General features: G+C 43.8%; 1 protein-coding gene across 1 annotated transcript; it reads right to left on the reverse strand.

The window, feature by feature from the left end:
• Positions 1 to 3,776: 3,776 nt before the first annotated feature.
• On the reverse strand, positions 3,777 to 36,998 carry CD79A (CD79a molecule). Its single transcript, XM_073601998.1, has 5 exons — positions 36,824 to 36,998; positions 30,538 to 30,861; positions 23,919 to 24,037; positions 10,971 to 11,033; positions 3,777 to 5,987 (listed from the first exon to the last, which is right to left on the reverse strand). Exons 1-5 carry the CDS (start codon positions 36,888 to 36,890, stop codon positions 5,874 to 5,876), a joined length of 687 nt encoding a protein of 228 aa, XP_073458099.1. The 5' UTR covers positions 36,891 to 36,998; the 3' UTR covers positions 3,777 to 5,873.
• Between the last annotated feature and the right edge of the window lie 35,091 nt (positions 36,999 to 72,089).

A 72,089-nucleotide genomic window follows, 5' to 3' on the forward strand; every position in this document is an offset into this window, starting at 1 on the left:
AACTTCTCCACAACTTTATCTCTGACCTGTCTGGTGTGTTTCTTGGCCTTTATTATGCTGTTTGTTCACTAAGGTTCTCTAACAAACCTCTGAGGGCCTCCCAGAACAGCTGTATTTATACAAAGATTAAATTACACACAGGTGGACTCTATTTACTAATTAGGCGACTTCTGAAGGCAATTGGGTCCACTAGATTTTAGTTAGGGGTATCAGAGTAAAGGGGGCTGAATACAAATGCGCACCACACTTTTCAGATATTTATTTGTAAAAAATTTGGAAAACCATTTATCATTTTCCTTCCACTTCACAATTATGTGCCACTTTGTGTTGGTCTATCACATAAAATCCCAATAAAATACATTTACATTTTTGGCTGTAACCTGACATAATGTGGAAAATGTCATAGGGGTATGAATACTTTTTCAAGGCACTGTATACTGTATATATACAGTATATATTTTACAATTGATCAGTCCTGATGTACAGACATCTCTTTTCTTGAGGCTCTAAAATGCCAGGACAGTACAAATATCCCCCAAATGACCCTTTGGAAAATAGCCAGTCCAATGTATTTAGTAAGAGGCATGGCAGTTTTTTTAAGCTGTTTTTTTTTTTTGTCACAATTTTTTGGAAAATTAAGAAATTAAATAAAATGTATTTTTTATTTCACTATTTTTTTTTTTTTTACATACTGTCACCAGTGCAATACAGTGTCATCACATGGCTGGTGTCGTGTGGCAAAGATCAGGGGTACTGACTGGTGACAGTATGTAAAAAAAAAAGGAGAAAAAATTAATAATTTTTGAATCAATTCTTTAAACATTTTTTTCTTATTTAAGTTTCTGTTTACATACTTTCATACTTTTTACATACGATCGGATCAGATAGCAGCGGGTGTCAGCGGACATGTCACCGCTGACATCTGCTGCTCCATAGGGCTGAATGGAGTGTCCGATCAGGTCTGCCTTAAAAACAGACAGGAGGACCTGATCGGAAAGTCCGTGTGAAAGGGGCCTTATGCCGCGTACACACGAGCGGACTTTACGGCAGACTTTTTACGGCAGACTTTTCGACGGACTTTCCAAATTAACGGACTTGTCTACTACACACGATCAACCAAAGTCCGACGGATTCGTACGTGATGACGTACGACCGGACTAAAACAAGGAAGTTCATAGCCAGTAGCCAATAGCTGCCCTAGCATCGTTTTTTTGTCTGTCGGACTAGCATACAGACGAGCGGACTTTTCGAGTCCGTCGGAAAGATTTGAAATATGTTTCATTTCTAGGTCCGTTGAACTTTTGGGAAAAAAAGTCAGCTGGAGCCCACACACGATCGAATTATCCGACGGACTCCGGTCCGCCAGACCAAGTCTGCCGTAAAGTCCAGTCGTGTGTACGCGGCATTACAGTGATGATCAATAGTTTTAACTGTCATGAATGGTTTTCATTCATGACAGCTTGCTTGCTATCACGATATGTAGCTACAACTAGCTACAACTAATCACATGGTAAAGAGTGCTGTGATTGGCCCAAGTACCATGTGGTAGATGTGGACCAATCGCAGCATCACAATAGTAAGCAGCCATGAGAGGAAGCCATTCGTGACAGTTTTGCTTACATGGAATCATGTGATCGCTAGGATTGGTCTTAGTGATCACATGATACCCGGGTAGGGTTGCCACCTCATCCCTTTAAACCAGAACACATCTGAATTACACAGGTTCTGAGGCTAATTTAAAGCAGATAAGGCACTGAGTGAGTTTAATTAGCACCTTAATCAGCCACAGAACCTGTGTAATTAATATGTGTTTGGTTTTAAAGGGATGAGGTGGCAACCCTATACCCGGGCCACATACTGAGCACTGTGATTCTCTGTGTCCACCAGTGTGCATGTGGGGGGCGATGCACCATTGTGTCGCCTAGCCTGTAGCTGTCACCTGGTCGCAGTAAATGTACTGTGGGCGGTTGGTGAGTGGTTGAATGTGTATGTAATTTAAAAAAAAGACATGTATTTAATAAATACAATCTGATTCAACCAAGAGATCAAAATGGATAGGTGAATAGAAAGACAGCTGTCTGCCATCATGAGAGCTACCAAATTTTTACACTTGTCCATACACTTATAGATTTTCTTTATTTAGTCTGCAGGTAGAGGTTATAACCTCTGTAAGGTTTATTTTTTTGCCATCTTTGTCCCATTGGGGAGTTTTACCTTCACTTCCTGTCCCATAGCCAAACAGGAAGGGAGAGGACATCTCTGCAAATCAAGGGAACCCCTTGGGGACCCCCCCCCCCCTCCAGGTCACCAGAACTAGTGTTCCCATTGGAAGATTTCCCCTCTATTACTTTTCTGGGGACAACCCAAAATTTCGAATTTTCTTTTACTTTCAATGATAATGGTAAACAGGACAAACCGAGAGGGTGAATCTGACACAGACAGCAATAAAAACTGACAAGTCTTCTAATCCCTCTCCACTCTATCGGAAACTCAAGCAAATGTTTTGCCTTTAGTTATACTTTAACCTCTGCAGCACCAGGAGATTACTGCTGCAAGCATGTGGAGGAGGAGATGGGAGTTTCAAACTAGGACAGGCCAGCCCCAGCACACTTCTCATTAAATGTAAGTACATCCCTTGTGTTGATTTTTCATCCCATTTTTTAACTAACCGTAAGCTTTATTCGAAAGTTGTAGATAGCTTAGACCAGTGGTCTCTAAACTGTGGCTCAGATGTGGCCCTTGCTTGCCTTTATCTGGCCCTTGGGGCACTAGTCCTCGCACTGGCGCCATTGAAGGGGCACTACTCCTCCCACTGACACCAACGATGGGGCACTATTCCTTCCACGTACACCAAACAACGGGGCACTATTCTTCCCACTGACACTATTGATGGGGCACTATTCTTTCCAATAAAATCAGCAATGTGGCATTGTGTACTCACACTGGCCACAGTGCGGCTCCTAAAGCCTGAAGGACAGCAAACTAGCTCTTTGGAGACCCCTGGTTTAGACTATTCTGTCTTCTGTCATTTTGCACCTAAACATAGTTAATCCACTGAATTCCATCTAAAAGGCCTTAGTTTGCCAAGCTACATACTATCAACACGTCTTGGTGACACTTATGTATGTAATGGGGTAACTATAGCCTCTTACCTTTGCACTTCTTTCCTTTGAGGACAGTCATCACGGGCCCAGGCCATTGTGAACATTGCTTTGTATACATTAAGATTGTCTGCAGTCTGCCCTGTATAGTGTAAAGCAGCCATTCTCAACCAGGATTCCATGGAACCCTGGGGTTCCTCCAGAGGTTGCTAGGGGTTCCTTGAGCTGTGGCTGATGAACCACTATTTGGTGATGCCTACAGAGTTCAAGGTACAGCACCACTTATCAAAGCCAACAGCATGACACCAAATATCTTTTTAACTGTCTTTAAGGGTAGCATTCTGAGCACCACTTTAAGGGGGGCATTCTTCCTATTGACAACCAATATAAGGGGCATTGTTCCTATTGTGTCCTGATGAATTGGTTTTAGTAAGGGTTCCTCAAGACCTGAAAATTATTTAAGGAGTTCCTCTAGGGTTAAAAGGTTGAGAAAGCCTGGTGTAGAGAGCAACGTATCTGCAGACCAGGACAGAGAAGAATGCTAATAAAGCCATACTTTAGTAGAATTGAATTTAAAAAAAATAATTTTGGAACATTTGCTAATTTTTTTTATAATGTTCAGTGGGGACAAATCGATCATCTTCTACCGTATGGTCGAGAAAATTCGAAAGCTCATTTATGTGTTTAGTTGTGTGTTTTTATTTGCGTAATATTGGAACATCAAAAATTGAACATAAAAGTTCTTTACATTGAAATGGCAATCCAAGTAAATTATTGAGGGTCTTTGAATTTGATTATTTGACTCCATAATGGCATCATCAAATTCTCTAATGAATGATTTTTCAGAATTTCGTAAAAACATTCCGACAAAAACCTCAATGTGTACGGCCTGTGTATGGAAGCATCAGGAAGCCCTAGTAGTAGGGTCACACCTTTGTGCTCCTGTTTTCATTATTTTTAACATATTTTTCAATCAATGTTGATGCGTGCTTTGCACATGTGTTGGCACTTTTATTGCATTCTCACGCGTCTTGTGTATTTCATGTTGACAAAAAGGAAACTATTTCCAGGGGCTAAACCACATGAAAATGCATGCAAATTGATTTCTATAGGCCCCAAAATGCATGAAAGTGGAGCAGAGCAGTGCACAGATGTTAATAGGCTCTACCCATAATATTGCTTAACACAGTGCTCTCCAATCTGCGGCCCTTTGCTTGCTTTCATCCAGCCCTTGGGGTATTTTTCCTTCCTCTGATGCAAGACATTATTCCTCCCACTGATACCAACAATAAGACATAATTCCTGCTCCTGACATCAACAACAGGCACTAGTCTCCCACTGACACCAGTAATATGGCATAATTCCTGTTCCTGACATCAACAGGCACTATTCCTCCCACTGACACCAACAATGGGGCACTATTCCTCCCACTGACACCAACGATGGGGCACTATACCTTCCACTGATACCAACAATGGGGCACTATTCCTCCCACTGACATCAACGATGGGGCACTATACCTCCCACCGATACCAACAATGGGGCACTATTCCTCCTACTGACACCAACAATGGAGCACTATTTCTCCTACTGACACCAATGATGGGGCACTATACCTCCTACTGACACCATCTATGGGGCACTATTCCTTCCACTGGCACCAACCATGAAGCACTTTTCCTTCCACTGACACCAATGATGGTGCACTATTCACTCACTGACACCAATGATGGTGCACTATTCCTCAGATGGATAACAAACAATGGGGTTCTTTCCCGCCCCCTAATACTAAAGATGCATTGTTTACTCCCACTGGCACCAAGACAGATTCTACTCCGAATGGCCACAGTCCGGCCTCTGAAGGCCAGTAAACTGGCCCTTTGTTTAGAAAGTCTGGGGCCTGATAAGTATTCTGCTTTCTATAATTGGATGTATGGGTTCACATGGGATGGCAGACGGGTAGGGCTTAGCTAAGCTTGTGCAGGTGTTGGTAAGAGACTGTTACATTGTCTAATGAGTGATCTGCTCCATGTCCAATCCTGCATTTATTGATTACATATTCCCTATAAAAGTCATTAAAAATTACAAATACAAAATACTGAAATACTTGATAATATATTGCTGTACCTAATTTAAGGTTAGTTACTACACACAATGCGTTTTATACACAAAGGAAATTTGGTGGAATTTTTTTGCTGGAAATTTTCAGCTGAGGTGCCTACAACCCTCTGAAAAGTGATCTGCAGTCAGAGAACAATAGCGCAGTGTCTGCAAGGCATTCAGGGGGGAGACCTTGGCTTCTTCCTGAACGTCTGCTTTTTTTAATAAATAAAAAGGAGAATTATGTATTAATATACCCCACTGCAAGCGCAAGCCAATAATTTAGCGTGCGGTTGCTGCGCACTCCTATTGACCTGAATGGGCAGGTGTGACAGGCAGTGCTGTCTGTCAAACCTATATATCATACATATATTATTATTGGAGTCTAAAATTGTTTAACTAATACTACTTTTTATTTTATATGTCATGTATATTATTATTGGAATCTATAATGGTTTGAGTCTTTTTTAACGGGTTAACTTGGGCTAAACCAAATCATGCAAAAAAAGGAAGAATGATATAATTTTAGTACAAAAGATGAATATATAGCAGTTACACACAGTGAGGCAAACAGACTGATATAGAAAGACTACAATATACACAGGACCGCTTCTAATGGACAGTTTTATCCATTCTCCTCTGTGCTTCAGCTTGTCCTGGCAGTGCCACCATTCAAGGCTTCTCCAGCTGGATGTCACCGGCCCGCAGGGCGCCCACATCCTCATAGGTGGCCTGCAGACCACGGGAGATGTCTTCATACATTGAGCAGTCCTCCAAATTTAGCCCCTGACATTCAGGAAGAAAAGGGTTAAAGGGAAACTATAATGGTTTGAGTCTGTTTTATTTTCTATATCATATACAGTATATTATTACTGGACACTATAATTCCTAGAGTCTATTTTATTTTATATATTATATATTTTAATTGGAAATTATAACAGTTTGAGTCTTTTATGTCATGTCATTTTTTATATTATTTATATTATCATTGGAATCTATATTGGTTTGAGTCAATTTTATTTTATATATAATAGTGTATATATTATTATTGGAATCGTTTATTGTTTAAGTTGATTTTATTTATAAGGTATATTATTAATAGAATCTATTATTATTTGAGTCTATTTTATATAGCATGTGTATTTTTAGTGAAAACAGTTTGAGTCTACTGTATGTCATGTTATACATCATTTATATTATCACTGGAATCTATAATTGTTTGAGTCTATTTTATTTTATAAATAATTATATTATTATTGGAATCTATAATTGTTTGAGTCTATTTTATTTTATATATCATATTTCTTTTTATTGGAAAGTATGACAATTTGAGTCTATGACATCCTTTCTAGCAAACTTTGCATAAAAACAGGGATTTTTAGTTCACATACATTGCAATACATGTTCAAGGAGTAACCCCTCTCTTACTTGCCTATATCATACTTTAATGGGTAAAGTGGTACAATATGGGGCAATTAGGCACCGCTGAAAGAGGGCTACAGACTCAGGTCTGGTCACTGACCTGTACTATGCAATTAGTTATTGGATATGTCTGTCATATGTCATATATTTTATTAGAAATTATATTGGTTTGAGTCTGTTTTATGTTATATATCATATATATGTTGTATAATATATTGTATATTATTCTTTTTATTCTTTTTAGTGTATAATTGTGTTAAGAATGATGATTTATATGTGTGTTGCAATTATTTACAAAATATGCTTGTCATATATATTAATTTTGAAAACTATTATCGTTTGTGTCTATTTTATTTTATACATCATATGAATTGTTATTGGAATCTTTAATGTTTTTAGTCTATTTTCTTTTATATATCATATACAGTATATTACTCTTTTTGTTTTGTTTTTTAGTGTATGATTTTTTTAAGATTGATGATTTATATTTGTATTGTATGTATTTACATACCGGTAATATATATGTCATATTTATTATTATAGGAAACTATAATTGTTTGAGTCTATTTTATTTTATATATCCTATATATCATTAATGAAATCTATAATGGTTTGAGTCTACTTTGTTTTCCATGTCATATATATTATTCTTTTTGTTCTTTTTAGTTTATAGTTTCTTTTTAAGATTGATGATTCATATTTGTGTTCATTTACTGTTTATATTCATTTCTTGTTTTATGAATAAAAAAAAAAAAATTATATATATATATATATATATATATATATATATATATATATATATATATATACACACACACACATATACATATTTTCATATACTGTTTTTATATATATATATATATATATATATATATATATATATATATACACACACATATACACAGTATCTGATAAGAGGGAAGGTGGGGAAAAGACTGCGCTACAAATAAAGAAAAGTATAATGAAAAAATAATAAAACTGCTAACACTTAAACAAAGTTCAGCGTGAATGGTAGAACAAAGAAGTGTAGCGCTGATATACATACAAAAACGGTGTGGTTTTTGTGCTATGAATGTGATATATAAAACCAAATGTGGTATTGAAAGACAAAAATAACTGTGCTGAAATGCAAAAAGTGTAAATATCAATAAATGAAATATATTGAACAACAGTCCACAAAAATGTGAGAAGTAAGAACTCTTTCAATAGTGATTACACCCAACCAGTAAGGACAGATTGTCTGTAGTCACTTTCATCAAGACTTCAAGGTAAGTGAATGAATACTCTTACCGACTGAGATGGACACACATGTCGTACGACAGTGAGTCAAATGGGCTCAGGATCCTATGCAGCCTTGGAGTTGCACACAGGGAAGGATCAGGATGGTCCAATGCGATGTCCTCAGCTCCTGATTTCCGAACTCCACAGGTGGTCTGTGGTCTAAGAAGGTGTCGCCCAGGTATAATTCCTCTTTTGTTATTCTGAAGAAATCCGAGAAGGTGTCGCCCAGGTATAATTCCTCTTTTGTTATTCTGAAGAAATCCATGTGTCACACACATGGATTTCTTCAGAATAACAAAAGAGGAATTATACCTGGGCGACGCCTTCTTAGACCACAGACCACCTGTGGAGTTCGGAAATCAGGAGCTGAGGACATCGCATTGGACCATCCTGATCCTTCCATGTGTGCAACTCCAAGGCTGCATAGGATCCTGAGCCCATTTGACTCACTGTTGTACGACATGTGTGTCCATCTCAGTCGGTGAGGCTCTGTTTCCACTAGTGCGACTTTTCATGCGACTTGGGACTGAAAAGTCGCATGACAAATTGTTTCCCATGATTTCCAATGAGTACCGTTCATATCTGTGCGACTTCAAGTCGCAGCGACTTCAAAGTAGTTCCTGCACTACTTTGGTCCCACTTTGATGCGACTTGAGGTCCATAGATACAGGCATTGCTTCAAATCGCGGTAAAAAGTCGCGGTAAAATCGCGGTAAAAAATCTCGGCAAAATCGCGCAACTTTGGGGGCGCAATAGTGGAAACATAGCCTAAGAGTATTCATTCACTTACCTTGAAGTCTTGATGAAAGTGACTACAGACAATCTATCCGTACTGGTTGGGTGTCATCACTATTGAAAGAGTTCTTACTTCTCACATTTTTGTGGACTGTTGTTCAATATATTTCATTTATTGATATTTACACTTTGTGAATTTCAGCACAGTTATTTTTGTCTTTCAATACCACATTTGGTTTTATATATCACATTCATAGCACAAAAACCACACCGTTTTTGTATGTATATCAGCGCTACACTTCTTTGATCACTTTGATCTATATACAGTATCTCACAAAAGTGAGTACACCCCTCACATTTTTGTAAATATTTTCTTCTATCTTTTCATGTGACAACACTGAAGAAATGGCGCTTTGCTACAATGTAAAGTAGTGAGTGTACAGCTTGTATAACAGTGTAAATTTGCTGTCCCGTCAAAATAACTCAACACACAGCCATTAATGTCTAAACCGCTGACAACAAAAGTGAGTACACCCCTAAGTGAAAATGTCCAAATTGGGCCCAATTAGCCATTTTCCCTCCCCAGTGTCATGTGACTCGTTAGTGGTAGAAGGTCTCAGGTGTGAATGGGGAGCAGGTGTGTTAAATTTGGTGTTATCGCTCTCACTCTCTCATACTGGTCACTGGAAGTTCAACATGGCACCTCATGGCAAAGAACTCTCTGAGGATCTGAAAAAAAGAATTGTTGCTCTACATAAAGATGGCCTAGGCTATAAGAAGATTGTCAAGACCCTGAAACTGAGCTGCAGCACGGAGGCCAAGACCATACAGAGGTTTAACAGGACAGGTTCCACTCAGAACAAGTCTCACCATGGTCGACCAAAGAAGTTGAGTGCACGTGTTCAGCGTCATATCCAGAGGTTGTCTTTGGGAAATAGACGTATAAGTGCTGCCAGCATTGCTGCAGAGGTTGAAGGGGTGGGGGGTCAGCCTGTCAGTGCTCAGACCATACACTGCACACTGCATCAAATTGGTCTGCATGGCTGTCATCCCAGAAGGAAGCCTCTTCTAAAGATGATGCACAAGAAAGCCCGCAAACAGTTTGCTGAAGACAAGCAGACTAAGGACATGGATTACTGGAACCATGTCCTGTGGTCTGATGAGACCAAGATAAACTTTGTTGGTTCAGATGGTGTCAAGCGTGTGTGGCGGCAACCAGGTGAGGAGTACAAAGACAAGTGTGTCTTGCCTACAGTCAAGCATGGTGGTGGGAGTGTCATGGTCTGGGGCTGCATGAGTGCTGCCAGCACTGGGGAGCTTCAGTTCATTGAGGGAACCATGAATGCCAACATGTACTGTGACATACTGAGGCAGAGCATGATCACCTCCCTTTGGAGACTGGGCCGCAGGGCAGTATTCCAACATGATAATGACCCCAAACACACCTCCAAGATGACCACTGCCTTGCTAAAGAAGCTGAGGGTAAAGGTGGTGGACTGGCCAAGCATGTCTCCAGACCTAAACCTTATTAAGCATCTGTAGGGCATCCTCAAACGGAAGGTGGAGGAGCGCAAGGTCTCTAACATCCACCAGCTCTGTGATGTCGTCATGGAGGAGTGGAAGAGGGCTCCAGTGGCAACCTGTGAAGCTCTGGTGAACTCCATGCTCAAGAGGTTTAAGGCAGTGCTGGAAAATAATGGTGACCACATAAAATATTGACACTTTGGGCCCAATGTCTACAATTTTACTTAGGGGTGTACTCACTTTTGTTGCCAGCAGTTTAGACATTAATAGCTGTGTGTTGAGTTATTTTGAGTGGTCAGCAAATTTACACTGTTATACAAGCTGTACACTCACTACTTTATATTGTAGCAAAGTGTCATTTCTTCAGTGTTTTCACATGAAAAGATATAATAAAATATTTCCAAAAGTGTGAGGGGTGTACTCACTTTTGTGAGATACTGTATATATATATATATATATATATATATATATATATATATATATATAAAATAAAAGTTAATCAGTACTTCAAATAAGTTGAAAACAAAAACATATGTGCCTGCGCAAATAAATATTTTTAAAATATATAATATCAATATGTTGTATAATATAATCATTTTAATGTATATCCATTGCAATGACCAAATGTCTATTTTAACTCTGACAGCTAAAATTTCATCAGATATTGTTCTAACAAAGAAAAAAAATTCTATAAACCCCATTCTATAACCCCATATATATATATATACACATATGTTATATACTTTCTACTTCTAAAATACAATTGACAATTACTAAAGGTCAGATATGTTAATGGGAATTCTTTACCTCATACAGATTCTCTCCTTCTGATTGTTTCAGAGACAGAACATTAAGATTTTCAAAGCGTTTCTGTGAATGAAAGAGGCAGGACAGTCATTGGATTAGGTATATGCTAAATAAATGATTTCACTTTAATTAAAGGTAAAGAGCTCCACATAGATACAAAAAACAACATTTATTCCAGTTATGCATCATTAAAAAATAATTTCATGAAGTTTTAAATACAGCTTATAACAAGTACCTTGATTCTGTTTTTAAAGGAGTTCCTTGAGCAGTATGACTGAGACTGGAGGAGGAAACAGCAGCACTCTAAGCCAATCAGGCTCTATTGCTTTGCATATTGCTGTCAGTTGCACACTGTGAACAAACTTACAGGAGGAGTGAGATCAGAGGTGATGTAGCGGGGTGGGCCAAGTGTTTACCTGCATGGTTTGCCAGGAACCTGACTGTGTTGTCCAGCAGGAGTGCATGGAGAACAAGACTAAACAGCATTACAAATTGTTTGGCAGACAAGTCGGTTCAAACATGGGTATTTATCTGTTACATAAAAGGAAGGAAAAGGTCCTACCAAGAAGGTCACAAGTGCGGAACATCACGGTTGCTCAGGGTATGTTTATTGTAGAAAAAAAGCACCATAAAAAATAGACAAAAAATTCCAGTGAAGAACATTAAGAAGACAACGTTGTCTTGGGAAGGTCGCAGCTGCGCTCACATCCATTCATCCCAGCAGTCACAATTCTACACTTCTAAATACAAAATGGACTGGGTACACTAGATCAATGCATAGTATAGTCCAACAAATAGTTGTAGAGGAGCACTGGAGAGGTGTGTGTATCCACTGGCGTGGAAGTAGCAAGGCAGCTACCGTAATCAGGGGCTATCCAGAAGTCCTATGAAGTGTAACGTTTGTTTCATGGGGAATTGTTCCTTAAATTCTGGTATTGTACTTGTTGAGGCTAAACATTGCAACCACATGCATTGCCTGTGTCAGTCCAGGCCAATTCTAACATTTCTGTCCTACATGTAAAATTCATAATTTTTTGCTAGAAAATTACATTGAACCCCCAAACATTATATATGTTTTTTTTTAGCAAAGACCCTAGAGAATACAGTGGCGGTCGTTGAAACGTTTTATCACGCATGGTATTTGCACAGCAATTTTTCGAAATCGTTATTTTTGGAAAATAAAACAGTTTCATGCTTTAAAAAAAACACAAAACATTAAAGTTAGCCCAATTTTTTCGCATAATGTGAAAGATGAAGTTACGCCGAGTAAATAGATACCTAACATGTCACGCTTCAAAATTTCACACGCTCATGGAATGGCGCCAAACTTCGGTACTTAAAAATCCTCATAGGCGACGATTTAAAATTTTTTACTGGTTACATGTTTTGAGTTACAGAGGAGATCTAGAGCTAGAATTATTGCTCTCGCTCTAACATTCGCGGTGATACCTCACATGTGTGGTTTGAACACCGTTTTCATATGTGGGCGGGACTTACGTATGCGCTCGCTTCTGCGTGGGGCGCTTTAATTTTTTTTTTAATTGTTAATTTTACTTTTCTTTTTTTAGTTTGACACTTTTTTAAAAAAAATGTAAATATTGTGATCACTTTTATTCCTATTACAAGGAAAGTAAACATCCCTTGTAATAGGAATATGGCATGATCGGTCCTCTTTACAGTGAGATATGTGGGGTCAATAAGATCCCACATCTCACCTCTAGGCTAGGAAGCCTGAAATAAAAAAAAAAATAAACAATCTCGGCTTCCCAGCCGAGGCGGCGCCATTTGTTTGAATGCAGAGGCCGGGCGTGACGTCATAACATCGCGCCTGGCCTCCGAATTATCATAGAGACTCCGGTGACCATCTGGTCCGCTGGAAATCTCTATGATCACCATCCAGGGCCGGCGGATACAGTTTCCGATTCACTGATGGAAGCGGTGAGTTGGTAGAAGCACTGGAGGGCGGCAGGAGGGAGGGGCGTCCCCTCTCGCCCCCCGTAAGAGCGATCAAGCGGCGGAACAGCCGCTATGATCGTTCTTATGGTGCAAGGAATCGCCGGCCGGATGTTGGTGGGGAGATTGAACATTGGTATATCTGTAGGTGAGTGTGAGGAATAGAGGAGGCCGTTCTGTTTTACAGCATAGAAGCCTCACATCCTGGATATTACAAACAGGGAATCATCTTGCATCTCACCACCTCAGTCGTCTCCGCCATCTCCATCGAATCATCCAACTGTTATTCCCAATTCCTCCATTCGGATTGTAGAAATTATCTGGGCCAATTGTGTAGTCGCACGATTGGCGCAGATAATGGTCTGTGTGTGCAGCGGTGTCTCTACATCCAGGGAACCCTGCAGAGGTTTACATAGCCTCCACCGCACGGAGCTGCACAAGCTGGGAGCTACGACTATCCACTCGTCATCGACGTGCTGACATCACGCTGACGCTGCGTTTTGTTAGCCTAAAGTTTTTATCTGTTAGCCTAAAGTTTAGCTTTGGTTTGTAAATCACCAAATTTAAACTTTCATCTTCGTCCAATAATAACAATATAACAAACTTCCCAGAAGTTCCCAATTTGTACCATCATCTATAGATATCCTAAAAGTAATTAATTGTATAATTTTAATTTTTTTTTATTTTTCATCCAGACTCCCCTTGGACTTTGCTTTTATGGCGGGTGGGACTTAAAGCTAAACTCCAGGTAGATATGAATAACACAAATTGATGCAGCTCTGTATTCATTAATACACCATTAGATATATTTTGTAAATGCCAACCTGAATTTGACTTGGGATCCGTCTCTTGCAATTCCTGCACAGCAGTGCTCAGGCTGGGAGAGGGACACCACTGTATTTATTTTATGGTCTATAGCAGCCATTCTCAACCAGGGTTCCATGGAACCCTAGGGTTCCTTGAGCTGTGGCTAATTGACCTCTCATCTGATGGTACCTTCACAATTCTAGGGCCAATGTAAGGGGCATTCTTCCCATTGGCCACCAATGTAAGATGCATTCTTCCCATTGGCCACCTACTGTATATAAAGGTCATTCTTCCCATTGACCACCAATGTAAGGGATATTCTTCCCATTGGCCACCTACAGTATGTAGGGGATATTTTTCCCACTGACCACCAATGTAAGGGGCATTCTTTCTACTGACCACCTATGTAAGGGGTATTCTTCCCACTGGCGACCTATGTAAGGGGCATTTCTCCCATTGGCCACCAATGTAAGGGACATTCTTCCCACTGGCCACCAATGTAAGGGACATTCTTCCCACTGGCCACCAATACAAGTCCGTCTTTAAGGCAGGGCAAATGGGGCAGCTGCTCTGGGCCCTGTCATTGTTGTGGGGCCCGACATCCTAACAATTGCTCCCTGTCACATAGTGCAGCTGTAGCTGAAGGGAAAGGGAAAAAGTGATCAGAGGTGTCCATGCATGACAGCAGATATGGCCAAGTGGAGAGACACTCAGACAAGCAGTGGCAGGGGTCGGAGGAGTGAGGGAGGATCACATAGAGGAGACAATGACATGCCTAAGGCAGCGTGGAGGAGGAAAGCCGGTGGTGTAAAAGCTACAATCTTAAATAGAACATGTGCTTGGCTGAGCTGACGTTTGCTTGCTATTAACATTACTAGGAATGCCTCTACATACACTGGTCGGCATCGATGAGCAGACAGCTGGTATGTTTTGTGATTAGCAATCTGAATTTGCTAGTTTGCCCTGCCGAGTTGAACTTTCACTGCTTTAGCCGCTAAAGTCACTTATCGCTGCCTCTCTGCTTGCTATGCTCATTGACAGTACTGTTTTGAATGTAATCCTGGTTGGCTTCATTAACCCCATCTTTTCTGCCACTTGTTAAATTCTGCTGCAATGCAAGACAATCCTTTTTTTTTTTTTGCAAGGGGACTGCTGGTGAGTTTGTAGCATAATCTATCTAGCAATCAATTAGTGAGCAGTAGTTATGTGAAGTAACCTCTAGCAACCAATCAGTGAGTGGTAATTATGTGCAGTAACCTCTAGCAACTAATGGGTGAGCAGTAATTATGTGCAGTAACTTCCAGGAACCCATCAGTGAGAGGTATCGAAGTGCAGTAACCTCTAGCAACCAATCAATGAGCAGGAGCAGTAAAGATGTGCAGTAACTTCTAGCAACCAATGGGTGAGTAATAATGATGTGCAGTAGCCTCTAGCAACCAATCAGTAAGCAGTAAGGATGTTCATAACCTCTAGCAACCAATGGGTGAGAGCTAATGATGTGTAGTAACCTCTAGAAATGAATGGGTAAGTGGTAAGGATGTGCAGTAAACTCTGGCAACTAATCAGTGAGAGCCATAATGTGTGCTGTAAACTGATTTAGAGTCTAACTGACATTTATTGTAAGCCTCAGACCAGGTGGAGAGCAAAACTGCATTCCGTCGGCCGGGGGAGGGGGGCTTGGTGCTGGGCTGGGGCCAAGAAAATGTTTGCCCAGGGTCCAATCAATATTGAAGACTAACCTACTCTTGCCGAAACATTTTATCCTCCCTGCGGGGGGAGGGGGGCGGGGGAAGCCAGTGATTATTGCTAGCGACTATAGCAAATAAACTCCAGCAGGTTGGTTGTACCCAAGTTGATCAATCGATCAACTTGGTACATTTAGCCTGCCCATACACGGTTCAAATCTCGACTGGTTCCTGCTGAACCTGTCTGTGGCCGGCTTAAGGCCTCATATACACTGGACATTTAGCAATTAACTTTAGAGCCAATGAAATAAATAATTTTTGGGATTCACTAACCCTTTGGAGCTTTGTGAATTGAGGCTGTTGGGTTATGGTGTGCCGGCTATATGCTAATTGTGAAGGAAAAAGGGGCTTAAAGGGGTATCCATAAGAGACATGAGCTGGCAACTCAATAGCTTGTTAATGAAAAAGTTTATTTTTGCACTTACAGTAAGGGCAGAAACCAACAGATTCTAACGCGTTTCAGCATAAGCCCCCCTTATAGCATAATGAGCATGCTATGTGGAAGGCTTTGGCCGAAACGTGTTAGCATCTGTTAGATTCTGCCATTGCTGTAAGTGCAAAAATAAACTTTTTCATTAAGAAGCTATCGAGTTGCCAGCTCATGGCTCTTATGGATCTGCAGTGAATGCCCCATCCAGAGCATTGGCACTCTGCTCATACACTGTTCAACATAGCGGTAGAGCTTGAGTGAGTCTTTGTGTGCTTAAAGGGGTATGGTTTAATAACACCTGAGCTTACTTTGCTCTAGGTCAAGGGTGCAGGCCCAGGTGTGCACTGAGGGTCACCGTCACAAGCAGGGGCAAGGCAGCAAATAATACACATCCTTCCTTCCCGCAACAAAGTCAAAAGGGGATGGGCTGGGAGTACCATGTAATATTTGATGTTTTCTGATCTTAAGAAGGTGTTGTTTTGCTAGCCCGAAACTGTCAAGAGGAATACTTCTAATATGATTTTTGAACATTTGCATATTTTGTATCTTTTGTGCTTAATACATTTAGTGTGCAGAAATCCCGTTTGAACTGTTGTATGGCCTGTGGGACGGCCTGATTGCACTGCACTGTGAAACTGCTGAAGTTCTGTTCACCCCACCTGATTGGATGTAATATTTGCATGTAACATTATCAATAACCCCGGACACGGCTGAAAGTAGACACACCCCTTTCCTACCCTCCTGTTCCAGGGAAGTCAAAGAACTGTTGCTAAGATGGATTGCCCTACAGTCACCCAGGCTGGGGATGCTGTTGGTAAGGCTGTAAAGAAATCAGGGACACATTCTTTTAACTGGACACATTCTTTTCTCCAGGGACAACCTTCTTAAATAGGGGACTGTCCCTCGAAATCAGGGACATCTGGTCAACCTATTTTAAGTGCTGTTGGTAGGAGTCACAGCTTACAGCAATAGGTAGATTGGCCTTCACGTCCTATGCCAGTGACACCAAGATAAGAAATGAGAAGGTGTGGGTGTCACCTGGTAAGGAATACTCACAGAGCAATAGGTGTTCTAATTCTTCCCAACCTTGCTAAATAAATGCACTTTTGTTTCTGTCTTTTTTTTCCCATCAGAGTGATATTCCTTCACTTCCTGTCCGTTTGACAATCTGTAACTTGGACAGGAAGTGAGGCTAATTCTTTCTAATAGGGACACAAGCAGCAACAAAAGCTGCCTTCCCCGGTCTTTAAAAACTATGAAGTTTTGCCAAGAGTTGGACTTGGAGTCGGCATTCAAATTTCTATCGAATTTGAAGAAAAACAGTTTTTATACATCACCTTCGGTAAATAAAGCACCATCTTTATTTGGATATTTACTACATCTGTTACAACTAAGCAAGAAACACACTAACAAAACCTAATGAATATGGCAATATAAGAAATATGTAAAAGTAAATGAAGATACTCTGTCAAAAAAAGGCTAAATGGTTAGTCCACCAAAATTTGAATACATTTTTAGTAAATACTGGGGATTTTTTTGACCTTGCTAAAGTTCTCAGAACCATCTCCCAACCAGGAGACTTAGTCCTTCATCTGCATTCTCCTTAAAGTGTAAACCCTCTTATCGTTTTCAGACAAGGAAGCTGCCATCTTTGCCTCTGTTTAATTTACAACTGCCATAATGCTGCACATGTGTTCAGTTATGACACCAGCCATTGGATGGTTTGACAGTTTGGTTGAGCACAACCAATGGGAGTGCTACATTTCCGTCACGTGCCGGAAATGAAACCGTTTTTTGAAACTGGTAAATGGATGGGTTTACTTCAGCTTTAAGGATGTCCTGTCACCAGACCATTAAATTTAACACCAATCCTCTTATAAGATTATTTGTGCATCTAATCAGAGGCATAGCTAGAACCTTCAGGGCCCTGATGCAAGAAATCATGAAGGGCTCCCCTGAACCCCAGCTGGGACCCTTCCCTCAGAGCCCGGGGCCTATCCCACTGATCCTGGGGCCCTTTACTCCTGTCCCGATGCCCTTTATTAGAGTCCCACAGTGGGACCCTTTCACTGGTTCTGCAATGGGCCCTCTTCCTGCCTTGTTGAGCCCCCCAGCCCACGGTGGTGGAACACTAGGGCCTGGTCACAAGTGCAATCTTTGTGACCATGGTAGTTCCACCACTGATGTTAGTGGTTTGTTTGTTTGTTTTATCTTGTTTTTTTTTTCATTATTTTTACCATTTTATTTTACTTTTATTTATTTTTTTACAATTGTAAAAGTACAATTTTAAAAAAGAAATAAAAATACATTTTTTAAATATTTTTTACAATTTTGTTTAGGAGCCCCATTGGGGGGCTTTAGTGAAATATCAGGAGTCTAAACAGACCTCTGATGTTTCACCTGTGAGACAGAGAAAGGAGGACACAGCCTTCAATCTCCACCTGTGCAGCCTCAGCTGCACAGAATGAATGGACAGGAAGAATTCTGTACACAGCTACCCGTTCATTCACAAACTGATGCACAGTAAACTTCAGTTAGTAATGAACACAGTGAGTGATTGGTACTGATCACTCAATGTGTCCATTCAGGTAAATATTAAATATTTACCGGCCCCTTCTATGTTCTTTATACTGACACGTCCCCCCCGCAACAACCGGCGGGAGAGGGGAGGAGGAAGGCCAGCAGCGCTGCAGGGGGAGGAGGGGACCAGGGGAGCACACAGGGGTCCAGGCAGCAGAGAGGAAAGAGTTACCTGTAGAGGAAGTGCAGCGGGGGTCACATATAGAGGAACTAATGCCCTCTATATTCCACCTACAGCCACTAAATACAAGCGAGAGGGAGAGGAAGAGAAGCAGGCATTCAGCGGCTGTAGGAGGAAAATGGAGGGCATTGGTTCCTCTATATGCCGCTCCATCGCCTATCCAGGTGTAGAACAGAGGAGCTGAATGGGCCCCCTGGAGCATGGGGCCAGTTCACAATTGCGGCCCCTGTCGTTATGCCTCTGCATCTAATGTATATTATGCAGTTTATATACCTGCACAATCCCCCCATGGTGTAGACATCCAATAGCCCTGAGACTGCTGCTAGGTGTTGCTATCCTCGATGTAATGTCAGCAGCTCTGGCAGACTCAGAGCTGTCACTCAAGGGATACTCTATAGCAGCCGTTGTCAACCCTGTTCTCAGGGCCCACTAACAGGCCAGGTTTGCAAGATATCTGAAATACATCACAGGTGTGATCATTTGCTGCTCAGTGATTTCAGTATTCTAGTCTGCATCTCCCCAAGGTAATACATAAAACCTGGCCTGGGCCCTGAGGACAGGGTTGATGACCACTGCCCTATAGTATTCACCTTTGCTCTTCCCCCAGCAACTACTTAAAAGTTTATATGTTGAGGTAAAGGGGGGGGGGGGGTTTCGAAGGAGCTGGGCCTGCACAGGAAGTAATTAGGCACTCTTAGAAGAGGAGGGGGCTATGACGTGCAAGGCGGGGGCTTTGCTATGGAATTGGAACTTTCTGAAGTGTCAGTTCCCTAGCAAAGGCACATTGCAAGTCGATACAAAAATTGTTAATGGAAAGGAAATATGCTGTAAGTGAGCATTTTAAGATGCTTAAATGTTCTGTGGTTTTACCTGCAAATTTTAAAATTGGGGGCAGGGTCTCTTTAAAATAATGGCAATTTCAGAAAGCTGAGTGATACTCCTGCGCAGGTTGGTGCAGCTGAGACCTCAACTTCACCAGCAGACTTCCCATCTAAATAAATGAAACTTTAAAGGAGACAAATACAGAGGTTCCCATTATTCACCTCAGAATGCTAGTTGTCTGGATGTCTCAGGCTTCTAACTATTCTTGGGGATTCATATGTAGCACCCTCTTAATTTAGGCTGCTAAGTAAATTTAGTTTAGCTCCCCTGTAAACAGTGGAGCAGGGGTTGATTACTTAGGGCTGCTCAGTGTTTCACAGGCTGCTATATTCTGCTACTCCACCCTGTCTTCTAGAGTGTTCTGGAAGCATAGTTGGAGGGAGAGCATAACAGGCAACCAATCCCTAGGGAGGTGTGCCCAGAAGATGGAGGGAGAAGCCATAAGTAGTCTGAGGCCTGGCAGCAGGCTGCAGAGTTCCTGGGTCCAGTCCTGCAGGAGGAGACCCCTGGGGCAGAGAAAACTAGATGAGCCCTTGTGAAGACATCAAGGTCCTAGCTAGGCTTGGCTGGGGGGGCCTACTGAAGAACCTTTGTCCAGGGACTAAGCTGAGCCAGAAGGAAGTTAGTGGGAAGAATGCCAACCAATAGCTTCTGATCAACATGCTTGTTACAGGTCACTGAGCCAGTGGAGCAGCATATTGAGTGGGCACCTAGCTTTTCCAAAGAAGTGAGCAATGGCAACCTTCATATTCTCTCACTAGAAAGTTTGTTGGGTGCACCGACCCCTAAAGTGATGAAGTTGATGCTATTTATTAAAAAAAAAGAAGTTGATGCTATTTATTAAAAAAAAAGCCTTATTGATACTGCAATGTTAATTGAAAATAATAGACGCTTTAAGTTGTTTTTGCTGTTTAGGTGGTTCAGCGTGCTCCTTGGACTTGCAACAGCTGTACAGCAGTCAAGGAGGTGTAATCATTACTGTCAGCATTGCCGGATGGAGTGTAATAAGCTTCCCAAAGGTGCGTGTACCCTTCGGATCGATGATATTTCTATAAGACAGGAGATACATTTGAAAAACTTTACCTCCAGGCAGATATAAATATGTGTTCATTAAAAAAATCATTAACTGCATGTAAGGACCTGAAAGTGCCTTGATATCAGCCTCTTGCAATTGCTGTTCAGCAGAACTCAGACTGTGAAAGAGAGGGTAATGACTGGAATCCAGTCATTGGTGCTTCATGCTAATGTGCTAAAAAGGAACATGGTGATAGGAGAGACCTGAGAGGTGACCTTATCACTCTGCTGCTGCTCCGTTACTGTCCAGTGAGCAAGCTGGGCATGGGGAGCAAAGCAGTGTCATTTTCCTGACTGTGCTGTGTGGAAGGGTTGTGTAAATTTCACGACTGGATTGATAGACATACAAAACCTATTTAGCAGATTGCCGTGACTTTAGATTCACCTTTTCATAGACTGAATTAGTCTCTAAAAGCATAGTATATTTATCTACGGTTCTCTCTTCCTTTGTCTTAAACATCTAAGCTCCTGGGCCACATTTACACTATGCAGTGGTGGAAATACCAGGGTCGCAAAAGTCACACTTGCAGCCGGGCTCTGGCATTCTGCCACCATGGGGGAGGGCCAAGTCAGCAGGAAGGAGGCCAGTACAGAACACGTGAAAGGGTCTCACTGGGGGACCGTAAGGCTCAGGTCACACTGCTGCGACCCCAAAATCATGCAACTTGCTTGTAATTTCCTTGCAAATGATGTGATTTACCATTGCGGCCTATGGCACTCACATTGCACCAAAATCGCAGAAACGTAGTACACCAATTAAAGTGAATGTGTTTTGACTTGTCATGTGACTTTATGGGGAGATTTACTAAAATTGGTGCACACAGAATCTGGTACAGCTGTGCATAGAAACCAATCAGCTTCTAGCTTTTATTGTCAAAGCTTAATTGAATGCACTGAAGTTAGCAGCTGGTTACTATGCACAGCTGCACCAGATTCTGTGCGCACCAGTTTTAGTCAATCTCCCCCTATGTGTCGCAAGCTGCATGATAAGTCGCAGCAGTGTGAACTGGGGCTTATAAAGGGCCCCACAATCAATGGGAAGGGTCCCCGGCCCAATGGAAAGGGCCCTGGGGGTTTCTTGCACCGGGGCCCTGAAGGTTCTAGTTACGCCTCTGACATTATGGAGCCTATTCATTCAGCAACACCTTTGTCATTGCTTGAAGTGGATTTCCTGCTTACACCTGTAGCACCCTGGGGTTTAGTAAGGGAGCTCCTCACAAATTTACTTGCCAAGAGTAGTTATCTTGGTCGATTGATAGAGATCTATTGGTTTCTCCCTAAGTTTGGCCTTGTTGCACTTCTCTCTTCTACCACTTGGTAGTACTAGATATGAGAAGGGCAACCCAAGATCATGTTATGGGTATATGGGGTGTCTCAGCCAATGGGCGGGGTTTTTCTTGAATCCCTTGGCCTGCTGGGAGAACCTATATATTTGGATGGAGTCAGGTGATCTGTGTTCTGTGCCACCTTGATGGCTGTCTGGGTGGACGTGTGTCATCTGCCCCGGGTTGCTGGGCCAGAGATTGGGCCTATCCCGGGGACATCTGGCTGCAAGGCTGTGTGAGGGCCTATCCAGAAGTGAGAGGGCAGCGCAAGGTTGGGATTGCGGCTTGCAGTCCAACCAAAACTGACAGTTCAGTGGTCGGAGGTAGAAGGGAAGCTGTCGCCACAAAGGGACCAACCACCTTTAACAGGGACCACAGTGAGTAACTGAAGCAATTACCAGAGCAACATTCTCACCGAAAGGACACGGTAGAGAATTGGGAAACTTCAGGCGGTGATCAAGTCAGGGACCCAACCCACGGAGGGGACGCTTGCAGAGTAGCCTTGTGAGTCAAGTCAGGGACCGAGCCGGTTAGCAGGGGGGAAGCTTGAGAAGTATCTGGAGTGCCAAGCTAGGGACCCAGCAGGGAAGCGTGGGTGACGCTTGAGGGGATACCACTGCAAACCTTGGAGGAGCTCAAGGGATTCAGAGTCGGTGAATCAGAGGGTCTAGTGAGAGACCGGGAGCTCAGTGTTGAACAACTACAAGAGGCAGTTGTAATGAAGCTGAAAGGACTGTTACGTTTGAGTTAGGAACTCTTAAAAACTGTTACCAAAGGGGACAGCATTCCTGCAAGTGCAGATGTGGCTCCTTGCTGGGAGACTTTCCCTGCATGGCTGTCCTAATATTGACGTCTCGGAGCCTGCCAATTGAATTAGCACTTATCTAAGGGTGTCCTGGCCCTAACCCTCTTTCCCCCCAAAAATACAAAAAGGACTGTTAAAAGAAATAAAACCTCTTTTACATCCAAGAAGTGTCTGGCACCCAATAACTTTGTCCACCTTGAACCCACTATGCCTCACAACCCACCACATACAGAAGGATGTCCGTTATCTTTGGCTTGGAAAGTTCTCATTAGACTGGACAAGGCCAGAGACCTTGCTACACACCCAACTAGCCTTAAAACTGCCCCCAACACCTATGCTAACTAACTTGTGTAAGAAAGATGTATATACTTACCTATTTTCAAGCCATTCCGGTCTTGACATGTGATCTCCCATGTGTCAGCCACTGTTGGCTGCAGGAGTGAGGAGCGACCACATATAAAAGATAAAATAACAAAACCACCTCTTGCTGCAAGATTTGTCTTTAATGCAGAGATTTTCCACACAGTAAATGTTTTCTGCTGCTAGATGTCTTCGGTTTGATGGCCAGAATCATTCAGCTCACTTCCTCTGAGCCCAGATTGCCCTGACCCCCCCCCCATCAGCCTGCGACTTGACATTGAAATGAGAAGCAGCACAGTGATAAACTAACCTGCCACTCTGCTCTCTCCTCCTATCAGCCTGGTTCTTTTTAGTAAATGAACTGACTGGCTCCTTGTGCTGCTTCTTCCTCTCATACCCCAGCTCTGCTGTACAGGGTCCACAAGAGGCTAATGCTAGGTCACATTCAAGTACTTACACTGCTTGTATTTAAAAATACATTTAATGATGCATTAATGATTACAGGTCTGCATTATTTGAGCCTTATACTGTATATCTGCCTGGAGTTTTTATTTTAAAATATTAGTCATTTTTTATATATTAAATATTTGAAATGGCCATGTTAAAGCTTATATGAGATTTTAGCAGTTGGATGCACATCTACTTAGAAGAGGTCATTTGTTTTCTGACATTATAAATACACAGAGCACTTGGTGACTTTTCATTGCTAGAGTTTTTCTAATCTAGCTAACAAGCATTTTTAACTGAAGAGATGTTGGAATTGACAGGTGCACTTAAAAATTGGCTTATTCGGTTAATGTCCATACCTTGTACAGCAGGATGGTCCCGGGTATGATGGCACAAAACAGCAACAGTATGCCCTCGGCTGTGATCACTCTGTTCTTCGTAGCTTCCGCAACATTAAAAAAGAGGAAGACTGGAAGATCTGCAATGTAGAGGATATCCGCTTGAAGACCACCTCACCCACAAATGATATTTACATTTTTGAGGACATAGTTCAGTAGAATCAACCACTTGGTTCTTGAGGTTTTTCGAGACACCGATGATGTATAAGATAAATCCCAACATTTTCTTTTTAAATGATCAAATCAGAAGTTTAAAGCTGAAGTTTAGGTATGGATATTTTTCACAGTTACAGTACATTGTTCCAGCATGGACCAATATAGGTAAGTATATGCCATACCTGGTTGATCCCTGTGGAACCTGGAAACCACTGTAGTAGGCACTGATATTACAGTGATCAGTGTTAGTTTCTGGGTCCCATGTCGAGTGGTTGCCCTATTGCTTAGTGAACATAGAAGGCCGCTGATTTGGCAATGGCACCATTAGAGAAAACTTTGCATCCACTTATTGAGTGCAAAGCGTTTTCTGATTGGGCAAAGTGATTGTGACATCACTGCCCCACCTTATCCAATCAGAGAACCCTTTGCATTCACTGAGAAAATGCAAAGTGTTCTCTGAATGGCACCTATGCCGAGCAAGTGTCCCAGAAGCTAGCAAAAATCACTACAGTAGTGGTGCCTACTACTGTAATTTCCAGCTTCCAGGGGGATTAACCAGGTAAGGTGCATGCATACTTATATTGGTCTAAGTCAGACCAATGTGACTATACAAGAATGTACATACATAAACTTTTTTTAACCAATATACAGCAAGGAAAACCTGAAAAAAAATGAGGCATGGCCCTAAGTAGGCATTGAGGAAAGCTTTGAGAAACACACAATGGGCCATTCCAGGACATTGCTGTAAGAGAGAGTTAAATGGGATAGTCAAATAACAATTACCTACATGATAAAGTGGAAACACTGCACCCCTATTTATCCCTCTGTCATCTCTTTAGATCTGATAAATAAAAAAGCTTGGTTTAATTATGCCCCTGACTAAGTCATCTGTGACGAAACACGTAGGGTGGGGCCCACAAGAGTAACATCATCACGCAAGTGGAGTTGATTGATGGCCGGGTCAGTACTGTTAGCTCATAGGACCACCAAGTTATGATCTATGTCCTGATGCCTGTAGTCTGCTTATTTGCTGTGAGTGTGCACACTGCACTTTACTTTTTTTCTAATTAGGCTAATTTTGCAGTTTTACACTATGGCGTTGCTTTTCCTGCTTTACTTTTGAGAATTGCGGCTGCACATCCTTTACTGGCTTTGCAAAGGAGATACATCTGCCGGTGGGAGGTTTTAACCCTTCATGCGCTAAATGACCATTTGTAACTAAAATGGTCATTGGGATTTGGTAAGGAGCTGGAATGTGTCCTCTTTGGATTGGTTGCACCGTGCACAAATCTGTTGTAATCACAGAGGTCTTTCAAGCACTTGGGTGTTTTCTCCATAAGTTTGCGTAGATTATTCCATTTATATTTATTTATGGATTTTTATGGGTTCATTTTTTGTGGGCATCTAAGTAGACTAATTTAATATATCTGGACACTTTTTTCAATGTTTTGTTATTCACATCTCTTTAGATATTCAACGCCTCCTGGTGGTAACTTTCCACTGGATGAATCATCTAGTATAGGACATTACTGGAAATACCTGGCTGCCCTCAGGCTACAGACTGTTGAGAAAATCACTGACCATATACATGAGCAAAATGAGTGAGGAGCATGAGAAGTGGAGTCAACTTATCAATAACAAACCCAACTTAGCCAACAGGTTTTGGAGGTAAAGGCATCTCCTTCTCTAGGGTGTAGTTTTATCAAGCTGTTGTGTTCAAAACCAATGGGTGAGCATCATTGCATTTTAAAGCTCAGCCAGTATATTAGACTGCAGCAACAACAATAGCTTTTTGTCAAATAATGGGGCAAAAAGATAGAGCTACATGTGTAAAAAGAAGCCTAAAGCTCCACCTATTGGCTCAAAAAGAGACTATATATCAAAATGCAACATCAGCTTATTCTTAGGATCCCTGTCTTTCTGCCCATTGTGACTGGGTATGGGTGGCATCAGAGGCTTTCCAACAAAATCCTGGGAAAACTGAGAGTCCCACATCTAATGAAAAGAAAATTCTGCACTGTGTTGGAGCATCTTCTCAGGGAATTTGAATCCTTAATTTTCCCAGGATCTATATAGAAGCCCCATGACATCACTCTTGTGAAGGAACCTGATATCACCCTTGGCTAGGCTTCACTAGCAGAAGCCTATATATTATTTACTCTCCCAATGTGTGTTTTCCATTCTGGGTGTGTTTAATTATGATTTTATATGGAGGGTGGCAAGGGTCTCAATCAGCCTTTCTCAACTTTTTTACCCCAGAAGAACCCTTGAAATAATTTCCAGGTCTCGGGGAACCCCTGATTAATTTCATTGGAGGTCAAAGGGAAAAATGCCCCTTACATTTGTGGCCAGTGGATATAATGCCATCCTTATGGCTCATTTACATTTGCTTCGACTTTAATGCACATTCAACTTGCCTTTATGTGTTTTTAATGCTTTTGTGATGCTTCGGTGATGCTTCCGTGATGTTTCAGTGATGCTTCCATGTTGCTTTTTTGAAACTTTAATGAAGCTTGGCAAATACCCTGTGTGTATGTGCTGATTTTCAATTTGTTTTTAAGGGGCTCAACAGATCCCCACCTCATTAGTACTCCTGTTCAGCAGATCTCCAGATCATTGGTACCCTTGTTCGGCAGATTCCCCCCCTCAGTAGTACCTACAGTTCTGCTAATGCCCCACTCAGTAGTAACCCCCAGTTCTGCTGATCCCCCACTCGGTAATCCCCAGCTCCGCAGATCCCCCACTCAGTAACCACCAGATCTGCTGATCCTCCTCTCTCTATGGTCCCCACTCACCTCCTGCTCTGTTGCTCACACTCTGCACACCATGTGCGACATTGCTAGTTTCTCCTGCTCCAGTCCCCCAGGTCTGCTGATCCTCTGCTACTCAGTCCTCTCACACCGGTCTATGCTCACCTTCCCATGTTGCGCACCAGGTATGCTGGCTGCTAGTTGCCCCTCTCCAGTCCAGACCCCTCTCACCTTCCTGCTGCTCCTCGCTGAAGACCAAATGTGACGTCTGCACCAGACACCCCCAGAATATATACACATGAACTGGAAGTGACTGCTGATGATGTCTTTCTGGTTCCATTGTTGGTTTACTAGTGCATCCTGGGATATCTCATACCTGCAATACCTCCAACATAAAGCAAAGCTAAAGCTGAATAAAAGCCTCTAAAAAGCTGCAGGTGCTGTAAGCGAGCATTGTCATAGATTTCTATGGAGGCTTTGAAGACGCTTTGAAGCACCAAGAAAGCGAGATGGGTTATAATTTAATAAGGTGAAGCAAAAGAAACACAACAAGTGAACAAGACTGTAAGCTTGCCATTTTATTTAGTGACAGGGGCTTTAAAAAAAACATGTCCAATGCCAACTCGTTTTGCACTCCTGTGACCTGTTTTCAGCAGAAACCGGTCTGAAGTCTGCTTCCTGCTGACGACACTGGAATCAGTCCAGGCACTGTGTCATCACGACAATAAAGTCTGGATCTGCCAGGTGCCTGGACTGATGCCTGTCTCAGCCTTTCAGCGAGCCACTGAGAGGCTGAGACAGCCGCTCCCCACCCCTCCACAGCTCAGCGCTCCAGTGAACGTGGAGGTGCAGAGAGGAGAGCTGCTGACTGACAGGCAGCAGCTCTCCACTCAGGGAGCTGAGAGAACCGAGCCATCGGCGGTGTTCGATGGCTCGATTCTCAGTGCAGAGGCCCCAGGGGACAGATGCAGCATCAGACTGATGCTGCATCCACCTAGGTAAATATAATGGGTAAATAAAGAAAAACCCATACCGCTCCTGTGTTTTGGTGCTGTTGAGTTGTTTGGATTCCTCCCGCATTCTAGAAACTAGTAGAGTTTTCTGGAGCATGGGTGGGAGTTAGACAAATGGGTAGCACGAGCATGTAGCAGTCCCAGCCAATTACAGGGGACGTGCCCCTGGGCATGCTGGGACTGGCCTATATATATTCAGAGAACATGTGAGCTCTGGGTCTCTCCCAGATGGTGGAGTGCACCAGCCGGGGGTGAGACGGGATTGCCACCTCTGGCACTTGCTGCCATGTGGCCTCAGGTGGTCAACGGAAAAGGAAAGGAGTGACCCTGGTTCTTCTGAAGAGCTGACTGAGGGGGAGCTGTGCCTGAGAGGTTTGTTTGCAACTCCAATGAGTACAGACCATTGATCTAGGGGCCTGTACTTTTTGGCTACCCCTTTGTGCTAGCACAGTCAGCCAAGGGTCCAACTAAAATAGATCGGTAGCTAGTGATCTGAAGAGCTTGTCCAACTGTTATTACTGGGACTTTGCTCAGTGCCACTACTTTTGGGCTGTCAAACAGTCTGCAGTAACTGGCTTGTCCTCTACCTGTCCTGCTCTACAAGAGACTTTGCTCATACTATTGATTTCTGCACTGCCACACAGGAGAAATCTTCCATCTGCTCCCAGCAAGGGACTGTACCTGCTTCTCAATTCTAGATCAGCTAGAGTCTTCAAGTTGTGTAAAGTTTTATTCCGCATTATCCTACTACAAATCCCCTACCCTATCCAAATTCCTAAAATTAAAACAACAACAACACCCCTAGACTGGTCTTTGACTACATCGAGCCTTATTGTGTGTGTACTTGGCTGCAGGAAATACCTTGTACCTGTTTGCCAGTGAAGAAGTAAGGACTATCTGTGTAATATTCAAGCGCTTCTATGGGGGTAGCGCTACACAGGCAACATCAAATGGGAGGTCTAACAGCCACAGCTAAATGAATATCTAGCAACCTCTGGAGGAACTTCAGGGTTCCAGGGAACCCTGGTTGAGAATTTCTGGTCTAATGGTTCTCATTTGAATATCCAGTCACAGTCTGGGAAAGTACAAGAATGGTAAGTAGTAAAAAAAAGGAAGAACCTCGCCTTACCCCACTCCACCTATCTTAGCGCTATGTAATAACAGGTAATACACACACTAATACAATTGCATATAAATACAATTGCATATAAAAATAAAATACAAATGAGACGTCTCTCAGCAGCCACTTAAAACAGGTTATACATATAGAAAATAGATGTAAAAATTTACAACTCTAAAAAAGTGACAAATAAAACATCAAAGCGGCGCTCCCATCAGTTAACATAAAATAAAACTGACTGACTAGTGTATGGTCACTACCATGTACGTAAAAAAAGTTTTAAAACAGACAAAAACTAATATAAATAAGTGGAGAGTCCCTAGTGGACGTAGATGGTATATACAGCAAAAAGTTGATGAGTGCACCATTCACCAAACGCTTTTCCACCTCGTGCTCCACACACCCACTAGGGGTTCAAACTCATAAGATCACGCCCTGACGGACGCCCTTTGACAAAGTTGTGATGACGAAACGCGTCAGTACGTGATCTTACGGCGACCGGAAATTACGTCATGACACTGTGCGTTCCAAGACCCAGGGAAACCAACCGGAAGGAGGAAGTGCTTGATGTCGAGATCATTACGATCTCCACCGGAGTACACTCTGTCCCTTCAACCTCTGGAAAACCAGATAGTGTAAGCTCACTCATAAACCGACCTTGAGCTACACGACTATTGTTGGACTGTCACCACGCCATTGAATATTGGATTTTATTCACTTAGTTTTCGAATAAATGGTAAAACGGAATTAGACTGTGGAGTCTCTTTTCCATGCACGTGGATGTCGGAGATGTTTATAAAGATACCTTATGAGGACATCCAGAGTGAACAGACTATAGGATGCTGACTGAGGCCTGATAACTTCTGGGTTCTGGTGAGTTTGAACCCCTTGTGGGTGTGTGGAGCACGAGGTGGAAAAGCGTTTGGTGAATAGTGCACTCATCAACTTTTTGCTGTAGATACCATCTACGTCCACTCTCTTCACTTACTTATATTAGTTTTTGTCCGTTTTAAAACTTTTTTTACATACATGGTAGTGACCATACACTAGTCAGTCAGTTTTATTTTATGTTAACTGATGGGAGCGCCGCTTTGATCTTTTATTTGTCACTCTTTTAGAGTTTTACATTTTTACATCAAGAATGGTAAGTGATAATAAACTGCAGCACAAAGGGCTGCGCTGTGTGGCAGCGCTGTGTAGATCTCAAAACTGAATGGATAATACTACACATAAAACAACTCCCATTTATTGTACATATTTATTCTATTTAGCTGTTTGCCTGGAGTTCATCTTTAAAAGGGGATGAAAGAGAGACGTACACCACTAAAGTCAGAGCAATGTTTGTTTGCCTAGTACCAGTCCTTTTTGAGTTGATTTACTAAAATCTGGTGCAGCTGTGCATGGTAAGCTTCTAAATTCAGCTTGTTTATTTAAGCTTTGACAAAAACTGGAAGCTGATTGGTTTCTATGCAGAGCTGCACCAGATTTGTCACTCTCCAGTTTTAGTAAATCAACCCCTATTTGTTTTGTTTTGGACTTACCTTTCACTCTCAGGTAGGTCCCACAGGAACTGTAGCTTATATTATGTACAGTCACCTTGACCTTGCACTTATACAAGCCACTTTGATTCGTCTCTACCTTCTTGATCTGCAGATCCTTTGTGTTGTCTTTTAAGTTATGTACTTCTGTATAGACCGAAATGTTATCTCCTGATCTGATTACTTTGTTCTTGTACAGTGACCAGGTGATCTCCACCTCCTCTTCAGGCTGGCTCTCATAGTTACATGGAATCTTCGTATTGTCACCTGGGTTGACACTGATGGAGGTTGGTACCCACAGCATCTTCAGACCATGAGAAGGAATGACTGGAAAAGAAAAACAGCCAAGGATCAGCATCAAAGAATTCCTAAAACAGACAGGTGAAATGTGGCTACACGTGGACATCTCCTTTGTGATCTTCAGCCTGCTGAAAAAGTCTGTTCTCCAGCTGGTAAAATCTACACTTCCTTATCATATTGTAGTAAAATGTGTCATAACATTTTTATGGACCCTTTCTTGGGGGTTAAATCTTACACATTGCTGTTATTGCTATAACATTAGTTACCAAAGTGCTGTTGGAATTACGTAAATGTGGACCTCAGTGCTGTACCTGTGATGAATGGAAGGTTGCAGACCAAAAACATCACTGGATAAAACTTTACTCAGCCACAATCAGCCAGTCCCTGTCTAGGACTCTCTTTGACTAAGCCTACTGAGGTGAAACATGTCAGGTGGCAATTTTTGGCCAGGTACTCACTGTTGGCTAAGTGTTAGGAGTGGGGACTTGCTGCTGACTAAGAGTGGAGACAAGCTCCCTGATTGGCACCCAATACTGCCATGGAGGACAAGGAGAGGTTAGTGTTTGGAGTAATCTTGTTTTTCCCATGTTGTCTAACTGTGGACCTCAGTGGACGTCATGAGGACCTTTGCAGGACTCTCTATGTATAATCACATTGGGGTGAAATGTATCAGTGTTGACAATTCTTGGGTAGGGACTCGCTGCTAGCTGAGTTAGTCAGCAGCAAGTCTCCTTTCCTAACTCAGCCAGCAGTGAGTCCCAAGAATTGCCAACATGCAATTTCACCCCAATGTGCTTTTACGTAGAGAGTCCTGCAATGATCCTCATGATGTCCACTGAAATCCACAGTTAGACAACATGGGAAAAACAACTGCAGACACTGAACTCTCCCTGTCCTCCATGATAGTATTGAGTACTGACCAGAGAGCTCATCTCAACTCTTATGCCGTGTACACACAATCGGAATTTCGGCCCGCAAAAGACCGATGAGAGTTTTTCATTGGAAAATGCAACCGTGTGTATGCTCCATTGGTCTTTTGCTGGCGGAATTCCAGCCAGCAAAAGATTGAGAGCATGCTCTTAATTTTTCGGTCGGGAAAAGTTCCTATCCGAAAATGCGATCGTCTGTGGCAATTTCGACGCGCAAAATCCCTACGCATGCTCAGAAACAATTCGACGCATGCTCGGAAGCATTAAACTTCATTTTCTCGCCTCGTCATAGTGTTGTACATCACCGCGTTCTTGGCGTTCAGAATTTCAGCGAACTCTTGCGTGACCGTGTGTATGCAAGGCAAACTTGAGCGGAATCCTGTCGGAAAAGCCGTCATATCTTTTTCCAACGGGAAAAACGATCGTGTGTATGCGGCATTAGTCAGCAGCGAGTTTCCGCTCCTAGGAGTTGAAACAAGCTCCCTGGTCAGCACCCAATACTATCATCGAGAACAAGGAGAGTTTAGTGTCTGGAATGGTGTTGTTTTTCCCATGTTGTCTAACTGTGGACCTCACTGGACATCATGAGGACCTTTCCAGGACTAGTACAAGCACATTAGTGTAAAATGCATCAGTGTTGGCAATTCTTGGGTAGGGACTCACTGCTGGTTGAGTTAGGAGCAGGGACTTGCTGCTGACTAGCAGTGGAGACAAGCTTCCTGGTCAGCACCCAATACTGCCATGGAGGACAAGAGGAGTTTAGGCCTGGACTGGAGTAATGCTGTTTTTCCCATATTGTCTAACTGTGGACCTCAGTGGGCTAGGTTAGGTACACAAGGCGGCCATATTTATTTATTTTTGGGTTGTTGAACAGCCATGAGCCAAACTCTTACCCAGTTGACTTGAATGGGCAAGTTTGACTGGAAGTGCCACCTCTCGATAGACAAGCTGTGTTACATATGTGAACAGTAGAGCAATGGTATGTAAAACAAATTCACATGATAGTGAAACCATTATATACAATCACCGGCCACTTTATCAGGTACACCTTGCTACTACTGGGTTGGATCCCTTTTGCCTTCAGAACTGCCTTAATTCTTCGTGGCATAGATTCAACAAGGTGTTCGAAACATTCCTCAGAGATTTTGGTCCATAGTGACATGATAGCATCACGCAGTTGCTGTAGATTTGGCGGCTGCACATCCATGATGCGAATCTCCCATTCCACCACATCCCGAAGGTGCTCTATTGGATTGAGATCTGGTGACTGTGGAGGCCATTGGAGTACAGAGAGCTCATTGTCATGTTCAAGAAACCAGTTTGAGATGATTTGAGCTTTGTCACATGGTGCATTATCCTGCTGGATGGAACCATCAGAAAATGGGTATACTGTGGTCATAAAGGGATGGACATGGTCAGCAACAATGTTCAGGTAGGCCGTGGCATTTAAACAATGCTCAATTAGTGCTAAGGGACCCAAAGTGAGAAAATATCACCACCAGCCTGAACCGTTGATACAAGGCAGGATGGATCCATGCTTTCATGTTGTTTACAACAAATTCTGACCCTACCATCTAATTGTTGCAGCTGAAATGGAGACTCATCAGACCAGGCAATGTTTTTCCAATCTTCTATTGCCTGATTTTGGTGATCCTGTGCGAATTGTAGCCTCAGTTTCCTGTTCTTACTGGACAGCAGTGGCACCCAGTGTGGACTTCTGCTGCTGTAGCCCATCTGCTTCAAGGTTCGATGTGTTGTGCATTCAGAGATGGTATTCTGCATACCTTGGTTGTAACAAGTGGTTATTTGAGTTACTGTTGCCTTTCTATCACTTCGAACCAGTCTGTCCATTCTCCTCTGACATCAACAAGGCATTTTGCTCCACACAACTGCCGCTCACTGAATATTTTCTCTTTTTCGGACCATTCTATGTAAACCCGAGAAATAGTTGTGTGTAAAAATCCCAGTAGATCAACAGTTTTTGAAAAACTCAGACCAGCCCGTCTGGCACCAACAACCATGGCATGTTCAAAGTCACTTAAATCCCCTTTCTTCCCCATTCTGATGCTCGGTTTGAACTTCAGCAAGTTGTCTTCACCACGTCTAGATGCCTAAATGCATTGAGTTGCTGCCATGTGATTGGCTGATTAGAATTTTGTGTTACCAAGCAATTGAACAGATGTACCAAATAAAGTGGCCGGTGAATGTAGACACTTTTGTTTTTAGCTATCGGTTTAGTAGAATGGAAAATCTCAATCATCTTTGAAGTCACTTGATTGTACTTTGCACCACCCATTGTCTCTTGGGATATAGAGAATGATGCGCTTTATTCTCAGGTGTTTCCTGTTCCTCTTTCTGTGACAATCTACCCATCTGAGACGCTGAAAATAAAGCGGAACTCTGGTCAAAACTTTTTTTTTAGGTTAATATAGGGTGGGGGGGGTGTGATCTTCATGTGGAGGTCTCCAAGGTCCACATTCCCACAGAGCAGGTGTCTCATGGTTTTTGTATAGATTTATATTTTGTGCCCCCCAAAAAGCATCGTCATTTTCATCACTTGTTGTGAAAAATAAAATTCTTACTGGACTCGATCAAGCTTTACTCATCCTTCTAATTTGTATGTGAGAATTTAAGGGCTGCCATTGCTGGCCCCTCCTTGTGAAAATGCTGGGCTGGCAGGCTGATCCTCTGTCTTCAACACTTTGGGAGTTGCTGACCTAGGAGTAGCCCCTGGAGATCAGGAGTTCTTGTTTCAATTGCCTTTGGGGCTCTTTCAGACTTCTGGTGTCCTCTTAAGAGCGATCTGCAATGGGATTGCTTTTCAGAAGGCATGTGGCAGGAGGTGAGGAGGCGCTACATCCTCCCCAATGCCTGATTTGACCCCACAATGAGGCACTACCATGTGGCAATCTTGTGTATTGCGCACTCTTGCGGTGTGACCCCGATTAAACTCAACGGGCGAGCTTGATAGGTGGTACGGGATCTGCACAGCCCCATCCGTCTGTATTGGGACAGTTTATGTGGGCGGCCAGGAAGGAGGCCATAAAACCGCATGTTTTCAGACCACCCATATGTAAAGGGCACTTGTCAGTGACTCAGAAAGCACCAAGAATATTAGATTAGTCTGACTACCAGACCACATGTTCAAATTAGGTGCAGCACTTGCATATAATCACACACAGAACCGCTATAGTTCACATCATGTATTAAAATGATCGGTAAGCAGCCTGCCGGGAATGGAACATTTCCAATATGAAGGAAAAGAACATTTAATCCAAAATAAGTTTTGGATAAAAATAGAAAATTGTCCAAAACGATCTGGAATAACTGTATGTGAACTTCCAAATAAACCTGGGCCTATCGGAGTGCCCCCTTACATCAGAGTCCTCATTAGAGGCCCATTACATAAGAATCCCCATCAAAGTCCCCTTTAAATCAGGGTCCCTATTATAGCCCTCTTACATTAGTGTCCCCATCAAAGTCCCCCTTACATCAGAGTCCTCATTAGAGCCCCCTTACATCACAGTCCCCATTAAGCTCCCCTTATATCAGAGTCCCCATTAGAATCCCTTACATCAAAGTTCCCACCAAAAGTCCCCCTTACATCAGAGTCCCCAACAGAACCCCTCACATCAGAGTCCCCATCAAAGCCCCCTTACATCAGAGTCCCCCAATAGAACTCCTCACATCAGAGTCCCCATTAAAGCCCTCTTACATCAATGTCCCCATTAGAGCCCCCCTTACATCAGAGACCCTATTAAAGTGCCCCTTACATCAGAGTTCTTATTAAAGCCCCCTTATATCAATGTCCCCATTAGAGCCCCCTTATATCAATGTCCCCATTAGAGCCCCCCCACTCCTTACATCAGAGTACCCATCAAAGTCCCCCTTACAGCCCCTTTACATCAGCGTCCCCATCAAAGTCCCCCTTACATCAGAGTCCCCATTATAGCCCCTTTACATCACAGTCCCCATCAAAGTCCCCCTTGCATCAGAGTCCCCATTAAAGGCCCCTTACATCAATGTCCCCATTAGAGCCCCCCTCCCTCTTACATCAGAGTCCCTATCAAAGTGCCCCTTACAACAGAGTCCCCATCAGAGCCCCCTTACATCAGGGTCCCCATCAAAGTTCCACTTACATCAGAGTCCCCATTAAAGCCCCCTTACATCAATGTCCCCATTAGAGCCCCCCTTACATCAGAGTTCCTATCAAAGCCCCCCTTACATCAGAGTCCCCATTAGAGCCCTGCGTACATCAGAGTCCCCATTAGAACCCCTTACATCAGAGTACCCATCAAAGTCCCCCTTACAGCCCCTTTACATCAGAGTCCCCATCAAAGTCCTCCTTGCATCAGAGTCCCCATTAAAGCCCCCTTACATCAATGTCAGCATTTGAATCCCCTCCCCTTACATCAGAGTCCCTATCAAAGTGGCCTTTACATCAGAGTCACCATTAGAACCCCTTACATCAGAGTTCCCATCAAAGTCCTTCTTACACCAGAGTCCCCATTATAGCCCCCTTACATCAGAATCCCCATCAAAGTCCCCCTTATATCAGAGTCCCCATCAGAGCCCACTTACATTAGAGTTCCCATTAGAGCCCCCCTTACTGTACATCAGTGTGCCCATTAGAGCCTCCCTTACATCAGAGTACCCAAAGTCACCCTTATATCAGAACTTTCCTTAGTTTTGAATAGAATGTGGAAGGATTAGACCCTCTCCCAAGTTTTAAGAGTCAGCCACTTGCCCACTATAATCTTTGTGTAACCTTTTACAAAGTAAAAACCCTTTAAGCCCCCTGTGCCCAATGTGTGGTCCAAGGACCCTTTGGCACCTTTTGTACAACCCTCCTGCCCCAATGGCCAGCTGAAATATCAGCAATCACTACCGACTAGCAGTCTCATGTAACATGCTTCCAGTCTCCTGCTGTTTATTATCAGTCTCTGGAAACCTCTGCAGCATAGACCGAATAATATGTGTGCCCCTTGGGGATGGCACGGGCTGCAGATGAAGCCCCCCCTCTACCTAGTAAATTGCTTATCACTGCTTTAAGAACTCACCTGAGAGGACCACCAGGAGCAAAGTGGCCACAGCATGGCATGATAGGTGTGGGGCTTTGACCTCCATGTTCTCTATCTTGCCCTGAATATCGTAGATCTGGACTCCGGTACCCTCGTCTAAACTCTTGTTATTTTTGCCTATTTGACTGATTAGAGGAAGGTGGGGAAGAGGAGATCTGCTCCACTGATTCACAGAACATAACAAGCTAAACTATGCAGCTAATTAGAGACAACTTATATTTCCAATGTATCTAAGTCACATCTCCCATCCAAAATTTACAAGCTTAAGCTACAGAAAGTTACTCTATCAACAGCTAAAACCATAACTAAAACACATAAAGATGTTTTATTTGCAGAAGGATTTGTAATGTGCACGATCTAGTCATATCTCTTCTCTGTTGTTTTTTAAAGCTATGCAATTCTTCCGACTTTGTGCCACTGCCCCACATTTGCTCTTTGAATTACCATTGAACATCATCACACATGGGTGATGCCCATATTGAACTGCTTCTGCCCTGACAGGTGGTAAGCTTACCTCCATCTACAAACCGGTCTATGGTAGATTGCTTTTCAGAGGTGGTATAGCATCGGCTGGCAGACATTCAAGCAGCGGTGGCCCATCCATATGGGGCACAGGGGTGCTGCCCCCCTAATCCATGCACCCGGCCCCCAATCTACATGCAGGGCACTGGACGCATGGATTTCAAGAGTTTTTTTTTTTTTTTTAAGCACGTGATTAGAGCCTGAAGCTTCAAAAAAGGATAGGCTCGGGGCGGAGAGTAAAATTTTATAATAATATTCGCTGTTGTCTACCTGCTTCTCCTCCCCGCCAATCAGGAAAGCTGATCCTCAGATCCGATTGGCCAGGGATTCTCAGGACGCACTTCCTGTTCGGCCCGGAGGGAAAACAACGGCCCCGGAGCGAAGAGCAATCGCTGCCTTCCCGTCCCTCTCCTACGCAAGGGGGGGTTGGTTGGTTGGCTGGCTGGCGTTGGTTTGCCGCCCCCCCCCCCCCCCAAATATTGAGCACCAGCCGCCACGGCATTCAAGAGGCAGCACAGCCAGGCTTTTGACCTGAATTTTCTCTACTGCAGTAAAGGAATGCAGCCTGGTCATCTCCCCACCCCAGCCTGTGATTGGGCAGTGGAGGAACAGCAGCACAGTAATGTGTCATCCCTCTGCTCTGCTCTCTCATAATGTCAAAGTATTCCCAGCCAGCTCATATGCACTGCACCACATTTAACATCTTCCAGTCCTACTCCACCCTCTGCCAGTCTGAGTACTGCTGTGTAGGGTATTACAAGAGGCTGTCACCAAGTCAAACTCAAGTTCTGGCACTAGTTGCAAAAAATACATAAATAAATCAATAACCATTAATAAATCAATACCAATATTAAAATATATCAATACCGATAATAAAAGGTTGCGGGCTGCGGGCAGCCAATCGGAGACTCAGGCTGTAAATAATGAGGAGCCCTTATATACAGCAGAGCAGGCAGCCAATAATAACCCTGACCTAAGGTAGGGGGAATTAAAGAAGAGACACCTGAAAATGGGAGAAGGGGAGGGGCGTCCTGTTCTTTCCTCACAATTTTTCACGCCCTCACCTGGAGCCATGGTGGGTACAGGGGCTTAGCCTGTGAATGGAAAGGACCGAAGCCCTTTATAACCTGTCACAGCAGGGTAGCCAGCCATTAACCGCTATGTAATTTACATAGGCGTATAGGCTGGCTGCTCTGCTGCAACAGACTATTAAGGGCTCCTTGTTATTCACAGCTTAAGCCTCCGATTGGCTGCCCGCCTCCTTTTATTATCGGTTGAGTCTAAGATAGCTCTTTGACTACTGTGGTCAAAGAGCTATCTCAGATTTAACCAATAACAAAAGGCTGCATGCTGCAGCTGATGCAACAAGGAGCCCTTAATAATCGGTACTAACGGAGTTACTCTGGGGTTATTGGCTGGCTGCCTGTAAGCGAGGAGACCCCACCACCACCACCGGAGAGCAGGAGGGGTAAAAGATTGGGGGGAAATAAGGATCATCACCCCACCCCCACACACAAGGTGCCCCCTCAGCCCCCCTCCTGTGTCCTTCCAGCCAAGCAAAAAACATGGTGACCAGAATGAGAAGACAAGATGGTGAGAGTTCAGCACACGACCCCATCTTCTTTGCTCTGCTCCCATGTAGCTTCACTAAATGCATCCTCTGTCCCCATCTCTCTTTTTCCCTGGCTCTGTCCCTTTGTCCCTATGTTGCAGCCGGGGTGACCGCACCGGCTGCCCCCTTTTTCCTCCCTACACTACTGTGTGTGATAATATACAGTACATATTGCCCAGGAGGGGCCACAACTGGAAATAACCCAAGTCTCCCTTACTTGTTCAGAGGCTGCCAGCCCAGCTATCAGCTCAAGAGTTCCGACAAACTCAGTCTAGGGGTGTCTTTTGAGGATTTATTGCAGTACTTGCAACATACTCCAAAACACAGATTCTAAAGCAAAGTCCTTCAGGAGCAGCCTTCAGTATTGCTGGAGGTAAAGGGGACAGCCAGCTAGTCGGAGAATCTGCAAAAGCAGTGACAGTCCTTGTAGCAACCTCTGGCATATAACCCTCATAGCACAAGCACATCTGGAGCTCTAGACAAAAGTTCCCACTCACAATGTCCAGAGACAGCTCTCCAACCAGCTTCCCTGACACTATCTTCAATGAAAAGGGCCCTTCCCCAGTGTCCTCCAGAAAACTCTCTTTAATCCAGGTTCCTCCAGGCCCTCAGCCAAGCACATTCTGAGGCCTGATAACTACAGCTCTTTAGTAACATGAGCTGCCTCCCCAGGGCAGAGGCCCCAGGAGAGAGAGCTCTGATCAGACCCTCCCAAACATTTATCTTCCCCCCCCAGCCACTCATTCTGGGACAACCTTGGCTAAGGTCAGATAAATATTCATAACCCTCCTACCCCATTTCTGGAAGCTTCTTCCAGAGGTAGGCAGGAGGAACCATCAAAGATCCAAAGAAAGTACAGGCCGGCAACTCGACAGCTTCTCCATAGAAAATATTTATTTGAGCATTAACATCATCCAAAAATGCTGATGTGTTTCGGCCCTAATCAAACCCTTTGTTATCCCCAAAGGTAAGGGGAATAATATATCTTTCTGGTCTCACTAGTTTTTCCTAGATCTGGATGTCTTATAAAGTATTCAACAGACAAATATAGCTGCATTATCAGTCCACTAGGGGTGTGTATGGCGATGCTAGTCAACGTGTGAGGTTAAGCAGTGATCAACTCATTACTGTTAAATGTTTAAACAGGTAATGCTGTGGTTTTATATAAGAAGGAAAAGAGAATGTATATAAATAAGTCATGTTATTCTATTAAAAAGTTTTTTTCCCACTCACCCAGGAACTGTAATTGGAGGGTACCGGCTCGGCAGGACAATGTGAGGCCTTTGTGCTTGTGGGAATACTCCAACCCCAACCCTCCTCAACCGAGAGGAAAGGGGGCAGGCCCCTATATATGCAGATGAAAGAGCATGGTAAACTAAATGGTTGAAAGATGATAATAGTAATAATAGACACCTCCAAAGACAAATGGAGGTGTCAACCACAGCTGAGGAAAGCAGAACAGAGTAGATGTGAGTATGTGGGGAGTGACAGGGGAGAAACAGCAAGAAAGTGAAAACAGAGGCAATTCAAGAACAGTGGGGGGGGGGGGGGAGAGAGTAAGAGGGGGAAAGAAGAAAAAGAGGGAAAGGAGAAATGGGAAAAGGGAAAAGAGGAGGGGATGGGAAAAAGGAAGGGAGGGGAAAGAAAAGGAGGGGAGAGGGAAAGAGGGAGCAGAGAGGGAAGAAAGGAGGGGGGAGATAGAAGAAGAGGGAGAAAGACGTGGGAAAAGGGGGGGAGGAGGAGTGGGGGAGGGAGAGAAGGGGGGAGGAGTGGGGGAGGGAGAGGGGGGAAGGGGAAGGGGAAAGGGGGTGGTGAAGAAGGAAGGAAGGGTAAAGAAAGGGGGGGGAGAAGGGAAAGAAGGGGGAGGGAAAGGGGGGAGGGAAAAAAGGAAAGGTAAACAAGGGGGGGAAGGGGGAGGGGAGAGGAGGGGGAGGGGAGGGAAGAAGGGGAGAGAGGAGGAGGAAGAGAAAAGAGGGGGAAAAGAGAGAAAAAAAATAGAGAAAGGTGATGTAGATCAACAAACTGAAAATTCATGGTACTTGCTTACCAAGTGGTTGTATATATATACACTAAATTTAATAAAAAATAAGAAATATAAGTGTAATCCTGGAAAACAGAAAGATTTTTGTTGCTTGGATAGTTGTTTTCCCTTTAAGGAGAAGGGGGAGTGTATCACTGAGTCTTGAGAGGACGATCAGAGAAGAGGCTTCCCAGAGTGGAAAGAAAAAGACTGATTTCACAGATTGCTGGGGATTAAATTTAAACAAGAAGCCATGAGTTCATGGACAAAGGCTCCCTGAGCATATAAAAAGAGGAAGAAGAAAAAGAAGATGAAGAAAAAAACTTTTTTCTAGAATAATATGACTCATATTTATATAGATACATTCTCTTTTCCTTCTTATATAAAACCACAGCATTACCTGTTTAAACATTTAAATGCAGCTATATTTGTCTGTTGAATACTTCATAAAATATCTAGATCTGTTTAGTAAACATTGTTAACAATTTCTCATTAAACACATACCTTTGTATAAATTTACGCATCAATGTCCATATATATTTTATATCCTAGCCCTCACTGGTGTAACTTTATACATCTATGCAATATTAATTGATGTTCTATTTGTAGAATCTACACGTGATCACATTGTGCCATTCTCAAAGACCCTGACGAAGCGGCCTCGTCCGTGAAACGCGTAGGCCCTAACTCTGTTAAAATCGGGGATTTGCACACCCTGAATCCATTTCAACCGTATTAACTGTAATGTATCATTAACTGTTTTTATACTGAATAAAATAAAATAATGTATTTTTTCATTAATTGTTTTTCATCTATTTATACTTCTTAGAGGCACAATTTAAGTCCCATTCAGTTCTATATATCTTTTTAGGAACACATTTGCATATATTTACAGGATGGTGCCTCTATAGAAGGGATATTGAGGCACCCCGATGAACATCTGCAGCCCTAATCCTCTCTCCCATGGACTGTGAGTAATAAAATCCTATTGTGTTTTTACCTAAAAGTGACTGGTGTCCATCTGTCTTTATGTCCCTCTATGACTAAGTGAGGCCAAATTTCAGACCACCCTGTCTCCGGGGTTGACCACCATTTTCCCTGAGGTGAGGGGGGTGCTACAATACGATTTTAAATTTAGTCCTGAACATAATAATAAATACCAGCAATATTCGACTGAAAACATATACAAAAAACATTATACATTCTCCTAAAGTCATACTAAAGGCTAACTTTTTAAAAACATAAAATAAAAAAGTGGTAATACCTGCTCTATGCAATGATATTGTGCAGAAAGTTCACTTACTTCCTCTTTTGGCAGTCCCCAACCGGTGCTGTCAACTTCTCCCTCCTCCGAATGCCTCCTGTAGTACACAAGTGCAATTTATTTTGTTACAGATCGGAATTTGGATGAAATTTTTGTTATTCGGAGACTCAGTTGTATTTGAATTTCCGAAATCACAACAGTAACAAATTTCAACAAGTCTGAAAGAAATTATAAGGAAACAAAATGACATTTTTAATTTGAAAAAAAATAATTAATTAAAAAAATTTGAAAATGAATTTGAATTCAAAATGGAAACAAATTGCAATAAATACAAGGTACGGGTATAAAAGTGAAATAAGATGATGATAAGAATAGAAAAGAATAGAATAGGAAAAATAGAATAGCATAGAATAGAATAGACAAATATAGCCGTCTTCCGAAATTCAAATTTATTTGAAAATAACGATTATACTAACCGAATCCAAATATACTGTACGAAATGAAATCCAAAAAGCAATCATTCTAACATAAAGAATATGACTAAATTAAATCATTACCTTAAGGAAGGGATCCAAAACAAAACAAATTTCCATGCACATGTCTAGCAGGAAGCCTGGTGCTAAAGAGACACCCATACATGCATGCTTCTGGGGTAGGCTGTGTGCATCCATAGGCACACACAACGCCGATAAGCTGTGCCCCTGCTCCCTCATCACAGGAGGTTGATGTGTCTCCTGTGAGAGCAGGAAGTAAGGGGAGCGGTGCTGGAGACGTAGACAGCGCTGGAGCGATGACATTTAGCCAGGTATGTGTTTAGGGATGGGGTGGAGGAGGCCAAGTAGTGGGTCATTTTTTACTTTAATGCAGGGAATGTATTAAATTGGTTGTAAACCTCAGACATGAAATATGAACAAAGCATATCCCTCTATAGTGTACTTGTCTCAATTAAGAGCACTGTCATTTCAGTGTCATTTCTGTCTGCTGCTTCATTCCTCTGCTACCAGCATGAGTCACTTCTGACAAGTTTTCCTGACACCAAGAGAAAAATGGTGACCGGGAGAGGGAGCTCCAGCTGATTGGCAGCCTCAGCTCTGTTCCTGTGTGCTGTGTGGAGGGGAGTGTGTCCCTTCCCTCCAATCAACTCTCAGAGCTCTCCTCCCTAATGTAACTTAAGCTCCCTGTCCGCTGCTTTTCAGAGTTGTGTAAATTCTGCACTTTGAATGGATGTAGGGGAAAGACAGCTGTAGATAAACGGGTACAACTTATGTAGGAGGATTTGTTTATACTCTGTGTATCACCTGAGGCCAGTCACTTCACTGGGTACAGTGCCTTGAAAAAGTATTCATACCCCTTGAAATTCTCAACATTTTGTCAGGTTGCAACCAAAAACGTAAATGTATTTTATTGGGATTTTATGTGATAGACCAACACAAAGTGGCACATAATTGTGAAGTGGAAGAAAAATGATAAATGGTTTTCAACATTTTTTACAAATAAATATCTTAAAAGTGTGGTGTACATTTGTATTCAGCCCCCTTTTCTCTGATACTAGTGGAACCAATTGCCCTCACCTAATTAGTAAATAGAGTCCACCTGTGTGTAATTTAGTCTCAGTATAAATACAGCTGTTCTTTGAAGCCCTCAGAGGTTTGTTAGAGGACCTTAGTGAACAAACAGCATCATGAAGGCCAAGGAACACACCAGACAGGCCAGGGATAAAGTTGTGGAGAATTTTAAAATAGGGTTAGGTTATAAAAAAATATCCCAAGCTTTGAACATCTCACAGAGCACTGTTCAATTAAATGGAAAGAGTATGGCACAACTGCAACCTACCAACACATGGCCGTCCACCTAAACTGACAGGCCGGGCAAGGAGAGCATTAATCAGAGAAGCAGCCAAGAAGCCCATGGTAACTCTGGAGGAGCTGCAGAGATCCACAGCTCAGGTGGGAGAATCTGTCCACAGGACAACTATTAGTCGTGCTCTCCACAAATCTGGCCTTTATGGAAGAGTGGCAAGAAGAAAGCCATTGATGAAGGAAAGCCATAAGAAGTCCCATTTGCAGTTTGTGAGAAGCCATGTGGGGGACACAACAAACATGTGGAAGAAGGTGCTCTGGTCAGATGAGACCAAAATTGAACTTTTTTGCCTAAAAGCAAAATGCTATGTGTGGCGGAAAACTAACACTGCTCATCACTCCGAACACACCATCCCCACCTTGAAACATGGTGGTGGCAGCATCATGTTGTGGGGATGCTTTTCTTCAGCAGGGACAGGGAAGCTGGTCAGAGTTGATGGGAAGATGGATGGAGCCAAATACAGGGCAATCTTAGAAGAAAACCTGTTAGAGTCTGCAAAAGATTTGAGACTGGGATGGAGGTTCACCTTCCAGCAGGACAATGACCCTAAACATACAGCCAGAGCTACAATGGAATGGTTTGGATCAAAGCATATTCATGTGTTAGAATGGCCCAGTCAAAGTCCAGACATAAATCCAATTGAGAATCTGTGGCAAGACTTGAAAATTGCTGTTCACAGACGCTCTCCATCCAATATGACAGAGCTTGAGCTATTTTACACAGAAGAATGAGCAAAAATGTCACTCTCTAGATGTGCAAAGCTGGTAGAGACATCCCCAAAAAGACTTGCAGCTGTAATTGCAGTGAAAGGTGGTTCTACAAAGTATTGACTCAGAGGGTCGCTATACAAATGCAGGCCACACTTTTCACATATTTATTTGTAAAAAAAAATTGAAAACCATTTATCATTTTTCTTCCACTTCACAATAATGTGCCACTTTGTGTTGGTCTATACCATAAAATCCCAATAAAATACATTTACGTTTTTGGTTGTAACATGACAAAATGTGGAAAATGTCAAGGGGTATGAATACTTTTGCAAGGCACTGTGTATAGAAGGATTTACAACCACTTTAAGGTAAAAAATAATTTAGACCCACTTTAAGGCTTCATGCGCAGTACCATACAGGGGCTGTACAGTGTGCAGAGCCTGACTAATGACTTCCCTGGGACTCGCTCCCATTTCATATAGTCGCCTCTTTCAAGAATCTCAATGAGTGGTTGTACACAGCAGCAGCAGGCCCTTGGAATGTCAAAATACACATTCTGCATGCTTTATGGTTCCTGTACAGCCATGTGCATGAACCTTTAATATGTTAGCAGGTACAGTTAATTAGATCAGGGTTTTTCAACCTGAATTCCGCAGAACCTTGGGGTTCTGCAGAGTCCTCAGGGGTGCCGCAGACTAGACAAACCCGAACACTTTAGCGGCTCACCGCAAAAACATTTTTTTTAATACACACTATAGGATTGTAACAGACCTGGGACACCTTTGGGCGCTCCAATAGAGAATAGTAATGTGGTGCACATATTGCGCATATTTCCTTCTCACTCTCCTATCAGGCCCTGTTCTGAGCCCTGTCTGAATATTGTGTCCGGGTTTCAGACAGACTGAAACCCAGACACATGATTCAAAACCCGAACTGTCCGGGTGAATCCTGGACAGGTGGCAACCCTACCACAGACACATCTCGTGTTAACTTCTATGCAGTGTGTTGTCTCCTGTGCAGTGCAACTCTGCAAGAGAGAGAGAGAGAGAGAGAGCACAGTCCGCACAGCTCTCTCCTCCTCCCTGTAGCTATTTGTACTATTGCCAGCAAAACAGAAAGCTGTTAGGGCCGCTCCACCCAATGACATCATCGGCTGTTAAGGACATGTCAGGCAGCACTACAGCTATCTGCTATGCCGGCAATACTACATATAGCCACAGGGAGGAGGAGAGAGTCCGTATCTGTGCTAGGGGGGATGTAAAGGGATTGTGCTGGGAGAGGGGATGGGGGGTGAGGATCGGAGTGGGGTTTGTGCTAGGAGTGGGGATTTTGGAACAGGGGGGGTTTGTGCTTGTGGGGGGGGGGGGGGGTATTGTGCTAGGAGAGGGGATTTGGAGGGTTTGTGCTTGGAGGAGGAATTTGGGGGGTGGGGGGGTTGTGCTAGCAGGTGAGATTTGATGGGGGATTTGTGCTAGGAGGGGGAGTTTGGAGGAGTTACAACCTAAGATCACTGAACTTTGCCTCACAGGCTATATTTTAGGGCTTGTTCGCACTAGGGGCAGTGAGGTAACACCTGCAAAGTCGCACGTTTTCCAGTACCGCGCAAAAATGTGCTGTCTTTTGCAGTGACATGTGGGTCCCATTATTTCTTAATAACACCCCCATGCATCTAGCAAATGTGTGTACATTTGTGCCCATTAAAAAAGCACGTGCTCGGACGCACCTCATGGTGTGAACGAGCCCTCAGAGTACTGTGCCATGGGACTGTGCAAAATTAAGGGTGCCATGACTGAAGGAAGGTTGAACAACACTGAATTAGATGATACATATACTTAAAACAAAGAAAAAGGAGTAGTTGTGTGCATGTTTGCCAAGCAGTCCCCTATTGCGCACCATCACATAACATAGGATCTTGCAATGTGGATGCAGTTATTATACAATAACACTAGGTGGCAGCATACCTCTGTAGAAATGGCATATAACAATTACATGTAGACAAACCCAGGGTGCAAATAGCCACAACAGTATCCTGTTTAGACTTCTACTCTACCTTCTTCCATCCTTTGTGTCTCCCTATTATGCCGCGTTTAGCCGCATTTGCATTTAGAAGTGTTTTTTTCTTTTTTTGCAAATAGTCAAAAATGTATCTTCATTAAAAATGCCTGTAAACCAAAAGCCTGTTAGCCTGAATTACCGCGTTTACATGCGTTTACAAGCTGTTACAGGCATTTGGAGTTTTAAATGCCTCTGAACATCCGTCCTGAATGCATTTTTTTGATTTTCAAAAAATGCTTCTAAACTCAACTGCCTAGTAAGCACTATAAACGACCCTGTGTACATGTGCTGATAAGATAACATAGAGAAGAGTTCAGGGGCAGCTGAAAAAAACGCCCAACTGCTCCTAAACATTTGTTTACCAGCAGCAGTGTACATGAGGCCTTAGGGTTGCACCAATACCACTTTTTTAAGACCAAGTACAAGTACCGATACTTTTTTCAAGTACTCGCTGATAGGGATGTGCTTGATGTTCGGGTCAAACATACGTTCGACTCGAACAATGGCTGTTCACCCATTCACCGAAGAGCAAACATTACGGGGCGTTCGCTGAAAATTCGAACGCTGCAGAACTCCCCATAATGCACTGCGGGATCGCAGTGCATTGCTGTATGATGATTGGCCAAAGCATGCACCTGACCTGCATGCTTTGGCCAATCCCTGCGCCCTCTGCTAAGAGAGCCATAATTGGTCAAAGGTAGGGTGCCTTTGGCCAATCATGGCTCAGGGGGACTAAGGCTTACCTGTAGGTAAAATGAATATCTCCTAAACCTGTACGGTTTAGGAGATATTCACTTTGCATGCAGCCGCTGATGTCAATGGCGCATGCGCTGTGAATGCCCAGCTGAAGGTCAGGCAGGTGCTGCCGGACCTTGCCGGGAAGAAGACTGCCGCGCGCATGCATGGGAGTGATGTCATCGCGGCTCCGGCCACTCACAGGGCCGAAGCCGCGAACCCGGAAGACACACGAGGGCAAAATGTCAGCTCCTTCGGCATGGACCGGCCTGCAATACGGGGACCTCGTTCTAAGGCAAGTATTTCATAATGAGCTAGTATGCGGTGCATACTAGCTCATTATGATTTTGCCTTACAGGGTTTGTTTTTTTTTAATTTTTTTTTTTTAATTTTTTTTTTTCTGAGGGTATACAACTGCTTTAATATATATATACAGTCATATACATATATATATATATATATATATATATATATATATATATATATATATATATATATATATATACTCTGCATCCAGTGCAGCCTATATCTACAGTGCATTTCATGGTGTACTGTTTCTAATACACTTCAGGTGGTGTACACAGCATCTAATACAGTGTGTACAGTGTCTACTACACTTCTGGTGGTGTACACAGTATAAAATACAGTGCAGCTGTAATACAGTTGCTAATACAGTGCAGGCAGTGTACACAGTATGTAATACAGTGTGTACAGTTTCTGCTACACTTCTGGTGGTGTACACAGTACACAATACAGTGCAGCCGTAGTACAGAACAGGCCCGGAACAAAGGGAACCTGGGTGCAGGGCCTACATGACTGGGGGATGCTGTTAGAATTGCACAGGTTTGTTCCTAAAAAGCGGGCAGGCAAGTGGTGGGGGGACTAGGTGTGGAGCAATGAAAGGGCAGGAGGTGCGGCTTAGGTGGTGATCCTGCTTGGGGGACGGGGGATTGTTAGTAGAGGGTGAACAGGAGAAGAGGCAACACCAGAAGACCTTTTGTTTTCCTCCCTCCCTCCCTGTTATTAAGATTTTGGTTTGTGTGATGATATGTTCTTGTTTTAGGTTGGATGCAGGGGTCTCTGGTTCGTGAAGCTCAGAATGGTGGAAAGTATACAGTATATGATGTGGAACGGGTTGGGCCTATTTCGGTATGGGTACCTTCCCTATCTGGTAATTATGGGCTATTGGTCATCGGGCTGCATTGGGCAAGAAGGTGACAATAGTTCAATAGTTGTACCTGAGCTGGTGGGATTGCGGCTACGGGCTAGGATGCCGAAGTGGTGGTGGTACAGCCAATGCGATAGAATACCTTCCTTCATGAACCTCAGACATAGCAGTCAGTATATATATGTTAAAAAGTTGTTATATATGTATATATATATATATATATATATATATATATATATATATATTTAAAATGGAAGTTAATTTATAGAGTTTGTTATGGTTGTTAATAAAGGAGCCATACAGCCATTTAATCCAGAAGGTGGGGCGTGTGTTCATTAAGGATGGTAAGGGGAAGAATGCAAGGGGGGTAACAGGTGGAAAAAACGATACATCAGCATACACCAGTCAAGTTTCTACTACTTGTCTGGTGGTGTACACAGTATCTAATACAGTGTGTACAGTTTCCACTACACTTCTGGTGGTGTACACAATACAGTGCAGTCGTAGTACAGTTGTTAATACAGTGCAGGCGGTGTACACAGTATCTAATACAGTGTGTACAGTGTCTACTACACTTTTGGTGGTATACACAGTATAAAATACAGTGCAGCCATAGTACAGTTGCTAATACAGTGCAGGTGGCATACACAGTATCTAATACAGTGTGTACAGTTTCTACTACACTTCTGGTACACTTCCAGTGGTGTACACAGGACACAATACAGTACACTTCCGGTGGTGTACACAGTACACAATACATAGTACAGTTTCTACTACTTTTCTGGTTGTGTACACAGTATCTAATACAGTGTGTACAGTTTCTACTACACTTCTGGTGGTGTACACAGTATCCAATACAGTGTAGTGTGGTGTTGCAAAACAAAATATACGTCATGCCAGGAAGGCCACCAAGGAGAGGCAGATGCTTGCAGGCCACTAAAAGAGGGCAAGCAGCCTCTGTGTCTACCGTCAACAGTGCTGGTCGCGGACATGGTGCATCCTCTGCAGGTGGCCGTGGGGCATGCTTGTCCTTTTTTTCTGCTGCTAACCGTGTTATTGAGCCAGAACATTCAGAAGAGTTGGTGGAATGGAAAACAAAGCCGTCCTAATCCCCCTCATCCTTTGTCACCCAGGCTCAGAGTAGTTTGCCTTCTAATGCAGCTGCCAAAGCGGTCTATTCCACTGGCTCCTTGTTCACAGTCACTCCTTCCGTAGCCCCACCATCATGCACAGAGGAATCCCCAGAACTATTCGACCACAGTGTCGGGTACATGCTGCTGTAGGATGCGCAGCGATTTGAAGGCTTCGATGTTGGTTCCCAGGTTGAGGAAGGGAGTAACGTGAGCCTAGAGAGAGGGGATGCCCAAGAAGGACAAGAAACTGGCAGTCATGTTCCCCCAGCTGCAGCATACTGCCAAGTTTGCACCAGTGAAGAGGAGGGAGGGGATGATGAGGTCACTGACTCTACATACCTGAGAGGAGGAGGAGGCACAACTCCAACGGGGCAGTATGTCCTCTAGGGGGAAGCTTAAGGGCAGCCACCCTATTGCATCACACCGCAGGGCGTTGTTGACTCCCCGCTGAATTTTAAAAGTTCCTTGGTGTGGGTCTTTTTTGACACGTGTGCAGCAGATCGCAGCATTGCTGTTTGCAACCTATGTCTGAAGCGGATCAAGCATGGCCAGAACAGCAGCACCACATGCTTGACCAGACATATGATGACCTGCCATGCAGTCCATTGGCAGCAGTACTTGAAAGATGTACATCAAAGAAAAAGGCAGACTTCTCCTTGCTCCTCATCTGGGATCTCCAACCCCACTATACCTCCAGTCCTCTCAAAAACCTGCACTGAGAGGAATGAAGGTATAGCAATAGTTGTCCCAAGTACTTGCAGCCAATCTGCTAGCAGTACACCACCATCTGATTTTAGCAGGCAAATTTCCCTACCCCAGTTGCTGAACCGTAAAAATAAATTCGGTCCCAGCCATCCACATGCTCAGCGTCTGAATGCTAGCTTGGCCAAATTGCTAGCACTGCAACTGCTGCCTTTTCAGCTGGTAGACTCTGTCCCCTTTCATGAATTTGTGGAATGTGCTGTACCTCAGTGGCAGGTTCCAAAACGCCATTTCTTTTCATGGAAGGCCATTCCAGCTCTCTACCAGCATGTGGAAGGCAATGTTTTGGTCTTGTTGGACAGGGCAGTCAGCAGTAAGGTGCATATTACCACTGACTCATGGTCCAGCGGGCATGGGCAGGGAAATTACCTTTCCTTCACGGCGCACTGGGTAACTCTGCTGGCAGCTGGGAAGGATGCAGGACAGGGTTCAGTATTGTTGAAGCTTATTCCGCCACCACGCCTCCAAAATGCTAGTGGTGATTCTGCCACAGCTCTCTCCTCCACCCCCTCCTCTTCTTCTTCCTCTAGGGCAGTGGTTCTCAACCTCTCTAGTGCCGTGACCCCTTGATAAAATTTCCCAAGTTGCGAGGACCCCTAACAGTAAAATTATTTTCGTTGGTCACGTTTGTTGACACAGTGGCGGCGTTTGCTGGCACAGTGGCGACAATTGATGGGCACAGTGGTGACAATTGATGGGCACAGTGGCTGCACAGTGGCGATGTTTGCTGTCACAGTGGCGACAATTGATGGGCACAGTGGCTGCGTTTGGCACAGTGGCAACAATTAAAGGGCACAGTGGCTGCATTTGATGGCACAGTGGCAGCGTTTGCTGCCACAGTGGCGACAATTGATGGGCACAGGGGTGACAATTGATGGGCACAGTGGCTGCACAGTGGCGACATTTGCTGGCAAAGTGGCGACAATTGATGGGCACAGTGGCTGCGTTTGGCACAGTGGCAACAATTAAAGGGCACAGTGGCTGCGTTTGATGGCACAGTGGCGGCGTTTGCTGACACAGTGGTGACAATTGATGGCCACAGTGGCTGCATTTGATGGCACAGTGGCGGCGTTTGCTAGCACAGTGGCAACAATTGATGGCCACAGCGGCTGCATTTGATGGCACAGTGGCGACAATTGATGGGCACAGTGGCTGCGTTTGATGGCACAGTGGCGGCGTTTTAATGGGTTTTTTTTTCAGATTTTTTTCAGTTTGTTTGCGCCCCCACCACTGATTTATATATAAACGTCCCAGTTGGTTCCTCAAAAGTGCTAGATACAAAGTGTATAGCACCCAAACATGTGTCTAGCACTTGCACGGAATAACCACTTTTGAGGAACCAACTGGGACATTTATATAGTAATGATATGCATTGTTCCATAATAAAAAAAAAATTGTTATGTCAGCATTTACTTTTAAAAAATCTATGTCTTTATTGCCCTGGTGACACACAGTGCAAAATGCTTTTATAATTGCTGTGTCTGACTTACCAAAAATCACAGGTGTTTTTCAGCTTCTGCAAGTGACGTTTAGTCGCCGTCCTCTTGGTAAACACGTCCGCAGCAAACGGACTTCGGTGGGTGTAAAAAGATGTCCGCTTGTCGACTTCTAATGCCCTGTACACACGGTCGGACATTGATCGGACATTCTGACAACAAAATCCATGGATTTTTTCCGACGGATGTTGGCTCAAACTTGTCTTGCATACACATGGTCACACAAAGTTGTCAGAAAATCCGATCGTTCTGAACGCGGTGACGTAAAACACATACGTTGGGACTATAAACGGGGCAGTAGCCAATAGATTTCGTTTCTTAATTTATTCTGAGCATGCGTGGCACTTTGTGCGTCGGATTTGTGTACACACGATCAGAATTTCCGACAACGGATTTTGTTGTCGGAAAATTTTATAGCAAGCTCTCAAACTTTCTGTGTCCGAAATTCCTATGGAAAATGTGTGATGGAGCCTACACATGGTCAGAAATTTCCGACAACAAGGTCCTATCACACATTTTCCATCGGAAAATCCTATCGTGTGTACAGGGCATTAGTGTAGCCTTACTGCGGACGAGAGTACCAAGATGGCGGTGACGGAACGTCACTTCCGTGCGGTCTCTCCTCTCCAGGAAGTGACATCTCGCTGGCCGAGACGGACAGACTCCGGCGGTAACTTCGAGTCCGTCTCGGCCAGCAATCGCGACCCCCTGGCGAATCGGCAATCGACCCCCAGGTTGAGAACCGCTGCTTTAGGGCCTCTTATGTAGATTTGTCCTCTGAACCAGCGGTGCTCCGTAAGCGTTCAAGGGGCTACGCAAGCAGTCAGGCAAAAAGATGCCATGCAGCGCATGAGTTGGTCTGCTTAGGAGACAGGAGCCATACTGGGGCAGATAATCTGTCAGCTCTGTAGGGGCAGGCTCAGAGGTGGTTTACGCCATGCCAGCTTCAGCCAGGAATGGTTGTATGCGACAATGACACCAACCTTCTCTCCGCCCTCCGATAGGGACACTTGACCCATGTTCCATGTTTGGCACATATCTTGAATTTGGTGGTGCAGCGGTTCTTGAGTAGGTACCCAGACTTACAGGATCTCCTGAGGCAGGCCAGAAAAGTCTGTGGTCATTTCTGCCGGTCATACAATGCCAGTGCTCGGCTGGCTGACATTCAAAGGGAATGTAACCTGCCCACCAACCGCCTCATTTGTGATATGCCCACCAGGTAGAACTCAACGTTGGCAATGCTGCAGCAGCTGCACATGCAGCAGAGGGCCATCAATGAGTACCTGTGGGAGTATGGCATCAGGACAGGGTCAGGGGAGTTTGGCTTCTTTTCGCCACCCCAGTGGCTACTGATCAAGGATGCATGCACTGTCCTGTCACCATTTTAGGAGGTCACAAGGATGGTGAGCAGCGACAATGCATGCATCAGTGACACTGTCCCTCTAGTCTTCCTGTTGGAGCACACGCTTCATGGTATAATGGACAGGGCACTTGAGGCAGAACAGCTGGAGGAAGAGGATGACTTCCTTACCTCTCAAGGCTCCCTTTATCCAGATAGCATTCCTGCGGGCCCACCAAACACACAGGAAGAAGAGGAGGAGGAGGATTGTGTCAGCATGGACGTGGAGGATAACACTCAGCAGCAGTCTTCAAGGGATGGTTTTCAGTCCACAGAAACCCAAGGAGTTGTACGTGGCTGGGAGGAGGTTGTTACGGATCATGTGATCCTTAGTGACCCAGAGGACTCAGACTCGAATGTTCTGCAAACTTATGCTGCATGGCCTCCCTGATTCTGCAAAGCCTGCGAAAGGACCCGAGGATTTGTGGTATCAAGGAGAGGGATCATTACTGGCTGGCAACCCTTCTTGATCTACGTTACAAGGGTAAGGTTGTAGAACTCATCCTGCCTTAGCAGAGGGAGCATAGGATGAAACATCTTCAGGCCTTGAAGAAAGTTTTGTGCAATGCATTTCCAGACCCTGGGAGGTTACAATTTCCTGGTGCTGGACAACGTGTTGCTGAGGCTTCTTTCGATCAGAAGAAGAGCGGTGGAGAAGGTGGCCGGCTGACCGATGCCTTTAAACAATTTTTCAGTCCTCAGCGCAAAGGTCTGATCGGTTCAAGAAACTATCACCAGCGTCTGCATTACATGGTGCAGGAATATCTAGGGGCAAGAGCAGACTTGGAGACCTTTCCAACAGAGCATCCACTGGGTTACTGGGTCTCGAGGATGGACCATTGGCCAGAACTTGCTCAATATGCAATTGAGCTACTGGCCTGTCCTGCATCCAGCATTCTTTCTGATTGCACATTCAGTGCTGCTGGAGGGTTTGTAACGTATCATAGAGTGCGCCTGTCCCCAGACTCTGTTGATAGGCTCACATTCATAAAAATGAATCAGTCTTGGATCAGCAGCAATCAAGCACCTGATGCTGATGTAACTGATTGCATTTTCCATGGATGTGGGATCCCTTGAAGACTGCCTATGCTGACTAATCTATTCTTCCTCAAACTTGATGATGCTAGGTTCCACCAATATTTTTGGTTTAGGGCACCACCACCATCACCCAAGGCCCAATTTTTCTGCCCCTGTTTAACAGGGGCATGTACAGTAATTACAATTTTTTATATAATATTTCAATGCAGGGCCCGTTTCTGCGCCCAACAAGAGTATCTGTGAGGGCTTACAGTGTTGTGGCACCACCACCACCACCACCAAAGGCCCAATTTTCTGCCCCTGTTTAAGAGGGGGCATATAATTACAATTTTTGATATAGTATTTCACAGCAGGGCCCGTTCCTGTGCTCACCAAGAGTAACTGTGAGAGCTTACAGTGTTCTAGTACCACCAACACCTAAGTACCACCAACACCTAAGGCCCAATTTTCTGCAGAGCATATAGGGCAGGCCGTATAGTATATACTGCTGTTCAGAGTATGTAGTACGTGGGGACCCCCCACGCCATTTTTTTTTTAAATTTGGGTGCGGGATTCCCCTTACTATCCATACCAGACCCGAAGGACCTGGTAATGGACTGGGGGGGGGGACCCATGCCATTTTGTTCAATGATTTTCATCTATATTGCCGGGACCCGACAATACATTACAGCCACGAGCAGTTTTAGATGAATTTTTTTCCTTTAGAAATGTCATTTTGCTGTGGTATTGTTCTAAACATGGGAAAACTGCGCCACTTTACAGGCATAGTATAGACACCCCCTAGGCACAATATTTAAATGAATATTTCATTTTTATTGTTTCACTTTAACCACCTCAATTCAGGGCACTTACACCCCTTTCCTGCCCAGGCCATTTTTCAGCTTTCAGTGCTGTCACACTTTGAATGACAATTTTGCGGTCATGCTGCACTGTAACCATGTGAAATTGTTATCATTTTCTTCACACAAATAGAGCTTTCTTTTGGTGGTATTTAATCACTCCTGGGTTTTTTATTTTTTCCTAAAAAAAAAAAAAAAGACCAAAAACTTTGAAATAAAAAAAAGTTCTCTTAGTTTCTGTAAGTAAATTTAGTAGATAAGTAATTTTTCTCCTTCACTGATGGGCGCTGATGAGGCGGCACTGATGGGCACTGATAGGCTGCACTGATAGGCACTGATGAAGTGGCTTGTATGGACACTGATTAGGTGGCACTGATGAGGAGTCACGAATATGCCGCACTTATGGGCACTGATAGGTTGTACTGATATGTGGCACTGATGAGCACTGATAGGCAGCACTGATGGGTGGCATAGGTGGGCACTGGGCACAGATAGGTGGCACTGATAGGCACAGATAGGCAGCACTGGGGGGCACAGATAGGTGGCACGGATAGGCGGCACTGATGGGCAGCACTGATGGGCATTGATGGGTGGCATTGATGGGTAGCAGTGATGAGCATTGATGGGCAGCACTGATAGCCAGCACTGACTGGCATCACTAATGGCCACTGATTGCTGGCACTTGTGGGCACTGATTGCTGGCATTTGTGGGCACAGTTTGGTGGCAATTGTGAGCACTGGTTGGCACTGATTGCTGGCAGTGGTGGGCAATCATTGCTGGCACTGGTGGGTACTTAATTGTAATCAGGGCACTGATGGTCAGTGCCCTGATTACATACCTAGCTGTCCCCTGTGAGGAGATGCCGATGATCGTCACACTCTGTCAGTATGAGGCGAGGAGCGCCGATTACAGCATCTCCGTGTTTACATGTGACCGGCTGTGATTGGACACAGCCGATCACATGGTTAAAGAGCCGCGGCCAACCGAGAGCTCTCCCAGAACGACCGCTATGACATCCACCCAGAACAAGAGCCGCACCGCCCAGCCATCATTTGACAGCTGGGCGGGCGGCAAGTGGTTAAGCATTATTAAAATCACTGCTCCCGAAAAAACTGCAGTTTTTAAAACTTTTTTTTTGCATTGATCCATGTGGCAATAACTTGCATATAAGCCTTTAAAATTAGCACTCTTGATTTTTCACGTTCGTGCCACATAGACTTTCATGGTGTTCGCGTGTTCAAACAAAATTTTGCCTGTTCACATGTTCTGTTGCGAACCAAACCGGGGGGGGGGTTCGGCTCATCCCTACTCGCCGATACCGATACTTTTTTTATGTGACGGTGACACTAATATGCAGCACTGATGATGTGTTGACTGGGTCAGTTTTTTTAATTTTTCTTTTCTTTTTTTTACAATTTTATTTTCTACTATTTTTTTTTATTATTATTTTAAAAAAATATTATTTTTTTTTGCAATGCTTTCTTTTTTTTGGGGGGGGGGGTGTTAGTGTGTTTTTTATTTTATTTTTTTATTATTTTTACAATTTAACCTTTTAAATATTTTTTTTATTACAGTTCTTTATTTTATTTATATTTTTATCAGCCCTGTTGGGGGGCTTTGGTGAGATATCAGGGGTCTCAGACCCCTGACATCTCTCTTTTGAGAAAGGGAAAGGGACTGAGGACAGAGATTCCCCAGTCCCTTTCTCTGCAGCCTCAGCTTTACTGGAGATGAATGGACAGGAGACAGCGGAGGGGGACAGGAGCACGGTGGGGGGCCAGAGGAGCCTGGAGGAGCACAGAGGGGGGACTGGAGGAGGATACATGGACAGTCAGGGGTGATCGGTGCGGCGGTGGGGGCAATTACAAGCACTGATCCCCCTGTATAGATTTCAATAAAGCAGCTGAAAGCCATGGGAGGGAGAGGAGGAGAAGCAGCTGTCAGCTGCTTTATTGAAATATATACAGGGACATCGGAGCTTGTAACTCCCCCCACCGCCGCACTGATCACCCCTGACTGCCCAGATATCGGATCAAGCATCGGAGCATTTGCAAGTAGTACTCGTGCAAATGCTCGGTATCGGTACCGATACCGATACTAGTATCGGTGCAACCCTACTTCCTATTGACCTTTAAACGTGAAAAGCAGTATCATTGGCCAATGGGAAGACAAAGGAAAGAGGAGGTGGGATAAAAATGTGACCAAGAAGTCAAAGTAGCTATTTAGGTACCAAACAGCTACTTCTGTGGCTGAGCGAAAGCATTGGGAGCCATTTTAAAACTAAGAACTTTACACAGATTTCCTTTAAAGCTGAACGACAGGCAGATAAAAAATATACAAATTAATGTAACTAATTTGCAGTCCATCCAACTTCAATGAACGGGATCCGACTTTGATCCCGACAATACCTGGCCCTTTGAGTGTGGTATGAATCTTGAGGAGGAACCCCTTGCCAAAATAATAATAATAATAATAATAAAAAAACCGGCATAGGGTCCCCCCCCCCAGATCATACCAATCTAATAAAGTTTTTACAATGTATACAGTTAACCTAAAGGGAATTTTTTGCAACACAATTAGAGATTGACTTAAAAATAATGAGTTTAGCAATTGTTTATTATACATAAGTGAGCTAAATGGAGTTCCCTACCCTACCCTATAAATATATCCAAAACTACTGCAGTAGGAAAAGGGAACAGATAATTGTGCAAAGGCTGAATGAGCTAAGTCATGCAGAAAAATATCCAAGTATGACCTCATCCTCTACAAATTTTAATCTCGCCTACCTTAGCGCATTTTGTTTAATCACCAGCAGAGGGAGCAACTACCACATCGCAGATAGAACTTGTGTTATGTTGTATAATACGTATATTACAGGGCTAAAGGTTTGTGGATACTCTCTAGTCACATGCACCATAACTATGATTGAAAGGCATGCCTCCCAACTTTTTGAGATGGGAATGAGGGATACCTATTAGCAAAAGTATGTACGCATAGGACACCCTCCCCCCCCGCCCCGCCACGCCCCCTTAAAGAGGAATTATACAAGAAAAAAACATTGGTAAAACCCACAAGTGCTTTTTTTACCACTATTATTCCTTTTTACTGGCTTTTTAAATTACAAATAGAACAATCTAGAAATTGGATGAAATGTTTAGCAAAGGGGAACACTTTTTAAAAGCTAAAAAGTGCATTTTATATACAACTATATAGATCAGACTAAAATGAGGGACAAATAAGGAGGAATGAGGGACAGAGGGACATTGCTCCAAATCAGGGACAGTCCCTCGAAATCAGGGACAGTTGGGAGCTATGGAAAGGGGTAAGCTGCTAGAGTGACTTGGAGCAAGTCTGGGCCACTGCCAGTATAGAGAGAAAAACCTGTTATAGATTGTTACATGCATCAGGGGTTCGTTCACATAGCTCTCTGAAGAGCGAATAACTTTCATATGGCTCTTCAGAGAGCATTTGACAGGATTTCACTACCTGCTTTAACCTCTCGATCATTGTACTAGTATGCCGCAACTGCGGTTGCAGGGTGCTTGCAGAATGACCCAATTCACGTAAATGGGTTGTGTTTAGGAGGCACTACGCCTGCCATAAGCAACAGGGTTTAAAATTCCTGTCGTGGACTCAAAGCATCACGGTGGTGACATGTGTACACCTCTAGCCTCTGCACCTAAAGGGGATAGTGGCTACTCAAGCACGAACCCCCTGTCCCCAACCACTAGTGTGAATGAGCCCCAAAACAAAAATGTTATATGTTGCAGTTTACCAGTCTATAGTCACTGCATCGGTTTTCTTTTTTTCAGGCTAAGAACCCATTCCACAAGTCCTTGTCACTTCTTGCAAGCTAAAAAGACAGCAGAACGGTCTTATCTGTCTTTTTTAACCACAAGACAAATCCTTTTCTGGCACTTTTTGTTTACAAGTAAAAACCAGTATTTTTTCCTAGAAAATTACTTAGAACCCCCCAAACATGCAATTTTTTATGTGCAGCGGTTTTTCAAATGCAATTTTTTGGGAAAAAAATACGTTTTAATTAATTTTAATGCAAAAAACACACTACATAACCCATTTTTTTGGTAAAATATAAAAGATGATGTTATGCCGAGTAAAAAGATACCTAACATGTCACGCTTTAAAATTGTGCACACTCGTGGAATGGCGAGGGACTACATGACTTAAAAATCTTCATAGATGATGCTTTAAAATGTTTACAGGTTACCTGTTTAGAGTTACAGAGGAGGTCTAGCGCTGGAATTATTGCTCTCATTCTAACATTCCTGGCGATACCTCACATGTGTGGTGCAAACACTGTTTACATATGCATACCTGACTTTTTTTTTTTTTTTTTTACACAGTGCTTTTCATTTTTTTTTTTACGTTTTTATTCCTAATACAAGTAATTTTAACTTCCCTTGTAATGGAAATAAGGGATGACAGGTCCTCTTTATGGATAGATCTGGGGTCTATAGAAGAAATATGAGATAGACAAGATCAAAAAAACAAAATGTGATCTTTTGCTTTAAAAAATTGTTTGCTTCTGTCTTATGCCCTGTACACACGATCGGACTTTCCGACGGAAAATGTGCGATCGGAGCTTGTTGTCGGAAATTCCGACTGTGTGTAGGCTCCATCGGACTTTTTCCATCGGAATTTCCAACATACAAAGTTTGAGAGCTGGATCTAAAATTTTCCGACAACAAAATCCGTTTGCGTAAATTCCGATCGTGTGTAGACAATTCCGACACACAAAGTTCCACGCATGCTCAAAATCAAGCAGAAGAGCAGCACTGGCCATTGAACTTCATTTTTCTCAGATTGTCGTACAAGTTGTACGTCACCGCATTCTTGACGTTCGGAATTTCCGACCAACTTTGTGTGACTGTGTGTATGCAAGACAAGTTTGAGCCAACATCCGTCGGAAAAAATCCATGGATTTTGTTGTCAGAATGTGCGATTGTGTGTACAGGGCATTAAACTGGAAGTGACATCATGACGTCTCCCCGGTGCTCCAAGATCATAGAGGTGATCAGAGATAATCTGTTCTCTGTTCACCTCTATGGCCAGCCGTGTGAACCGTCGGATCGTTTCCTGGGCTCACAAGTAAAAGCGGTAAGTCCAAGGAACACCGGCGAGCGATGAGAGGAGGGTAGAATGCAATAGGAAAAACAGACAGTGTTCGTTCTGGGCTGTGCACCTGCGTGGATGTCAAATTTGAAGCAGCGTATGTGTCCATGCAGTTGCTGCACCCCAACTGACATGAATGAGACTGCCTGCACAAGGATACACAGAACACCTGAGCATCCCCATGTGGCTAAACACAGCCTTAGCTTGGCCATACGTTGTGGTACGCCCATGTAAAATAGGCATTAGGCTAGCCATATAATGTGGAGAACAGCGGCGCTCATCTGAGTGCAGTATATTAAAATGATTAATGATGAATTTATTAAGATAAAAAATTAAAATAAGAATTAACTCACAGGGTAAGGGTTAAAATGGCTAGTCCCAAGGAGAGGCTCGCTGTGTAGTCTTGATCCAGATAGCCGGTGGTGTGGGGTGTTGCTACTGTCCCGCTAGCTGCAGGGGCTTCCAAGGCTCTGAGTCAAGCTGGCAGTCGTCTCCCCGTCGGCTGTGACATCACTGGATGTGGGGCACAGAGCCAGCAGGCGCGCGTTCGGAGCATGCGTGCTCCTTCTTCGGGCCGTGATAGCATCATGATGAAATGAGGCAGTATTTATATGGTGACATTGGGGATGGAGGAACTACATTAGGCTGGCCATGTATGGATCAAATTTTGTCTAGTTCCTGGAAAAACCATGCAAAATTCCTGCCACGGGTGGCCTTGTTGGCACCGTCCCGTGGGACACTCTTCGATCTACAAATTGACAGAGCTAATTGCAAAATTTTCAGTCGAACAGCAGCTGCATCTAATCAGATTAAGCTTCAGTTTCCTACCAAAACATTCAGCATCTTTCATAAATGGAACTTTGAGTTTTAGGTGGACTGATCCTTTAATGTGTTGGTTTGTAGTTCTGTGTAACATTATTCCTACTTTATTCCTGTGCGGACTATATTTGGTTGTTTCATAATATAGCATCGGAATCTGAGTGCTAGCTAGATCATAAAGAGATGAAGGGGTCATTCTGTTGGCGGAAAGAATGCAAATGTGGATTTCTATGGTCCAATGCGGACATTTGTGCACATCCCGAAAATAGACAGGGGAAAGCCTGCAATAACTTGAAGCATACTAAGTTGCGTGTGTACACAACAGTGTGTGAATGACCAGTGGAAGAAGAAGCTTTTTTGTGGTTGGATCGTTCTCCAAACTCTGCCCAATATCTACCCCTTTTCTTAAAAAGAACGAATCACATTTTGGCTTGAGCCAGGGGTGTAATTATAGACCATGGGGCCCCAAAGCAAAATTATAATGGGGCCCCGCAGAGACTTCCCTCTTCTCTGCAGTCATTGATCTTAAAGAGAACCTTCACCCAAAAAACGAACCTGCTCTTACCCTGTCTTCTCACCACCCCCTCACAATTGTATATATACAGTATACATACAGTATGTACTCATCAGACACTTTATTAGGTACACCTTGCTAGTATCGCGTTGGACCCCCTTTTGCCTGTAAAACTGCCTTCATTCTTCATGGCATAGATTCAACATGAGATTTTGGTCCATATTGACATGATAGCATCACGTAATTGCTGCAGATTTGTCGGCTACACATCCATGATGCGAATCTCCCATTCCATCACATCCCAAAGGTGCTCTATTGCATTGAGATCTGGTGACTGTGAAGGCCATTGGAGTACAGTGACTTCATTGTCATGTTCAGGAAACCAGTGGTGAGATGATTTGAGCTTTCTAACATTATCCTGCTGGAAGGAGCCATCAGAAGATGGGTACACTGTAGTCATAAACGCAATATTCCCCACACACATGTTCAAGAAATTGGCTGTTCAGTAGTGCTGGGTGCTGTAATGACCATGGGCTGGAAACCGTCAATGATCAACGTGAAGAAAAGTTTTCAGCACACCAAGGATTCCTTGAAAGGATTCCTTACAAGTGTATACAATATATATTATATATATATATATTTTTGTAAATATTTTATTATATATTTTCATGTGACAACACTGAAGAAATGACACTTTGCCATAATGTAAAGTAGTGAGTGTACAGCTTGTATAACAGTGTAAATTTGCTGTCCCCTCAAAATAACTCAACACACAGCCATTAATGTCTAAACCCCTGGAAACAAAAGTGAGTACACCTCTAAGTGAAAATGTCCAAATTGGGACCGATTAGCCATTTTCCCTCCCCGGTGTCATGTGACTCATTAGTGTTACAAGGTCTCAGGTGTGAATGGGGAGCAGGTGTGTTAAATTTGGTGTTATCGCTCTCACTCTCTTATACTGGTCACTGGAAGTTCAACATGGCACCTCATGGCAAAGAACTCTCTGAGGATCTGAAAAAAAGAATTGTTCCTCTACATAAAGATGGCCTAGACTATAAGAAGATTGCCAAGGCGCTGAAACTGAGCTGCAGCACGGTGGCCAAGACCATACAGCAGTTTAACAGGACAGGTTCCACTCAGAACAGGCCTCGTCATGGTCAACCAAAGAAGTTGAGTGCACATGCTCAGCGTCAAATCCAGAGGTTGTCTTTGGGAAATAGACGTATGAGTGCTGCCAGCATTGCTGCAGAGGTTGAAGGTGTGGGGGGTCAGCCTGCCAGTGCTCAGACTATACGCCGCACAGTGCATCAAATTGGTCTGCATGGCTGTTGTCCCAGAAGGAAGCCTCTTCTAAAGATGATGCACAAGAAATCCCGCAAACAGTTTGCTGAAGACAAGCAGACTAAGGACATGGATTACTGGAACCATGTCCTGTGGTCTGATGAGACCAAGATAAACTTATTTGGTTCAGATGGTGTCAAGCGTGTGTGGCGGCAACCAGGTGAGGAGCACAAAGATAAGCGTGTCTTACCTACAGTCAAGCATGGTGGTGGGAGTGTCATGATCTGGGGCTGCATTAGTGCACAAGGTCTCTAACATCTACCAGCTCTGTGGTGTCGTCATGGAGGAGTGGAAGAGGACTCTAGTGGCAACCTGTGAAACTCTGGTGAACTCCATGCCCAAGAGGGTTAAGGCAGTGCTGGAAAAGAATGGCCACACAAAATATTGACACTTTGGGCCCAATTTGGACATTTTCACTTAGGGGTGTACTGACTTTTGTTGCCAGCGGTTTAGACATTAATGGCTGTGTGTTGAGTTATTTTGAGGGGACAGCAAATTTACACTGTTATACAAGCTGTACACTCACTACTTTACATTGTAGCAAAGTGTAATTTCTTCAGTGTTGTCACATGAAAAGATATAATAAAATATTTACAAAAATGTGAGGGATGTATTTCACTTTTGTGAGATACTGTATATATATATATATATATATATATATATATATATATATATATATTAAACGGTGGGTAAAATTTGTATTGAACGGGTCACCATTTTTCTAGGTAAATCTATTTCTAAAGGTACTATTGACATGAAATTTTCACCACATGTTGGTAACAACCCATGCAATCCATACATACAAAGAAATCGAAACACATGAAGAAAGGGAAGTCAAAAAGGCATGAAAAGCCAAGACACCAGCTGAAATCTATCAGTAATTAGAAAGCAATCCTGCCACCTTGTCAGTGCAAAGTAATATTAGCTGGGTCAATCCCAAATGATGGCCTTTTAAAAAGATCTCTCACTACCAAGGTGTCACACAAGAAACATCTCATGATGGATAAAAGCAAAGCGCTCTCTCAAGACCTTCACAACCTTATTGATGCGAAATATACTGATGGCATTGGTTACAGAAGGATTTCTAAACTTCTGAATGTTCAACTGAGCACTATCGGGGCCATAATCTGGAAGTGGAAAGAACATAATTTCACTATAAACTGGCCACGACCAGGTGCTCTTCGCAAGATTCTTGACAGAGGAGTGAAAATAATTTTCAAAAGAGTTGCCCAAGAGCCAAGGACCACTTGTGGAGAGCTTCAGAAAGACCTGGAATTAGCAGGTACAATTGTTTCAAAGAAAATAAGTAATGCACTCAACCTCCATGGGCTGTATGCACACTCACCATGCAAGACTCCATTGCTGAAGAAAAAGCATGTTAAAGCTTGTTTACAATTTGTTGCACACAATTTAGACAAGCCTGTGAAATACTGGGAGAATATAGTCTGATCAGATGAGACCACAATTGAACTCCTTGGATGCCATAATACACACCATGTTTAGAGGTCAAATGGCACTACACATCACCCCAAAATCACCCCCATAACAACAGTGAAGTTTGGAGGTGGGAACATCATGGTGTGGAGCTGTTTTTCAGCATACGGTAGTGGCAAACTTCATGTCATTGAAGGAGGGATGAATGGAAAATGTAACAAGACATTCTTGATGAAAATCTGCTGCCATCTATCAGGATGATGAAGATGAAATGAGAGTGGACATTTCAGCAAGACAATGATCCCAAACACAAAGCCAAGGAAACTCGCAATTGTTTTCAAAGAAAAAAATAAAGCTGCTGGAATGGCCCAGCCAATCACCTGACTTAAATCCAATAGAAAATCAATGGAAAGAACTAAAGATTAGAGTTCATAGAAGAGGCTCACGGAACCTTCAAGATTTGAAGACTTTGTGTGGAAGAATGGGCCAAAATCACACCTGAGCAATGCATGTGACTAGTTTTTACATACAGGAACCTGCGTCTTGAAGCTGTTATTACCAACAAAGGATTTTGTACCAAGTATTAAATACAATTCAGTTAGCATGTTCAATACTTTTTCCTTGTGTCATTCGATTTTATTACCCATAATTTCATTTCTGAACGTATTTGTTTTGGTGTCTTTGTATGTAGGGATTGCATGGGATGTTACCGACATGTGGTGAAAATTTAATGTCAGTAGTACTTTTAGAAATATATTTACCTAGAAAAATGGTGACATGTTCAATACTTATTTTACCGGCTGAATATCTCTATCTATCTATCTATCTATCTATCTATCTATCTATCTATCTATCTATCTATCTATCTATCTATCTATAGATAGATAGATAGACACACAGTATATAGCCAGGTGCTGGGCTACAGCAATATGGAGAAGGAAACATTGGATTTGATTTACTAAAACTGGAGCACTCGGAATCTGGTGCAGCTGTACAGTACACGTTAGTCAATCAACATTTAACTTCAAATTGTTCAATTAAGCTTTGACAAAAACAAAACAAAACTGGAAGCTGATTGGTTTCTAAGCAAAGCTGCACCAGATTTTGCACTCTGCAATTTTAGTAAATCAACCCCAATGTCTTTTTTTCTTCTCTTCCTCTACTGAGATACTGGTGTTACGCTGCACCATTCTTCTTTGGCCAGTAGGGGGAGACCTAAATACAAGCAAGCCCATAGACTTCTATGCAGAGCGCTGAGAATCCTGGGAGTTGTAGATTGAGGCGACAGCCAAATAATGGGACAAATAGACTCCTTACACTACAGATTCTAAAAGGGCACTGTGCAGTAGGAGGAGTGGAACAATGATTTTTATTAAACTGCTAGGAAAGTTCTTCCTCTTGGCGTGGAGGGATTTAGAGAGAGAGCAAGTCTGTCTGTATTTCTGCCTGCCAGCGGGAGACCATACCAGCAGTGATTCGAGCCTGAGACTGGGAGTGAGGACACCCTGGGGTAGCACAGCACTGCCCAAATCACAGCACCTGCACTGCTGCCACAGGGAGACTGGAGCATCCTCACCTCTGCTTCTCACCCTGATCGCTGGAGGCTTTTGAGGGAGAGACCCCCTTCTAAGATGAGAGGTCACCACAGCATCCCAGGGACTGGTGAGAGGGCTATTCACTCATTGCTGATACTGCTAGCAGGGACTAAGCCACTAAAAGCAGGATACCAAGTGTACCCAATCTATACTGCACCCATACTGCACCCTATACCATATTTATTTTAAACTCAGACTGCATCTGTGATGCATTATACCAATCATTTACCGCATCTGAACCACATCTACTTTGCACCGGTGCCAAGACTATACTATACCTTTACAGTACCCATACGGCATTCAGGTTAACTGGGACTGTTCTTAAGTGCACCAATACTCTTAAAGGGTCCCAATGATAGCCAGCAGAAGAACAACTCAAAGGACTTCTCTTCCCATAATAATTATTCTGCAAGCGCCCTTTGTTCACCTTTGTTCCCCTTTGTTCCCCTGCCCCCTATGTTCTCCTGCCCCCTATGTTCTCCTGCCCCCTATGTTCTCCTGCCCCCTATGCTACCATCCGCCTTTTCTTTTGAGCAGTGCATACCCAGTCAGTCTAGGACTAGCATTACTGCCATAAATACTCTCTGGTAGTATAGTTCCAGCTCTCTGCAGATTAAACCTTACAACTGCTCACTGCTACACCTGAGGTGGCTTTTCTACTGTTTATGCTGCTCTGGATGCCTAATCTTTGGATGTCAGAAGGTTAAAGCAAAGAACCCATCCTATCCAGTGGTTCCTATGGGAGTAGAGCTACAAATACACATATTTTTTTTAAAAACATTTATTTCATTGCAAAGTAGCACTACCATAATTCTTACCTAGGTGAGAATGTCGCCAGGACTGGACCCCTCTCCCGGATTCTGGCTTCGGATGCTGACAGCCCTGCAGCACATTTGTGGATGTGTGGGTTTCCCTATGCATATGCAAAGATGGGTGCAAGGAACCAAAAAATAGTCCACGTCTCTGCACACTCATGTGTGCAGATGTGCCAAAGGGCTCTGCCAGGACTCATTGGCTGGGCAGAGCCCTTTGGCATATCTACACAGACATCATATTGATATAAGGTGTTTTGAAGGACCTTTGGCTTTACCAATCTGCTTGCTTGAGGCCAGTGTCTTAAAGTATCAAAGCCAGAGACAGACAGACAACTAGTATTTTCGGAAGGAGACCAACGTTACCATTGCTCTACTCCTTCTGAAAATGTTAGTTGCCTGTCTATCTCTGGCTTCAATACTGTAGAACTGTCAGGTCCCTTGTGGTCCAAGGGACTAGGAATACCCTGTGAAGGTTGTGGACCCAACAGCTGACTGCTGAGGGTTAAGGGTTCAGGGACACAGCCACACAGGGTCGCAGCCACGGTCCTGGACAAGGAGTTAGAGCATAAGATTCCCCAGGGCGCAGGGTCTAAGAGCCAGCAGGTTTATATCAGAGCCTCTGATGGTGAGGATGGACTACGCTGCAACTGACGCCAGGTCGCATCCCTTAGGGTCTCCCAGCTCAAACTCATGGCTGGCTCTGGAGAGGATGGATGGAGAGGAAGAAGCAGCACAGGGCAACGAGTAATGGTTGGTAGGCAGGCCAAGCTCAGGGCAACAAGCAGACAGGGATGGTCAAGACAAGCCAAAGGTCGGGATAACAGGCAAGCAGAGATGGTCAGGAGAAAGCAAAGTCGGTACATGGAACAAACAAAGAGCACAGAGCACGAATGACACAGGAACGCCTAACACAAATGTTGATCGGCAAGGCTTGCTTGCAGTGCACAGGTTAATTTAGTATTTACTGTTAGAGGCTGGGGTGGAGCCATGCTTGAGGGAAGATTACTTAAGCACACAGGTGAACAGCGATCGGTTTCTAAGCTGAACACAACAGAGAGGTAAGCAGACAGGCAGACAATAACATTACTGCAGATTCATGACAGTAGCCCCCCTTCTTAGGAGGCCTCCCCCGCTTAGGCACAGGTTTGGAGGGAAACCTCAGATGAAACATTCTCAAAAGACGAGGCGCAAAGACATCAGATGCAGTGATCCAAGACCTATCCTTAGGACCAAACCCTTTCCAATGCACAAGGTATCTGAAGTTTGAAACAAGCTGGGTTCAACATATACGTTATAGTGTATGGGCCAATGAATCTTGGGGAAAACTTCAGAGAAGGAGCCCGGAGCTTGATGTTTCTGGTGGAAAGCCAAACTTTGTCCCCTGGCTGTAGAGAAGGCGGTTTATGCCTGAGACGGTCGGCAAAACCTTCAAATTTGTCGACAACTGCCCGGAGGGAATCATGAACATCACCCCAAATAGAATTGAAAGATTTTTAGCTGTAGCTAAAGCTGAAATGTCTGCAGAACAGGTCATAGGAAGAGGGAGCTGAGGGTGTCTTCCATAAACTGTGAAAAAGGGTGTCTTCTGAGAACTGATGTTAACATGATTATTGTGAGAGAATTCTGCCCACGGGAGTAGAGAGGACCAATCGTCATGATGAGCAGAGACTAAGGTGTGTGATTAACCCTCTCAGTCTGTCCATTGGATTGAGGTTGGTAAGAAGAGGAAAAATCCAAGACAATATTGAGGGATTTGCAAAAGGTTCTCGAAAAGTGAGAAGTAAATTGAACACCCCTATCAGAAACAATATGGGAAGGAACCCCATGGAGGCGGAACATTTCTTTAACAAAAAGGGGAACCAAAGCAAGAGCAGAAGGAAGACCAGGAAGATGAACAAAATGAAAGCAAGAATTGGCCTTGCTGTAAAAAATTGCAATGCTATGCACCTGTCAGACAGGTGCAGAAAAATTGGTCTTTGGGTGTCGGTGGCCCCTTCCCACCGTAACCCTATAAAGGTATTCTTGATGAAAGCAAGAATTGGCCTTGCTGTAAAAAATTGCAATGATATGCACCTGTCAAACAGGTGCAGAAAAATTGGTCTTTGGGTGTCGGTGGCACCTTCCCACCATAACCCTATAGAGGTACTCTTGATGAAAGCAAGAATTGGCCTTGCTGTAAAAAATTGCAATGATATGCACCTGTCAAACAGGGGCAGAAAAATTACTATTTGGGTGTCGGGGGCGCCTTTCCACCGTAACCCTATAGAGGTGCTCTTAATGAAGGCAAAAATAATTGCAATGATATGCACCTGTCAAACAGGTGCTGAAAAATTGGTCTTTGGGTGTTAATTTTGCCCATGAAACCTATACCAAAAACATTCTTCCAGATGAAATTATTGAACACCCTCAAAGCTAGGCAGCCTCGAAGTCCTGCAGAGATTCCATATCCCAAAAAGACTTAATCAGTGACATCGGTATCAGGGGCTTCATAGCTGGTACTAATCCAGGACTGATTCATTTTAATAAAAGGCAAACAGTCCGCGGAGTCTATGGACAGACACGTTCTATGATCAGTAACAAAACCTCCTGCAGCACTGAATGCCCGTTCTGAAAGCACGCTGGATGCAGGGCAGTCCAACAACTCAATAGTATACTGGGCAAGTTCTGGCCAGTGGTCTATTCTCATGACCCAGTAAGTCAATGGATCGTCAGCTGGAAAGCTCTCCATCTCTGTTTTGGCCCCAAGGTAATCATCCACCTTCTGATGCAGACGCTGTCCTTGGGATGTGGAAGCTGACAGCCCTGGGCGGAGAGGACTAAAAAAATTCTGAAATGCCTCACTTAGGGGGACGCCTTCTCCAACGCTCCTCTCTTGACCAAAGGAAGACTCAAAACTACATTTTCCATGACACTGTAACCTACTGGAGTCAGGAAAAACGTTCAACAAAATCCTCTTTAATGTGTCCTCAAGAGATTTTATCTTCTACACCCTATGTGGGGACGGGATGAGTTCTGAGACCTTCCCCTTATAACGGTGGTCAAGGAGGGTTGCCAACCAGTGATCATCCTTCTCCTTTATGCCACATATTCTTGGGTACTTTCGCAGGCTTTGAAGCACGAGGTTGCCCATGCGCCTCAAATTTGCAGAGGCTTGAGAAGCAGACTCCTCGGGGTCACTCAGGATGACATCATCTGGAACTTCCTCCTCCCAGCCATGTACTGCTCCCCAGGGTCCTGGGGTTGGAAAGCCGTCGCTTACAGATTGACACATGTCTTCCTCTTCTTCGAAGGCTATTAAAATGCCAGAATCCTCCTCCTCATCCTCCTCCCCTCTCTCCTCCTATGTGTCCTGTGACATAGGAATGATGGTGTCTGTCGTTGACGGCCCTCTGCTGCATGTATAGCCACTGCAGCATTGCCAAAGTCGAGTTCCACCTTGTGGGCATGTCACAAATCAGGCGATTTACGGGCAGGTGGAATTCCCGCTGAATTTCAGCCAACCGAGCACTGGCTGTGTATGACCACCTGAGATGGCTACAGACTCTTCTGGCCAGCTTTAGCACATCTTGCAGTATGTATTTAGGAAAGGCTGCACCACAAAATTGAGGACAGGTGCCAGGCATGGCACATGTGTCAACTTTCCCTGTCTAAGGGCCGACAGGAGATTTGAGCCATTATCGCACACCACCATTCCTGGCTCCAACTGGCGTGGTGTGAACCACCTCTGGGCCTGTCCCTGCAGAGCTGCAAGAATCTCTTCTCCAGTGTGGTTCCTGTCCCCTAAACACACCAGCTGAAGCACTGCATTGCACTTTTTAGCCTGGCTCACGGAATAGCCCTTTGAACCCTTAGGGGGTACCTGATGTTCATAGGACAATTCTGCAGAAGAGGGCATGGAGGTGGCGGAGGAGGGGTAGAGCTCACAGGTCTGGCATCATCACCTCCAGCTGCATGGAGACGTGGGGGCACAATAAGCTGCAGCACCGAGCCCTGTCCTGCATCTTTTCGAGTTGCAAGCAGCGTTACCCAGTGTGCTGTGAACGAAATATATCGTCCCTGCCCATGCTTGCTGGACCACATGTCAGCAGTAAGGTGGATTTTACAGCTGACTGCCTTGCCCAACGATGCCAGAACATTCCCTTCCACGTGATGGTAGAGAGATGGAATGGCCTTACGTGAAAAGTAGTAGCAACTGGGAACCTGCCATTGTGATATAGCACATTGTGCGAATTCATGGAAGGGGGACAGATTCCACCATGCTGAAAGGCAGAAGTTGTAGAGCCAACAGCTTTGACAAGCTTGCATTTAGACGCTGGGCATGTGGGTGTCACGGACTGTAATTTTTTTTCCGCTGCAGCAGATGGGGCTGAGAAATTTGCCGGCTACAGTTTACAGCTGGTGGTGTGCTACTGGCAGATGTGCTGCTAGGACCTCGGACACCCTGTGCTATAACATCATCCCTGTCAGTGGAGGCTGCTGAGAGGTAATGACTCGGTATAGCAGGGGCAGACTGAAGTGGATAAGGAGGAGGAGGAGGAGGGAGAGATTTGTTCCCCTTTTGTGTGGCTATTAGGTTCTCTTGCCAATGAGTGGTTGGATGTTAAATGTCTTGTTAAGCATGTTGTACCCATCTGGCTGGTATTTTTGCCACGTTTGATGTGCCTGAGACACAGTTTGCAAATAGCAACAGTGCGATCTGCTGCAGATTTGCTGAAAAAGACCCAGACAGCTGAGCTTTGGGCAGTGGGCCGGGAGATAGCAGTTGCAGAATGTGATGGAAGAGGATGGCTACTCTCTACACTTTCTTGATGTCGGCCTCCTTGGGGTTGTGCCGCCTCACCTTCAGTTTCCTCCTCTGCTCTACCTAGCACCCAAGTTGCATCAGTGACCTCATCATCATATCCATCTCCTCCATCTTCATCATTACCACTAGAGACAACTTGGCAATACGCTGCGGCTGGGGGAACATGAATGTCAATT

Source organism: Aquarana catesbeiana, linkage group LG10 (genome assembly GCF_042186555.1).
Source record: "Aquarana catesbeiana isolate 2022-GZ linkage group LG10, ASM4218655v1, whole genome shotgun sequence".
In the NCBI taxonomy this organism is placed as follows: Eukaryota; Metazoa; Chordata; class Amphibia; order Anura; family Ranidae; genus Aquarana; species Aquarana catesbeiana.

Excerpts from the sequence above, each read along its gene's own strand:
- CD79A (XM_073601998.1), bottom strand. The coding sequence starts at position 36,890 with ATGGAGGTCAAAGCCCCACACCTATCATGCCATGCTGTGGCCACTTTG. Across the intron at positions 30,862-36,823 it reads GCTCCTGGTGGTCCTCTCAG|TCATTCCTTCTCATGGTCTG; the intron begins GTGAGTTCTTAA and ends TTTCTTTTCCAG. Across the intron at positions 11,034-23,918 it reads GGACCATCCTGCTGTACAAG|AAACGCTTTGAAAATCTTAA; the intron begins GTATGGACATTA and ends TTTCATTCACAG.